The 72089-nt window shown below is 33.3% G+C and overlaps 4 protein-coding genes and 1 long non-coding RNA gene across 5 annotated transcripts in view; all 5 read left to right on the forward strand.

The window, feature by feature from the left end:
- The first annotated feature begins 14438 nt into the window (after nucleotides 1-14438).
- LOC144550821 (PH, RCC1 and FYVE domains-containing protein 1-like) lies at nucleotides 14439-22323 on the forward strand. The gene is made up of 6 exons (XM_078298681.1): nucleotides 14439-14891; nucleotides 15922-16038; nucleotides 17371-19308; nucleotides 19781-19927; nucleotides 20603-20967; nucleotides 21672-22323. The coding sequence occupies exons 1-6, from the start codon at nucleotides 14841-14843 to the stop codon at nucleotides 21832-21834; spliced, it is 2781 nt and encodes a 926-aa protein (XP_078154807.1). The 5' UTR covers nucleotides 14439-14840; the 3' UTR covers nucleotides 21835-22323.
- An 8601-nt stretch (nucleotides 22324-30924) lies between these two features.
- Nucleotides 30925-36420, forward strand: LOC144550837 (uncharacterized). Its single transcript, XM_078298682.1, has 6 exons — nucleotides 30925-31120; nucleotides 32765-32850; nucleotides 33117-34280; nucleotides 35011-35223; nucleotides 35357-35481; nucleotides 36126-36420. Exons 1-6 carry the CDS (start codon nucleotides 31118-31120, stop codon nucleotides 36236-36238), a joined length of 1704 nt encoding a protein of 567 aa, XP_078154808.1. The 5' UTR covers nucleotides 30925-31117; the 3' UTR covers nucleotides 36239-36420.
- Nucleotides 36421-39877: 3457 nt separating this feature from the next.
- Nucleotides 39878-41536, forward strand: LOC144564829 (uncharacterized). Its single transcript, XR_013514752.1, has 4 exons — nucleotides 39878-39936; nucleotides 40502-41100; nucleotides 41205-41317; nucleotides 41404-41536. It is a non-coding gene; the product is annotated as an uncharacterized LOC144564829 (long non-coding RNA).
- Nucleotides 41537-57128: 15592 nt separating this feature from the next.
- Nucleotides 57129-63896, forward strand: LOC144550853 (PHD finger-containing protein 1-like). Its single transcript, XM_078298683.1, has 6 exons — nucleotides 57129-57347; nucleotides 58790-58875; nucleotides 59871-60575; nucleotides 62048-62260; nucleotides 62825-62949; nucleotides 63251-63896. The coding sequence occupies exons 1-6, from the start codon at nucleotides 57345-57347 to the stop codon at nucleotides 63634-63636; spliced, it is 1518 nt and encodes a 505-aa protein (XP_078154809.1). The 5' UTR covers nucleotides 57129-57344; the 3' UTR covers nucleotides 63637-63896.
- Nucleotides 63897-71838: 7942 nt separating this feature from the next.
- Nucleotides 71839-72089, forward strand: part of LOC144550912 (phox domain-containing protein) — a 9363-nt gene continuing 9112 nt past the window's right edge. The window contains exon 1 of the mRNA XM_078298687.1: nucleotides 71839-72089. This exon is cut by the window's right edge and continues 129 nt beyond it. The gene's annotated coding sequence lies outside the window, so the exon portion shown is untranslated.

Raw genomic sequence — 72089 nt, forward strand, 5'->3', positions numbered from 1 at the left:
TACAGTGTTATTTTCAGAATGGCAGTGTTATTTTAAATCAAGTCTATTCAAACAACTACACTTGTTATTTCGAACAAGCAGAATAGCGTTATTCTGCTGTTCCAACCAAAAGTCGGAATAGCGATTGTTGCAAAGAGTGCATCCAAAGAATGCAAATTATATTCCAAAGAGTACATCCAAACAACTTTTTAGCTATTCCAAATAGCTTTGAGTTAGCGTTGTTCTCAAATAGTAGCTATTCTAGCTATTCTTAATTTACTATTCTCAATAGTAACTATTCTAGTTATTCTTTGGTGCAAATAGTAGCTAGAGTGCATCCAAACGTAATAATTAAATGGTTGATTACATTGGAATCTTTAAGTTCTCTTCCTTAGTTCACACTAATCTTATTAAAATTTTCAACCAAATACAAATTTGCAACGACCATTATTATATGTATTATTGTCTGTTCTAGTTAATTAGGTACATCTTTTGAATACTTTCTTCTAAGAAATTAGAGTGCCTAATAACAGAATTTGAAAATTTTATTGTCGAATAGTCAAAAGAAACTTCCTCGTTCCTTCGGTCCTTAATTCCTCAATCTTACCAGATAATCTTTGTTATTTTTTGGCAATTTCAGAAGAAGCTGGTAAGCTACCGAGACAGCCCAAGTACGCTCAACAAAGGCGATAGTGTACATTTTAAAAATGCCTTGTATATTTGGATGTAGCGAGAATAGCGGGAATAGCAAGAACAGTGCTATTTTGATCCATTCAAATATACTCAGGAACAGCGAGAATAGCGTTGTTCTCGCTGTTCTCGGTATTCCTACAAAAACATGGAATAGCAAACTACTCTCTCAAATGTTCAATCACTGTTTTCGCTATTCTAAATGTTTAATCCAAACAACATTCCGAATAGCTTTGAGTTAGCGCTATTCTTAATAGTAGTTATTCTAACTATTCTTAATCTACTATTCTCAACAGTAGTTATTCTAGCTATTCTCTAGTGCATCCAAACGTACCTTAGTCTCTAGTCGACTTAATATATTATATCTTTGCTGTACTTCAAGGAGGAAAATAGTATAAATACGTAAACTTGACTAATGAAGTGTACAAGTGGATTTACTATTTTACCCAAAAAATAATTGCAAGTGCTTATCATTACATGTCTTAGGATGTTAGTTTTTTTTTTTCTTTCTTTCTTAATTTTTAGGACATATCTGTTCATGCATAAGGGCTTGTTCAGCTGCCATTGTGTTTGTGGGAAAAAAAAAATTCAGTGATTTTTTTTTCTACGCGCATAGTGTTTTGTCCATTCAAATTGAATCCGAATCCAAGTCCATTCTTGTTTCCATCTGATATGGTAATCGATATACAGCAATAGCAAATGACCGACGGAATAGAACAATTTCAAAATTTAGCATGAACTTATATAGATCGTTCAATTGCATTTCAATTTGTATTTCACAGAATTAACTTCAACCCGACTGGAATATAACTCCATTTCACATGAAATAAAAATAAATAATCCGTGAAAAGTTAAAAATCTCGATTTAATTATTAATAACCTCTTCTTGCTGCACATTCTATCCGCATGTATTATGAACTCTTTTTATCAGTTTAATTAAATATTATATATTTGCTTGCTTAAATTAAATAAGAAACTGTTAGCGACTTTTTTTCTGAAATAGTGGGGGAAACCCAGTCAGTTTTCATTGGAGCTAATAAAGATTGGCCATTTCAAACTCCAAATTTGAAAAATGTAACAGCATACAGGATCCACATAATAACACATAACAAAAAAGTAGTAGCATCCCAACAGCAAACTAAACTAAACAAAATCACATACTACAAAATAACAAAACAAGGTATATCAAGACAGAATAACACTCAATTCATCCCAGAGCTATGAAAAACTTTTTAATTATCAAAGTTTCGTTTTTGGGCCTATCTTGATGGATGTCAATTCAATTTGGGCTTTGAATTTTTGTTAAAGGAATTCTCATAGCATAGGCAAACAGGAAAATTCGCACTTCCCAATTGTACGTCTTGTATTCTTTTCCATACAAGGGAATGACTGGAATATGTTGGTCGCCTAAATGCTAAATGTGATCTTCTGGGGTGAAATGAATCATATATGTAATGTATATATACGGGTTAGGTTTAGATGCGCATCGACCCGTTTACAGAGTAATGCCGTTGTTTACCACTACTAAGTAGTAAGTACTAACCCAAAAATAAATTATTCAATGGTCTGGGTCAAACTTGGACCAATTGCCGTATAGAAGTTATAAAACCTCGATCTGGTCAATATAAACAAAAAAAAAAGGCATGGTATCTTGAATGTCAGGCATATCATAGTTAAACTGATCCAGTCGCATGTCCTTTCCTATTGGCACGAGCTGCTCATGTGGCGACAACTCAGGGATGTGGGAGAAATTTGGAGGCTTGCTTAATTGCTTTCAGAGCACTGGCGGTGACCGGACCGCTGCTCCTAAAGGGGTTTCATTTATTTTGTCATCTCCCCAGTTCTTTTGTTTTTTACCCTTTTGTTGCCATTGGTGATTCTTCTTCGTATTTGCAGCAAGTTGGACCCAAGGCCAAGGATCCTTTCTCCTGTCATTTTCATGCCATGCCGAGATGGCTACTACCCCAATCCAAACGAATTCACATCCTCTCCAACAGGGGCGGAACCAGACTATCCAACTATGGAGATCAAAAACATATGGGGTCAATCATATACCATTTTTCTGCAAAGAATGAGAGTTAATTATACAGTACCGTGATATTTTACTCTAAATTATATAGAAAATACAAAAAAAAATTAAAATTATTGGGGGTCAATTGACCCTGACCCCCATTAGGCCTTCTTCAATCCGCCCCTGCTCTCCAATACCTGATAAGGGAATCTTTTACAATTACTAGATCTGAACCGTTCTTTTTAACTTTGCACGAATCTCAAAGCCCAAAAATAATATTCCCTATTACGGCCTGAATATCAAACCGGTTGAAATTTAATCTCAAACCGTAAAGTAAAAGTGATCATTTGCAATACCGGAGAGGATACGGATTCAATCCAAACGGTCTAGATTTGGAATTCGTTCGGATGAAAATAATTTCATGAGTTTGGATGGAACTTTTAAATTAAAGAAGCTGATGCGACTATCTGTATTCCAGTACATGCACCTCAACTATCATAATTGCTTTGAAAATTGTATAAATTGACAAAGTATTTATACTATGCACAAAAGTACGTATATTTATACGGAAGTATTTATATCTATGAGGTAAATCTTTTTACATAAATAATTGTCTTTTCAATTAAATCTCTCAAAACATACTCACACTATAAAAACCTCTAAGGACCACTCAAACTGCATTGGGGGCATACATGTTTTTAGATGTGGTTTTTTTTTTCTTCGTTCAATATCGTCCAAGTTTCTGATAATCTGTGAGTAAATTTTGCGAATTTGAAACCACAAATGTCTTCTAAGGAATTTTTTCTTTCAAGTGAGATTCGTTATAACGTACTTTCAGACTCGTCGTCATGCAAGCATTTATACATATATTTGCAAATATTTTTTTACATATGACACTAAATTACATATGAAAGTATTAATATCACGTACTTTTACTTATGTACTAAAGTATTTATACTTATGAGATCAACTATTTTTGTTAGAGGAAGGTTGACGCGGGAACGATCAGGGTCCCTACTACTTTATTAGAGAAAAGTTGAGGCGGGCACGATGGAAGACTGAAAAGGAAATAACCATATCAAGTTACGCATGCAAATATTAATATCTTATTTTACAAGTACTAATATATTATGTTTCAAGTATTTATACTATGAAGATTGACGCGGAGACAAGTGCAGGAGCTGATAAAGGAAGACCATATAATTAGTTAGAACTATAGTACAACATTCCTCTATTATTGTTGCGGATATGATGCGGATACTGGAGTGGGGGATTGAAATAATTATTCTTAAATTAATGACTAATTTGTGTTTTTTGCGTACTTAATATGATTCATCTTGAGTTATATTTTAAAGTTGATTTTCATCCAAAATTAAAAATGATGAAACAGAATAATTAATTTGGACCGATTATTCTTTCTAAGAAACTTGTGAGATATGTGGGTAATTTTTATTAACGAGTAATTTGTGTTTTTTATTCTATCTTGAGTTCGTATATTCAATTTATAGTTTAATTTTAATTTATTCATTATTTAACTAACCTTTCTCAATTAGTTTTATGATTTTTTGAAAATAATTATCGCTAATTTACTTGTAAATTATTTTTTCACCATTACTTAAAACTTTTATTTTTTTCACAATTTTATTATATGTTTATTATTAGACTTTAGATTAAAATTGATCCGTTATTAATAATTATTAATATAAAAAGTAGTATTGATAACAAGACTTTCAAAAATAAAAATATTGTTACATTAATATATTTCTCAAACTAAAATTTTCACATTTTTTTTTCATTGTATATTTGAACATTTATTGTACCACATTTTCATGACAACATAAAGCATATACATGCAAGGACGGAACTAAATAAAATGATTAAAGGAGGCTAAAGTATAAAATACATAATATAAAAAGACAAAAAAATGTGATCGCTAGAAATTGAATTCAAAACCGCACAAACATCAAGTGGAACTCCAACCACTAGCTTATTGGCTTACCCTAAAAAAAATCTAATCACTGAGCTAAAAATACATTTTTGTCATTTTACAAGGGAACTAGACAATATAAAAACTAAGAAAAAAAAATGAAAATTTAATATACATTATGAGATATTTTTAAATTATAGAGTGACTTAGCATTTTTTGACATGCACACAGATCCGTTTCTGTATTTATGACTCTTTGAGCCGATTTTTTTATTTATATCTAAAAAAATATATAAATTTAAAAAACTAACCAAACATCGTATTGATTTCGAAAACTACCCAGACCGGAAAAAAAATTTCCGGAAAAAAAATTTCCGGTAAATGGATATTAAAACCCGAATAATTTTTTCCGGTTTTAGGATTTTTTTTTTAGAAAATTTTTTTTTTCCGAAAATTTTTTTTTTAGGAATTTTTTTTTCGGATTCTTTTTTTTTCTTTTTTCAGTTTTTATTATTTATTTATGTTTTGTATTGAAGTTTTACAAATATTTAATATATATTTTTTTTAAATAGATGGAATACTATATAATTTGATTTATTCGAAAGACTACTACAAATAATTCGGATCAACATTTTTCATGCCGGATTTGAAAATAATTTGAAAATACTGATCGTTGAATGAAAACTTAAACTGAATTTTTGAGGCACTAAACGACGTTTTTTTTTAATGATCTACATGCTGGTGTAATCACTTTTGCAGTTTGATCCTTGTATCAGTCCAGATTTGCTGATTTACCAGCAGATGTCAAATTTGATATATATACACATATGTTACATATATGAGGAGGGATCAAGTTACAACAATTTTTGAGTTACAACAAGCATTTTCTACATTTTCAAAGTCCAAATCGTCAATCCAAACCGTTGGATGTGATCTCTACAATAAAATGTGCTTGGAGACCAAGTTTTATATTTTTTGATTTTTTTTTTACTATTTATTAAGATGGGTACAAAAACTAGTCAAATTCATACCATTGAATTTTGTACCCATATTAATAAATGGTAAAAAAATTCCAAAAAATGTAAAATTTGGTCTCCAAGCACATTTTATTGTAGAGATCACATCTAATGGTTTGGATCGACGATTTGGACTTTGAAAATTTTAAAAATGCTTGTTGTAACTTGTTGTAACTCAAAAATTGTTGTAACTTGATCCCTCCTCTACATATATATACATATATTATATGAGGAGGGATCAAGTTACAACATTTTTTGAGTTCCAACAAGTTACAACAAGCATTATTTACATTTTCAAAGTCCAAATCGTCGATCCAAACCGTTAGATGTGATCTCTACAATAAAATGTGCTTGGAGACCAAATTTTACACTTTTTGGAATTTTTTTACTATTTATTAAGGTGGGTACAAAAACTAGTCAAATTCATACCATTGAATTTTGTACCCATCTTAATAAATAGTAAAAAAATTCCAAAAAATGTAAAATTTGGTCTCCAAGCACATTTTATTGTAGAGATCACATCTAATGGTTTGGATCGACGATTTGGACTTTGAAAATGTAAATAATGCTTGTTGTAACTCAAAAAATGTTGTAACTTGATCCCTCCTCATATTATATTATATATACATATATTATATTATATATACATAGAGGAGGGTTCCAATGCCTCATTTTTTTCATACCTCATATTTTATATTTTTGTTTTCAAAGTCCAAATTGTCGATCCGAAGCGTTCAACAAAATATTTAAGTTTTCGTTCAACGGTGCGCATTCAACGAGCGGTATTTTCAAACTTTTCAAAATCCAAACAGTCGATCCAAACCGTTCAACATGATGGATATAAAATTTGATATGCAAGCACATTTTAACATATATATTATATTATATATACATATATATACATATATTATATTATATTATATTATATTATATATACATATGCATATATTATATTATATTATATATACAGAGATAGGCTAATATACTTTCGGTAGCATATGGGCCGAAATACACACAGTCAAAATTTGAAATTTCAAAATTCAAAAAGTCGATCTGAACCGTTCATCTTGTTCTCCATATTAATATGTGCTTGGAGACCAAATTTTATATTTTTCTGAATTTTTTTACTATTTATTAAGTCACTTTGAAAATTGCTGATCCAACGGTGGCTTAACAAAACAGTAAAATGGTTGGATCAACGATTTTCAAAGTGGCTTAATAAATAGTAAAAAATTCACAAAAATGTAAAATTTGGTATCCAAGCACATATTAATATGGAGAACAAGATGAACGGTTCAGATCGACTTTTGAATTTTGAAATTTCAAATTTTGACCGTGTGTATTTCGGCCCATATGCTACCAAAAACACATTAGTCTATCTCTATATATACATAGAGGAGGGTTCAAATGCCTCCATGTTTTTGTGCCTCCATCATGCCTCCATCTTTCTCCATTATTTTCAAAGTTCAACAGTCGATCCGAACCGCTCAACCTAACCTCCATACTAAAATATGTTTGGAGACCAAATTTTATATTTTTAGGAATTTTTTTACTATTTTTTTAGATAGGTACAAAAATACTGTTTTTAGATGGTTCAGATTTACTGATTTTGTACCTATCTAAAAAAATAGTAAAAAAATTCCTAAAAATATAAAATTTGGTCTCCAAACATATTTTAGTATGGAGGTTAGATTGAGCGGTTCGGATCGACTGTTTGAACTTTAAAAATGATGGAGAGAGATGGAGGCATGATGGAGGCACAAAAACATGGAGGCATTTGAACCCTCCTCATATACATATACATATACATATACATATACATATACATATATTATATTATATTAATTTTTCTTACGACCGTAAAAAATCCGGCATGAAAAATGTTGATCCGAATTATTTGTAGCAGTCTTTCGAATAAATCAAATTATACAGTATTTCATCTATTTAAAAAATATATATTAAATATTTGTAATACTTCAATACAAAAAATAAATAAATTATAAAAACTGAAAAATAAAAAAAAATCCGAAAAAAAAATCCTAAAACCGGAAAAAATTATTCTGGTTTTAATATCCATTTACCGGGAAAAAAAAAATTCGGAAATTTTTTTTCCGGTTTGAGTAGTTTTCGAAATGAAAGCAAGGTTTGGTTAGTTTTTTAAATTTATATATTTTTTGGATATAAATAAAAAAATCGGCTCTTAGAGTTTTCGTAAATTATTTTGTGAGTTTTCATATTCATAGAATCACGTTCTGCTTCTCAATCTCATGCCAACCAAATGAGTTTTAATTTTCATTAACGATCCAGGTTAAAACCTCTTTTGGAAAAACCACATGTCAAAGTTTGACCCATCCTTTCTGCCTCAAGTGACCAAAAGAATTTACGATAAACCAAAATTGTTTTTCTTATTTTTTTTTAATTTTAGAGTGAGTCTATGGTATACAGATAGAAATCACTACTTTTTGGACTATATAAAATCAGTGATTTTCTATCTATCTTACAAAATAGTAAAAAGTTTTTAAAAAAAATATAGAATCTAGATTTTATATCTAATTAAGTTCATGGATCGACCAGAAACAGATTGTATTTACATAAAAATAGTCCCTCGTAACAATATCAATCGATATTCTCCTCAAAAAGAAAAGAAATATCAATCGATTTAATTTGATTCGCACATTTTGACAATTCAGACATACAAATCAGATCTTTTAAAAACAAACCCATATAAAATCATGTATGGCGTACTTATACGTTTGATTGTGAATTAAGAGGTGGAGTAAACATTTTACTCCATACTTAAGTAGTTAAATAAGAAATAAAAAATGAGTTAATCCAGAATAACTCACTTTACTTTTTTAGATATATTAATTTTTTTTACACTTATTCTACTTGTATAATCCACTGTCATAAACAAAGACATATTTTTCAATATCTTACTCCAAATAAATTAAGTTAAACTATAACTTTAACTATCAAATAAAGTATAAAAATATGAAAAATAATATGAAATAAACAATTTAATTCTCATTAATTTTACTTAACAACTAAACATGATCTATTGTCAAGAATAAATATTTTTCACGTACGTCGCATTATAGACATCCTCATTCATTCGATTATATTCTCTCTTTCTTATCGTACTTATTTACGATAAGAGGGCTTATTTTTTTCTCATGCTCTCTCTTATCATTTAAAAAGAGAATGTACGTTTGTATGTTTCTATAGAATTTTGTTACGTTATTAGTAATGTTATTTTTTATCATAGGTTTTTGGAACTTATAAAAAGGAGCTCAGAGCTAATGTTAAGATTCCCATGATTTTTTTTAACCTTTTAAGACATTTTTATGGATTTTTTCCATGATAATATTGATTAGCCGAATACTATTGAAAAAAAAAAATCCCATTTATTTGAAAATCCCATCGAAACCCACTCAAATCCTATGCGCCGGATAGGCCACCTGATCCTATGAAGCACAAATAGGGCTGTAAATGAGCTGAATTTGAGCGAGTTACTTTCAACTCGAAATCAGCTCATTTAATAAACGAGTGAGTCAACTCGAATTGGGATGGTAATAACGAGTTGTAGAGTTAACTCGAACTCAGCTCGTTATCAACTCGAGTTGACTGCAACTCGTTTATAACTCGTTTAACCAGTCAAGTTCTTAGGTATTGCTATACACTAATATGTGTTTATCTATATACAAACAATTGAAATGGCCTAGTAATAGTTTATCTAAATACAAACAATCTAACACAGAGATAATAGGTCAACTCAAAGCAAACAACAACTTAGAATCCAATAATTTTTCATACAACTTAATACATAAGTTGAGTTATAAAATGAGCGAGTTATATAACTCGAGTTATAAATGAGCGAGTTGGGCTCAGCTCATTTATTAAACGAGTCAACCAACTCGAGTTAAAACTGACTCGAGTTGTAAATGAGCGAGTAAAACGAGCTATTAACGAGCGAGTTGTGAGTTCGAGTAATTTTGTACATCCTAAGCACAAATTAAGTGCAATGGCATAGCCACTTGATCCCACTATGGGACAACTGTTGCAACCTAGCCCAATTTTTTATTGTCTGAAATATAAAATATTATATTGTAATTTGACTACTTTCAAAGAAATATATAAAATTTAAAATTTCCATTCAAGTGCAAGGGAACTTAAATATATCAATCCACAAATTGACCAATTTCTTTTAAATAAAGGGTATAGTAGATAAGAGTAAACACTTGTCTATCTCTGGAAAAAAAAAAAGAAGTTAGACCAGATTCTTTAGTAAGCTTTGCCTACTTCTAAATTTGATTTTGCCTACCACTGGTCCAGATATATTTTCAGTCTGCTAACAAACAACTTCTTAAGTTCAGTGCATGATTACTGGTAGTAGATCAGACTCACCCATAGACGATAACATGGACTGATTTGGCGCTACTGGTAGGGAAACATTTTTGTCAGAGAGTTTAGAAAGAAAAGTTACAAAGAGTCCCTCTATTTATTTTAATTTTACGGAAAAGGGAAGAGGCGGGCAACATGAGGGGCCTGCTTAGTTTTTAAAAAGTAGGAGTTGTCAGCTTTTTAGTTTCTATTATTTGCATTTTAGTTTCTAGTTTTTATGATAATGTAATTCTTGTAAGACTTTCTCTTTAATTATTAGAGCACGCCTAAGGGCTTAAAATAAAGAAAGCAGCTAATAGTCCTCAAACTCCAGTTTCTCAAAAATCTCCGGATATTTTCAACTAATTATGTAAACATTAATATTAAATCCTGTAAATATCAATACTAAATCCTGTAAACTAATTCAACAAATCATGTAAACATAAAAATGCGTGAAAGCTGTTGAAAACGCGTGACAGCTGTTGGGGACCACTTTCTGTGAACATACACATAATATCCTGTAAACATACACATATTATCCTGTAAACATACACATATTATCCTGTAAACATACACATATAATTCTGTAAACATACATATTGTACTTGAAATTATAGCAGTTGAAATTATGGCAGTTGTGGCAGTTAAAAACGCGTCAGAACTAAGCTAAAAATGGAAGGCTTTTATACACGGAGATTTTTGGGGGACTGTAGCCCGGGAGACCTTTGTCCACGGTCTGTCCACAACCTTATCCATTCATCCTCTAACGGTTTTATAACGAACTCTACTGTCCGTACCAACTTTCCTTTTATAAATTTTCTTAATCTGTCTCTCTATTTTGGAAATAATTTCCAATCTCTCTCTCTCTTTACAAAAACGTAAATATTTAGATCTCCCTTCCCTCTCCGTTTTTGAAATTCAATCCATTTCTCCAAACAAAATTTCTGAATCTTTGAGCATCGATCGAACTAGAACCAGGAGGAGAGAACCGATCACCGCCTCCAGTGGCGATAGCCATCGGCGCATTCTCTGAACTCCGATCAGCCTACCACGACTGCTTCGATCGGTATTCTTTTACGTTCAATCGCTACAATTGAAAAGCCTAATTTACCCAATCGGAGTTAAACCCCTTTTACCTTTTGATCTCACCGGTGGTACTCAGACAAGTTCTCTAAAGATGAATGATACAAAGAAGACTGTACTACATAGTCTTGGCGAAATTAAAGAAAAGCAGTTGCGAAACTTGCCCCCAATCTCAAAGCCTGTCGATGAAGGCGTGATTGTTTGTGAAAATAGCACCCTAATTTTTTTTTATAAGAGAACCTCTGTCTTCTTTGATTTTATCATTTTGAGGAGGATCGACCGGAATATCGGATAAGAATTTATCCAGATCGAAGTCTTCGTTTTTGAAAAAATCATCCATAACATATATGATTCCGATAGGAAAGAAGGCTAAATACAACTTCATATATATAAACTTAATGAAACAACTGCCGATCTTGCTTCCAGGTAAAATCCTAAAATGTTAAATCAAATTAACATACTTAATCATTATTTAATCTTTTCTCTCCAGTACTCATAGATTATTCTCTTTTTCTCTTTTGTGCCTATTTTCTCATCTTAGAAAGAATTAAATGGTGGATCAACTCACCGACAATCTGATTGTCGAGTTCATGGAAGTCTTCAATCAGATTGTTGTTTTTTTTGTATTTACCTTCTCTGATTCATTTTTCCTTTGCAATGTTGATTTTAATTTAGACTACTGTCTCGATCTCATTTTTTATACATGATCGCAATGAAACCTTCAATCGTGGAGCGCGATCGAATAGAAGTTGTTTTTGTTGAAGAGCACGGCAAAATTCAAATCTAATAAGTTATTTCTGTTGAATTTGTTGTTTTTATTGTATGTAGTAACAGATTTAGCATTTCAAATAAAATCTGGAGGAAAGAGATGATAAAGAGAGGCGATATGGAGTATTGATCTGAGATGATAGAGAGAAGCGATATAGAGTATTGATCTGTTAATTTTACTATATTGCCCAGTTAATTTTACAGTATTCATCTTGTCATTTTATAGTATTCATCTTATGGAAATCTGGAAGAAATAGATGATAGAGAGGCGATACGGAGTATTGATCTGTTAATTTTACAATATTGTCTTGTTAATTTTACAGTATTCATCTTGTCATTTTTCAGTATTCATCTTGTGAAAATATGGAAGAAAGAGATGATTTGTTAATTTTACAGTATTCATTTTGTGAAAATCTGGAGGAAAGAGATGATAGAGAGGCTTCTTACTCATCCGAACAATGAACATAAGAGGTTTTTAATGTAAAAGTTATTTGTCCATAGTTTTTTTGTTACTATTATGCTATTTTGAATGTTGTGGTAAATATTTTTATCTTGTGTTGAACAGATGTTGTTTGTGGTGAACATATGTTGTTTTGTGGTGAACAGATTTTTTGTGTGATGATGGATGTATGTATAGATTTAGCAATTTTAGAGTATACATGGTATTATTTTATAGTTTATATTTTGTAATTTTACAGTATACATGATTCTTTGTAGGTTGTAGTTTAAACTGAAATGTAGCATTTGTTACATTTTATCTTACAGTATAGATTGTATTATTTTATGGTTTAGTTTTAGAAATTTTACAGTATACAGTATTATGTGAAAATTTTACAGTATACAAGATTCATTTGAAAATTTTACAGTATACAAGATTCAATTTTACAGTATATATTTTACAGCATACAAGATATAATTGAAAATTCTATTGTACAAGATTTAATTTTTACAGTATACAAGATTCAATTGAAAATTCTACTGTATATAAGATTCAATTTTATAGTTCTGCTGATTCAATTTTACAGTATACAAGATTCAATTGTAAATTTTAATGTGCAGAAGATTTAATTTTACAGTATACAAGATTCAATTGAAAAATTTACTGTATACAAGATTCAATTTTATAGTATACAAGATTCAACCCAGTGCGGACGCTAATAATTAACTCTAACTGCCAATAACTGCTAATAACCGCTAATAACTAACTCTAACTGCCAATAACTTCCTATAACTGTAATTTCTGAAAGTACAGTTTAAAAGTACATTTATTTTGTCATGTTGTGCAAGTTGCAATCTTTTTCTAACTATCATGAGACCACTTCAAATAGTTGTTGGATGTTTTGTGATTAACTGATATATTTTATGTGATATATTGTATAATTATACAACATATAAAACTAATTTTATAGTATTCGCGCAAGTCAAAGCTGTGGACAAATGGTGGACAAAAGGCTGTGGACAATTAGATGCTTCCATAAAATAATATGAGTGATGTATTTACATATAAATTTTTTATATTTTTGAATTATTTTAGTATCAACTATCAAATCAAGCACTAAAAATGTTGAAAAATGAATGTATTAAAATTAATTTAAAAACTTAAATATTGGACCGCTTGACTTGATATCAAATAATTTAAAAAAGTTATGAATATTACACGTAGATACACAACTAATAAAATAAATTGATTTGAACAGTTTAGATTTACTGTTTGAAGTCAATTCAATAAGTTTTGGAGTTGACGTTATATTAACTGAAATGACACTAATATTATACTAGACATATTCTACTACATTGTGTGCTGGAGTTTGTGGGAGCGTTTTGCATGTACTCGTAACAATAATCAAAATGTATCCAACTCTCTTCGATCCAGGCGAATTAATGTCCCCACACGAACTTTTCCCACCCACACCGCTGTACGACGTACTCCTTACTCTCATACCCACTTATTCCTGCTGACTACGAGACTCAGTCAAATCCGGTTAAGCAGAAGAAAAGTCATTACAGGTTCATGGTGTAAATTTTTTTGACAAATTTGCTACATTACTTGTCATACTTCCCATAGAATAAAACGGTCTAGTCATGCATTTTATATTAGAGATAATTAGTTACAAATTAGAAGTAACGACTACTTAACATGTTAATCATGGTAATTGTTATGAAATAAAGTAAATTAAAAATTTGACACGTCATCTTTATTACATTTATAAATATCATGAATAATTTATGGAAACTAATTTTCTTTCAACAAATTAATTCGACCTTTAATTAAGGGGAAATTTACTAAAGTGTACGAAGCTTGGAAAAATGAACAGGGTAGTAAACGAACATATTCAAATAAAATAATTTATAATTTTTTAAAAACTGGAAATATATTAATTATTAGGATTTAAGAAAATTTATCATCAGGGATGGAACTTTTTAATCAAATCTGCATGGTTTTGATGGCTGGGTTATTTCCATTTTCCAATATATCTTTGGTCGTAAACATCCGTAAACTCCTTAGGTACAGGAAATTACAGAGTCTACAGTTCCCTTGTCCTAGGACTCTATTTACGAGATATTCCACCATGCTCCTGTTCTACTGGACCAAAGAGAACCAAATTCTTTCACTTGAATCGGTCATATATCCCAGAGATCCAAGGAAATACGGCCCTAGAGGCGGCGTGTTGTCGGTTCACTACACCGGGCTCCCGTTGTCATTTCTCCGTTTCAGTGATATTCGTTAACAGAGTTGCAGTACACTCCGCCGCACACACCACTGTCGGTCTCTCTCTCAGTTTTTCTGACGAGTCCGATCAACCGCCATTAAACGAAATAGCGATTGAAGCTTTTGTTTCCTAGATTGCGTATCTCTTTTGAAGCGCGCGGTCAAGTTCAGGTTAGAAGAAAAGAGAGGGCGATTTGAGCTCATACATTTCTCGGTTTGGGGAGGATAATTGATGAGAAAGAAAGGAAACTGATCCTATGAAGGGAAAAAGGATGGAATGGGAGATCTCCATGGGACTGGGAGCATTCTCCAGCTAGATATTGACCCTGTAATTTATATTTCTCTATTTAATTTCATTGTTTGTTCAGGAAACTTTGAGGTTTCAAATGATTGGGTTTATTCCCTTTTCAATTTTTGTGTCCTTTTGTTGTCCAAGGTAGAAGTAGTTTTTTTTTAAGTGAAGGTAGAAGTAGTTAGATTGATTATAATTTGAAGAACCACCAGGACGGCACCAACCTGGTGTGGCATTGACTGTATTAGCTTTCAAATAAATAATAAATAAGCAGCTAGGTCAAGTAAACAAAAATAATTCATGGGACTCCTAAAAGTTCTATTTATGCTCAGCCAACAAAAAAAAAAATGTATATGCGAAAGAGAGAGAGTTTGCAATGCATGTCCTTTTGGTACCACATATTTTCAACGTAGTTGGCCATTGGTACATACCCTAGTTTGAATTTATTTGACTGCTGGTGTTAGTCATATGAAACAAAGAGGACAGTAAGGTGTTACAAAACAAGGTCCAGTTTAGTTTCAGCAGATCTCTTTTCTTTTTTTTTTCTTTCAATTTTTTTTTTCTTTATCTTTTCTTGTTTTCATTCTTTATTGTCTGAGAGGGAGCTGGTTGGATTAACAACTGGGACCACAAATTCTACAGTTAGTCTGGTTGATGCTCCATATTTTTTCCCCCTTTTGTGATATAATAATGGAATAAGGATCATGCTACAGGTATGGGATATATTTGACTTACATAAAATGCATCAGAAGGGAGCTATAAAATATGACCCTTATACTCTACAAAATTGAGGGTGCTAAGAGGATGTCATTTAATAGTTGTCTACCTAAAGAGCCAGACTTGATTGGTATACATACAAGTGGCCCTTTTTTAGCAGAACTTGACCTTAATTGGCTGATCCAGATCATTATCAGCCCTCAATTATTGAAATTGCATTTATAATTTGATAGCTTTCCAATTATTTTCCATTTTGGTCTCTCCAACTCAAATCAGACGGCCCTAATCAGGCTGGGGCCGTCTGATTTAGCGAGGAATGCTCATTACATTCTGTTAACTCAATAATTAGGCACGCAAAGCTAAAGTGGATGCGGAAGTGTGGCTGGCAGAATTAAGTGAACTAAGTTCATCAGACAAGTGCCATCGGGAAAAGATCGATACGCAATTAAACGGTCTCTGTTTTGAGGTAATATTAGAAAACTCTAATCCTTATCACATGGCTGTAAAAATTTCAGTTACAGTGTTCAAAATTGAGTTGTAGTGTGCTGGTCTTGTATTGTTTGTATATTTTTAATTCACTGTGTATTTTGAAATGAAACCTTTTTTTTTTCCTTTTTATTGTATACATCGTGTAGCACTTATACAGTCACTTCATAAGATTTGCTTCTGGGTACCGAGTAGACTTAATTAGGCTACCTTGAACAAAATAATGATATTTGGTCGCAGAAGACGTACTTCTTTGTCTCAACTTTGTTCAATATTCCAATTACATCTTTAGGCAATATCTTCCCTTTCTGAATCAAGCAAAATGGCACCTTCAAAGGGACTAAACTTTTCTAGATTAAATATTGCTTATTAGACTTGGCGCTTTATATAGAGGCAATATAAGAGTAATTTTGGATCTCTATCCAAATGGATCATCTTTGACTTTGACTGATGAGAGAGGGTTGTTATTTATGAATAATTGTTGCAGTGCATTTCATTCCTCGGTCTAGCTTGTCTGTGTAAGAACTTAGTGAAAGTAATGGTTAATCTTCCTTCAGTTCAACCATTCTTGACCCTTATATTAGAGTTGCAGCAAATATCAAACAGATACGGTTTACAAAGAGGGGAGCTTTGCATACCCTCTCTATCTTGTTTCCGGAATTAAGGCGATACAAGTAGTATCAATACCGTTCCCGTCATGTAAGTGCTTTAATTCTACAAGTTCCTTTACCCTTTACATCTTTCCAAAGGGTGATTTGTACCAGGGTTATGACAAATATCAAATGGAGTGTACAGCGAGGCAAGTGTTGCATCTCCTATCTTTGTTTTTTTCTGGAGATAACTCATATAAGTATCATTACCTGCACCCACATTGCTACACAATCTATACCACTTGCTTATTATTACACATTTCCAAGTGTGATTTGTAATTTTAAGCAGCTTTACACCTTTACCTGCTTGTCTTTATCCAAACCATTTTCATCTAGATTTGTGAATTTTCCGTAATTTGGCAATTGATACGTTGTTGGTTTCATGGCTTTGATCTAAAATTTAAGACCAACATGCCTCCCATGTTTTCTCACTTGGAAAATATTTTTCCAAATCACCGAAGCATATTTCTTGTCCTTTGCAAGTACCATGCCTAATTAAACTACACACTATGTTATCAATCGTTCCCCATTTGTATATGCATTTCAAGAAAGACATGATATAAATGGATGGACGGTTCCAGCATTAGGTAGTACTAAACTACTAATCAGGCCCCTGTTGGTTTTTTACAACTCTTATATTAATTGTTTATTTATTGTTGCAGGATGTTGGAGACTTAGCCTCGAAAACTTCCAGTGACAGCTTTATCAGCAACGAGCTTTCAACTGATACTTCCCCTGACAACACAACCACGTCAATTCTTCCCGCATTCTCTCCTTCAAATAACATCAACTCGCCTCTAAAGAGGTCAGATGCAACAACCGCCATGCACCTTAAAGGGACCCAGTCAGATGCTTTTAGGGTTAGCATTTCGTCAAGTGCCCCGAGCACTTCCAGCCATGGCTCCACACATGAGGACTTTGATACCTTTGGAGAAATTCTTGTATGGGGAGAAATAACCTTGAATAATACTACAAAAAATAAGTCAGGTAAAGGTGTGACTGATGTAGTTGCACCTAAACCATTAGAAACTAACCTATCACTTGATGTGAACTATGTATCTTGTGGGGCCCGACATGCTGGACTGCTCACTAGAACTGGGGAGATTTTGACTTGGGGGGAGGAATGCAAAGGCCGTCTCGGCCATGGTGGTATGGTTGCCGATTCTACACAGCCACGATTAATCGAATCCTTGATGGGTCCTGGATTGAATCCATTGGAGATTGTCGCATGTGGTGAGTTCCACACATGCGCTGTGACCACATATGGAGAGCTCTATACGTGGGGAGACGGGGCCCATGGAGCTCTTGGCCATGGGACTCAAGTCAGTCACTGGATTCCTAAACGAGTCTCGGGTCCATTAGATGGCCTGAACATTAGGCATGTCTCTTGTGGTACGTGGCACACGGCCCTAGTTACCTCAACCGGTCGGCTGTTTACTTTTGGAGATGGTACATTTGGTGCATTGGGACACGGAAATCGAGAGAGCTTGTCTATCCCTAAGGAGGTGGAATCTCTGTCTGGTTTGAGAACGGTCACAGTGGCCTGTGGTGTGTGGCACATGGCAGCTGCAGTACAAGTTTCAGCAAGTCAACTCACAGAAGGTGGTGACTCGGGAAAGTTATTTACTTGGGGTGATGGTGATAAGTTCCGGCTCGGTCATGGAGATAAAGAGCCACGGCTTAAGCCCACTTGTGTGCCTTCCTTGATAGAGCACAACTTTATTAGGGTTTCTTGTGGCCATAGTGTGACAGTTGGTCTGACATCGTCAGGTGAGCTTTTCACAATGGGAAGTACAGTTTACGGACAGCTTGGCAACCCTCAATCTGATGGGAGGTATCCCTGCCTTGTTGGAGATGCACTCATTGGTGAATCAGTGAAGGAGGTTGCTTGTGGTTCATACCATGTGGCAGTATTGACAAGTAGAGGTGATCTTTTCACATGGGGGAAAGGCGCTAATGGCAGATTAGGGCATGGAGATGCTGAGGATAGAAAGGTACCTACCCTAGTCGAGGGTTTGAGGGATAAAACCATCAGAACTGTTGCATGTGGGGCCAGCTTCACAGTTGCTATTTGTCAGAGCAAACGGGTACTAGGTGCGGACCAAGCTCAATGCACCATGTGTAGGCAACCTTTCGGGTTCACAAGAAAGAAACACATGTGCCACAATTGCAAGATGCCACACTGCAATAACTGTAGCTCAAGAAAGTCTTTTAGGGCAACCCACGCACCAAATCCAAGCAAGCCATATCGGGTATGCGACCCTTGTTATGTAAAGTTGAATAGTGACAGAGGCTTAAATACATCCAATAATTTTGAAATGGTTAAAACTAAGATAGATTCTTTTCCCTTGGTGCAAATAAGAGATATCGCTTTGAACAGTAGGGTTGATTCAAAATGGGGGAATAAAAAAGCAGGCGGTTTTGGGTTACGAGTTAATGGGTCAAGGCCGGTCTCGCCATTTTCCAGGAGGCCGAGCCCTCCACGGTCTCTAACACCAGGTCCCATGGCCCGTGGGTTCTCTTTCCCCAAAGGGTCAATGGATGGTCTCAGAAAAGCAAATGAGTTGTTAAATGAAGAGGTTCAGAGACTTCGGGGTCAGGTTTGTGGGACATTTCTCTCCCTTTTTCCCATAGAGATATAGACATAATGGTTTGTTTTCATATCAAGGAGGTAATAAAACAATCATTTTAAAGATCTAACACTGCAAAACAATGTAGAAACATGTGATGGAGCTTTTGCGTCCTGCTTGGAATTTTGCATTATCACCATGTCTTTTTTTAGAATAAGAAAGAATTTTCCATGCTCAGCCAGATTGCAACAGCTGAAGCTGCGCAGTATCACCAATTTTGCATTTCTCTCTGTCTTCTAGAATAAGAAAGAATTTTGTATGCTCAGCCAGATTGCAACACTATCTGTATACTAAACATGGGTGCAGTGGCTTATTAAAACTATGTTTAGCCATAAACTACAAAGCACCAGATAAAAGCATGATCAGGTCCAATAGCTAGTTATTGGTGCATGCCTGTACTTTATTAGGCACTTATAATTAATGTGAATTTCTCTTTTGTTAGGTTGACAATCTCAAAAAGCAGTGTGAGTCACAGGAAGTGGAGCTGCAAAAACTCACAAAGCAAGCTCATGATGCAACTGCCCTTGCAGAAGAGGAATCGGCTAAATCAAAGGCAGCTAAAGAAGTCATAAAAACCCTAACATCACAGGTTGGGACATATTCTCCCTTTTCTAATTAGAATTCTTACTACTATGCTGCTATTGCTGGACTGTTGATTACAATAAATAAATAAAGAGAAGGGGTCCCTTAACAATGGTTATTTTGACAATCTTGACAATTGTTTATTAAAAGCATTCAAATAAAATTGAAAATTGGAAAGTAAATTTATAGGTATGTTATTGGTCATATAGTTCGCCTAAGAATCAAATTTCATGAAATCTTTGTACTATTTGATATTTTGATGATGCACCGAGGGTTAATTTCAGACCATTAAAATTTCAAATTACTGGATGTACGGTGACAGATATACCAAATCTCATCATGTTTTATAGGCATGATATGCTGATAATATAGATCATGTCTATAATATTGGGTTTCAATATTAAGCTTTACTTTTGGAGATCGTCAAGATTTTCAAAATAAAGAACATGATTATGATCATCATCATAAACAGTTGAAACTGAAAGCATGTTTCCGGAGGATATTTTTTTCAATAAATAACCCGATCAATAAATCCACCCCATGCAAAAAAAGAAGTTGAAACTTGAAATGTTTTATTGGCTGCTTTGTTAGTGGTACAGTTTGGAAGTGATGGTCCTTTTTGCCATACAATAATCCCATTATAATTATTTTTCAAATAATTTGGTGCCTTTTCTTTTGACAGTTAAAAGAAATGGCTGAGAGACTGCCTCAAGGCACCTATGAAAAGGTAGAGTCAAAACCCACACAAATGCTGAATAACACCAACGGGGCTCACCAAATGAGGAATAATACTTTAAATCAAGATAATTCACCGAATGAGACTAGTAAAGAAGGATGTGCAAAAGGCAGAGAGGATATGGCTAGTGATGATGCTAAGAAGGTATCTGAACTGGGTAGGAATGGCGATAACGGGTCAAGAGCCCAGAGCTTGCTTGCTTCAAGCAACCAAGAAGAGAAGGAATGGATTGAACAGTATGAGCCTGGTGTTTACATAACTCTTGTTGCCTTTCGTGATGGTACCCGTGAGCTGAAACGGGTTCGTTTTAGGTAATTGAAAAGAGAAGAAATCCAAACCTCTCTCTCTCTCTCTCTCTCTGAAAACCTTGGTGGTGGTTTCCAGGTCTTACAACAACAACAACAATTAAGTCCCAAGCAAGTTGGGGTAGGCTAGAAATGAAACCCAATCGTAGTCACAAGTTGAAGTAGACAGTAATAAAATAATAATATAAATAATAATACTAGTACTACTAATAGTAATAATAGTACCACTAATAATACTAATAATACTAACTATATTATGCCTACACTATAGATTATAGGGGCCAGAGTCCTAAGCTCTACATCATTGACCCCAAATCTCTAGTCATATGGCCTAAAGCCTATAATACTACCCCGAAACACGCGTAAACAATATTTCCAAAGTCATGATTCTGGTACGTAAATCGCTAACTTCCACGCGCTCCTATCCGAAGCCAACTCTTTGAATACACTGCAATACATCTAACAACCAACTTAGGAAAACATTCCAAGCTTCCTATTTTTCTTAAAAAAAAATCATTACAAATAAATTGTGGAGGAATTTTAATTTGGGTATTTTGTGAAGAACTTGACCAAGGCAAGTACAGCTGTTATTTCCATTCTAAATATATACAAAAAAAAAAAAAATAGTTCCTTCAGGAAGTGCATGAAAACGTTACTTGCTCATATCACGTTTTATTAGTTCCTAACAAAAAATCTTGTCTTGTATATAGCCGAAGAAGGTTTGGAGAGAACCAAGCAGAGCTATGGTGGGCTGAAAACCGACAAAAGGTATATGAGAAATATGATGTTCGTGGTGGATCAGATCGAGTCTCATCAGCATCATCAGTACGATCCTCTCATATCAGGTCCGAACACAAACTCGCTCTCCCCTAAAGTTTAGAAGAGAGGTGCAATTTTCTTACAGTAATCTAAAGTCCAGCAGAAATAATCGAAAGGTCTGGCTTGGTTTGGTCTAGATCTTATATGTAACTGTCATAATTTGACGTAATGCTGATCATACATTGGTTGGTACAAAATTCATATATACATATTCTTTGTTTCTCTTTGCTTAGTTGACGTGACTATTATAGAAGCTCGACTGTAGCAAGATAAGATTAGAAGTTACCAAAACCATACACCTTACATACCAATGCCGTTCCAGTAATGGCCCTAACCAGTATGTAAGAAACTTCGGTTGTTCATTTCATGTCAAGTACTCCAATTATATTTTAACAAGTAGGGAATCATTTAGTGTGTCTGTAAAGTTGTTTGTATATACCTTGTTGGTCTTAATTTATGTAATATTACTGTAGTCCGTGCTTCATCTTTTTAGCCTCCCTATGATATTCATACTTTAGATTCTCTAGTAATATTCTTGTACGGAATTTTTTTTTTATCATCTATTATTTGTCATTGTACTGTAAGTGCACCTTATTAGAAGTTTAGTTTTCCCAAAATAATTTATAATTCATAAACCTCATATAATATCCATTTCGATTTGAGTCATTCATTGAGCATAATTGTCAAGTAAATACAACATAGATTATTGTATCTGATCAGATGGCACATAAAAGTGCAAGGAATACATGGGGATGTATAAATGGCTCTCGTTGGGTCTAATATGCTGCAAAATTAATTACCTGAAGTGTTTAGAACCCAAATTTTCCTGCAACATTAAATTGAGGTAAGGTGCTGATTAATCGAATCATGCCTAACGTAAGATGATTTCTCCATCTTCTGAACTAAGCAGACTAACACGACAGCGAATGGGATTAAGAGGAACATTACATGCTTTCAGGACCGAATTGGCTTGAAACAGTGATCGTCCGGAAAAGCCCATTTGTGTACAAAGCCTAAACAAAACGCTATGGAAGAGGAATGTATGTATATATCAAAATTCAAATATAGAGGCTTCAATTAAAATCATCCTGCCAAATCGAGAATGGAGAATAATAGTGGTAATAAAAGAAATAAATGGTAACCAATGGTCCAGCATACACCTTCTTTCCTTTATTAATCTCGTTTCTTATTGCATCAGAAATGCCTCTGCAGGCTACTGCAAAATATATATTAAAGAATTCAGATCCAGTGTACTACCGAATTCGTATCTTCTGCGTTAACTCAAAGGAATGTTTTGAGTTAATGCATCTGAACTATCTCCGTTTTAAAATTCATGCGCACTAGATCCGCACTAATATTAATATTAAAAAGTTCATGTGTTAAAATTAGATAATCAAATTGATTTCGCTTAAAATCAGACAGCCGAAATGCATAAGTCAAAAGATTTTCTTTTGAGTTAATGCATAGGATATGTGTTAGTGCACCAATGACACGTGAGTTATTCAGTTTTAATTCGGCACAAATTTCAAAACAGACACCCCTCACCCCTTATATATAGTATAGGTATTGATGTGCCTACGGGCGTGTTTGAAGAAAGAAAAAAAAGGAAAAGGTATTGATGTGACTTTGACCTGAGAGTGCATTGTACACATCTCGTACCTATGTGGATTCGAAATAAAAAAAAAAAAAACGAGCTAATTTTGCTGGAGGTCACTGAATTTTTTGTTTTTGTTTTTTTTTCACGAATTGATCATTTAAATTTGATTTATTTCAATTAAGTCACTAAATTTTTTATTTGTTCTAATCAAATTATTTTATCATTTTTCGTCAAAAATACTAACAAAATATTATTATGTTATTAATATTTTGAACGGAATATGCTCATTTCGTTAATATTTTAGGCGAAATGAGCTTAATATTATAATATTTTTGACGAAAATGTTATAAAGTGTTTTAATTGGGACAAATGAAAATTTTAGTGATTTGATTGAGACAAATCAAAACTTAAACAATCAATTCGTAACAAATGATAAAATTTAGTAACCTCAAGCTAAATTTACTCCAAAAAAAACTCCCAAATTATCGTTAGTATTATAAATTCGCAGATTATGAAATGAGTCAATGACCGACCAAGCGAATATGGTCTAGAAACTTCAATCAGCTGGATTTGTTGTTGATTTTGCTTCGTCCCAGCTGTGTGTATGTAGAGTTCCAGTAATTCCCAATGCTTAGTTCAAATGACAATTTTGTAGCATGCTTTGTTAAGTCCACAGTTATAATGTCAATATAAAGTTTAAATTTTGTGCTGCCAGAGAAGTTTACCTCCATTGACAACGCAAACTATCTAAAATCCTACCGTCCGTCCTACAAACTTTTGGGTGCTTTCTTTGAATTCAATATGTGCAGCACATTTCATCTTTCGGAGCTCTTTGTTCAATTTGACGGACTGACTGTACTACTTCAAATTTTCATGTAGATGTGCTTTATAAATGAAGAGAGATGGGAGAGGCACAGAGTAGTGCGTATCCTCTGAGATATCTCAGCTTTTGCGTGACCGACGTGTCCGGTGCCTAGCTATTCGGGGGTGATGACCCCATGCGGGGGCCGGGGGGTCAGTGTTATGTATGCCTTAAGATTCGTGCAGAGTGTATTTAAACCGTTGAGATTTTCCATAAAGTCACACAAAGTTTGAGATATCTCAGAGGATACAACTTCGGCACAGAGAGGGCATGGTAACTGTTAATGTTCTCTACACTAATTTGAATGTTACAAAATTTAAATATTTTGTACATAGAGTTCATTTCCTCTCCTCTTCTACTCAAAATTTAATATAATAAAACAGGTAAACAAAATTCAGTCAGATCTGGTCACTCATTATCTCTTGACCTTTCTTTCTTTCGTTCAATCTAAATTATGAATTGGATTTTTTTTTTTTTTAATTCATTGGAACTGAATTTTTGGTGTGGGATGGTTTGTGATATAAAAGCACTGCAATGGATTTGAATTTTCTTCATTTCCACGTATGGTGAATTTTTTTTGAATTAATTATTCTAGCATCTTCTATTATGTTACTTTAATTCCTATAAATAAAACACGTACGTTAGGTGGGCCTAGAGACTAGAGTGGATTGTCAAGGTGATTGACACATCAATATGAAAGACACGTATTACTCTACTCTGTCGTCGGGAATACTGATGATGGGACAAGTCCTCCTGACCTAGGGCCAGCAGGAGAGTAGGTATCAATTTTTTTATTTGTTTTTTACTTTTATATTTTAGGTAATTATTTTCACTTATGAGTTATGAGAGAAGTAATATTAACTTCTTTTTTGTTGGTTTCCTTTGTTTTTGCAATTTAACGTAATAAAAATTTCGGATCAACAGTTTCTGAATTTTTAAATTCAGATATATTTATGAGATATAAGTATAATTATAGAAAAAATTATGCTTTAAACCGTGAAGATTGCACTAGTTTTATTTTAATATCCAACATTAAATAAATAAATATCAAATATATTCAGTAAAATGGGGTATTTTAGGAAGCGTCTAATTGTCCACAGCTAGTTGTCTACAGTTTGTCCACAGAAAAATCGTCATTTGACTTATGCGAATACGGTAAAACCCTTCTTTCATTATGTATATTTACTCAATATATCACATAAAATACGTAAGTTAATAAAATATGAACCAGCTGGTATTCAAAGTGGTCCCAAGATTGTTACTAACAGTTTGCAACTTACACAATAGGACAAAAAAATATATTTTCAGAGGGACCACTTGCTGTACTTTTGGAAATTGCAGTTATAGAAAGTTATTGGCAATTAGTGTTAATTATTAGTAGTTATTTCGACAAAACACGTGATATAAAGGTAAAATTAAATTTTCCGAATAATTTAATTTTTAATTTTTTTCTTTATTTAATCAACACACAAAAAAATCATCTAAATAATAAATATTATAAAATTGTCTCATTTAACTATAAAAATCAAATATACAAACTATAAAATTGAAGTCATGTAAAATTCACAGATTAAAACTATGAAACAAGTACAAACTATAAAATTTTAAAATTTTAAAACTGTCACCTTTAAACTATAAAAATAAAACGTATAAACTATAAAATTTCAACAATGCAAAATTAGCAGATGAAAACAATAAAATAAAATGTAAAAAATATAAATTTTCAATAATATAAAACTGTCAACTTAAACTATAAATTTTTTTTAAAAAAACTATACAATTTAAAAAATGTAAAATTAGCAGATGAAAACGATAAAACAAAACGTACAAAATGTCAATACTGTAAAACTGTCAACTTAAACTATAAACCAATTGCATGTATACAACATCCAGAACATTAAAAATAAAAAGTGAAAAAATAAAAATTACAACACTTCAGTGCAGTAAACTGACACATGTTAACTACAATGATAACAATTCCAAACTGTAATACAAAATTATTCAACAAAACACGGATTAATACTCCATATAGCCTCTATACCATCTCTCTCTGATGAGTATTTTGGAGTTATGGAATTGTGCTTGATTTTATACTATTTAGACTTTTAAATTTATAAACCTAAATACTCAAAGAAATATTAGTTGCAAGCGCACAACCTATCCTTATAGTACTTTGGGTATCGATCCATAGGAAAATCGAGAAATACTAGTCTTTAACTCTATCGATTCGTTTCATATTTGTGCAAGAAGGTAAAATTAAATGGGAGGTTTTGTTCCAACAATCCTTAGTTTGGGTATATAGATCATTGATTAACATGTTGTACATCGATTATTATTATTAACACTTACTAATATTTTCCAGAATTATATATATCAGTAAATAAAATCAACAAGATAAATACTAATGATCCCAAAGTATTTAATAGATTATATATATACTTGAACAAAATTCCAGAAATTAATATGATTATTTATAATTAATATATCCAATTATATGATCTCAAATAAATACCAAACTCGATAAAGTAAAGTTTTCGGATTTAAATATAATTACATAACTTGTTCATAATAAACAAATTTTAGATTTTAGTATAATTTAAGAAATTCTTACCAATAATCTAAGTTTTCATATTTTAATTAAAATAAATACTTATTCATGAATCTATACAGTTTAAGAACGAAATTGATTCTAACCAAAAAGATCTAGTACTTGTCTTCTAATTTATTCAACTTATGCAACAAAATAATAGAAATTTTAAAGTACCTTGATGAAGAATTTTCGAAACAAAAGTGGAGAATTGGGGAACTTTGTTGATGGCTGTGAAGAAATGAGAAGAGAGAGTATCGTGTGGCAGGAATTGAAAAGTTCTCTTTGATTTTTATCATACTTTCATTGTTTAATATATTTTCAATTAACCCATAGAGAAGTGGAAGGGTTTGAGACAAAACAAAAATAGGAGGAAATGATTTACAGTATTTAATAAACAAAGAGAATCGTGGGTTCAATTAATGGGGGCGGCATTTAAAATGTTTGGGGCGTTGGTTTTAGAAAAGGAGGGAGACGCCTACTGGACAAGACTCAAATTCAAAGGGTGCGATTTGAAAGCAGAGAGTTATGGTTTTCAAAAAATAAATAAAAATAAAAATTATGGACTCCTATATTTGAATTGGGTTGAGACCTTTTTTTTATATGGAAATCAATTTCATTTATATCATGACTTACTAATCAAATTAATTAACACTGAAATTTAACTTGGATCTTTTCTTAAGTTCATTCTCTCAATCTACGTGGCGTTACATTAACTCACCCACTTACTATTAAATTCAAATTCCTGTCCGATTTTTTTTTTCCTATTAAATCAACTCACCTATCTCCTATTAAATTCATCTCTGTTTGATATTTTTTTTTTCTTCCTCCGTGTTTTTTTCTTTTACTATTTATCATTATCATTTGACTTTCTAAATTAGACACCGTTGCATTTTTAATTTTATTCTGGTTTTAATTTTATTTATAAATTATGTAATATTATTTTAAAAACCTTCTAATGTAATTTTTTGTGTTCTAAATTTCTTTTGTAGTTTCTTAATTCAAGAATAAAAAATATATCAACACACAACTCAACAATTAGTTTAAGTCATAATCGTAAGTATCTAGCTCTAACCAAATAAGAATAATTTAATTCATAACTTAATTTTAAGTCACAATAAAATAGAAATGTCTTATACCATCATAATTTGAAGTAAACAACTTATACCACGTGGAGTTGTCTCCTCCCTTATCTCTCTTCATTACAATTCACAATGCACATCATTAAAGTATATATATAGAGAGACTTTTTTGTGCTCACTATATATTGTGGGACTAATTATTGGTTCAGATCCGGATCTAGTGTGTTTCTTTTTTGTTTTTAGGTGTCACTTATTAACACTTAGATCTCATGTGTAATGGGTCCCCCATTTCTAAAGCAATTAATGGTATACATCAACCAAGACTAGTCAATAAAATTGATACACATGATTATGCAACTTCTTTTATTTTATTTTAGACCACCAATTACAGTAAATCAAGAGATAAGTGACGTTGATAATAAATTTATTTGATAATTGACAAATTGGTTAGGTAATTATTAAATTATTAATTATTAATTATTATTTTTATAATTTAGATACACTGTGTATTATATTTTAGACCACCAATTATTAATTATTATTTTTGGATTATTTTGTTTGTACCATTTTAGTAATACTTTTATTAGAAATGGTCCATCTTCTTAATATTATTATTTAATCAATTTTATTTAATTTTATTAATATAATTAAAAAAAATATGTTTATCAAATGTTACAATTTACAATCCATTAAAATATTAAATTTACAGTATATTATTGGTCTAACTAAATAAATGGTGGCATGACATTTTTTTTCATTGTAATTTTATATTTAATTATATTTTTATATTAAGCTAACTTTAATATAATTGGTTAAAATCAATATAGAACATAACGCTATACTATTCACAAAAAATAATTAAATAAAAAATTATTTATAACTAAACTAAACTAAAACAATCAAATAAATATACATATTTTAAAATAAATTAAGATTTTCCGCAATTAATCCCATAATACAAACGAACACTCATTTTCTTATATTTTCATAATTAATCCCGTGAATTCCTACTTTTTCAAAAATAAATTCTCATTCCCTTCCTATTTTCATTCCATAATATCATAACACCCGAACACGCCCTTAGTCTAGCTCTACTTCCGAAATTTTTAAATATAGCATAATCCAAAAAATAATAAACCAAAACACCATTTTTCGGCCAAAATTATAAAAATGACATGGCCACATCTAGGAAAAGCGGGCACCTTTTTGGTGGCCACATCTAGGGAAAGCGGCCAATATTTTGGGCCGCTTCTAGGGGATGTAGCCACCCTGGCTATTTTTTTTTTCAATATTTTTAGTTATAGTTGTGTATGGTGTTTAATTTGGAAGCCGAAATTTTATTTGAAATATTAGATTAAGATATGCCTAAATAAATATTCCATATAAGTACTACTAAATAAAATTCTTAAAACTATTACAACAAACAAGCAATGCAATCACAACATAAAATTGACTACTAGATAAAAATATATTGCTTGCCTCTCTCTCAACCTGAAAATTGACAAACATAAATATATTGTTATTATCAGTTTATTTTTAAAGCTGCAATTTAATTTAAAAATATGAGTTAACTACCTCGTGCATCTCGAGCAGCTCTATTTTGTTGTTCTTGTGTATCTCGGCGAGCCTGATGTCCTCTCTTTCTATTATGCAGTAAATCAAGCCACATCGGAATTCTATTGACTCGCCTTCGACCCAGAGTAATATTTTTGTCATTTGGAACAAGGGTTGGGCCTTCGTTTTGCGGCCAATCAGACTGATTGTCATACACATGCCATTCACCCATCCATGTGTTGATCAGTGTCTGGATGTGGTAGTAGTAATGTACGAACCTGCCAGGGTCAATGCCTCGGAGACGGCACACTGCCAGAACATGAGAACACGGTATTCTGTTTAATTGCGGCTTTTGGCATGTGCATGTAACCGTGTTATCATCTGTGATTACCACCATGTATTTGTAATTGGCCTTGGTAAACCGGCCAGAAGCATTAGACATGTATGCATTAACTTTCTCTTGTGTGGATGTTACCTCAAACTCGTTTTAGTTGCCAAATCCACCGAGGGTTGTCATAGATTGTGACCTCCTGCACCGTTTGTTAATCAACTACGAAAAAATTGATGATATTAATGTATTTAAATAATTGAATGAAAATAGAATAATTTACAATTAAGAAAATAAAATAATTTCATGAAAATAAAATACCTTGTGCGCACGACATGAGAACTGTTGACCCTGACTTGCTTCAAATTGCATTTTTGCCCTCCTTTGAGCAAACCATTGCTGAAATTTGTAAAATGTGTCCTCAATTATTGCTGCTACCGGCAACCTACGAGATGACCTGAAGACATTATTGAGCGACTCGGACCTGTTTGTAGTCATAATTCCCCAATTTTGGCCTGAATATCAAGGTCATATTGATCCTGATTCAATCCTAGGTTTTGAGAAATAATTGATTTCAGAACCAACAAATCAGTACCCGACATTACCGGTATCACAGAAACAGGCCCGATACTATAATAAACCCCATTAGGGCCTGTTAGAACCTCACCACCAGTGTAAACTGATACCATTACAGCCATTTTGGTATGAGTATATAAGAAAACCTAAAATTACAAATTAACTAAATTAATTACAAATACTAAAAAAAAAAATTTGAAAAAAGAGAGAAAAGAAAAAACTTACAGTTCAGCTGAGAAGAAGAAGAGGCTCGGTGAAAATGACCCGTGAAATGAAATCTCTTTCTAGAAAATGAGATTTTATAGAAATGTCGGTTTGGACCGCATCCGCTAGAAGCGGTCCAAAATATTGGCCACTTTTCCTAGATGCGGCCACCAAAATGGTGCTCGTTTTTTCTAGATACAGTTATGTCATTTTTATAATTTTAATCGAAAAATGATATTTTGGTTTATTATTTTTTGGATTATGCTATATTTAAAAATTTCGGTTCTACTTGGTCCAGCTCTACCGATGCTTCCCAGTCCCACTGTAATCCCACACTACCTGCGGTGCCAAGCAGACCAGTTGCTTTGCTTAAGATCCTTTCTTACCAACTTGTTTCAGTAGAAACCACAGACCGGTTGGCGTTTCCGCTACTTCCTCTATCATCACGCCGCTGCGACTTATTTCGCTCGTGTACTTCACTAATCGAGGATTTATTGTGGAAGGAAGATCGGTGCTGCCACTTCATCTGTCAACCTCATCTCTGAAAATGGTACAGAGTACACATTTGTTCTCTTCAAGTTTTCAATTGTTGAAGTTTTCTAAATTCTTGCTTTATTTCTTCCTTTAATTTTTAACTGGGACTACGGTGAATTTATTCAACGTTGTCATTTGACAAAAGTTTATCGATGTTCAAAATATCCGTTCTTAAAATTTACCAAGTGTGGTAAAGCAAAATTTTCTTGACCATTTTAATCGTAACTACGAAGAGCGGGAAATAAGCAAATTAAATAATTCAAGCCCATTATTTCCTCTCCATCGTCTCTCCTTTGTCAGATATTTGGAGGATAAACCATCTCGCAAAGGCAATTCTGTCCTTTTTTCTACCAAAAGAACCTTAGCAAAGCTAAATCGGGATAAAAAAAAAATTAGATGAAAGTTAGGAATAATAAGTTGCATGTGGTGATTTGGTGAAGTTTCTCATTCCCCATTTTATCCTACCTCCATTTTATAGTTATTCTAACAGGTACAATAAAAGGGTACCTTTGGATCAGCAAAGAATAATATTATTTGGGTTAGTGTATGACACATGTGAGAAGAATGCTAATTAAATAGTGCAGGACGATTGTCAATCTTGTAATATTTGAAATAGATCAAATTTATTTTTGGATTTTATAATTCGGTGTTATTTTAAAAATTATTAATCTGTTATTCCTACAAAATGTTGGGTAGCATAGCACTAACCTAACGCTATTTTTGGAAGAGAAGAACACGTTTGGATTGCATCTAAATGAAAACAACAACATTATTTTCGTAGTAGTGCTGTTCTTATGCATCCAAACATACCCTGGATGCTAGAGATAGAGGATGTACATCAATATGGTTGATACAACATCCAACCTTGGTGAGATAGAGATAAAGGTGGTAGAGGAGTTTAGTTAATTTTGTTGAGTTGTCAATTTTTTTATAGAACACAAATAATTATTCAAAAATTGGAAGAGTTAAACATTATAATTTCGTTCAATATATGTGATCATTCTCTATAATGTTTTGGCCTTGTTTGTCAACATAAGTTAATCTCAGAATTAGTTGATTCCACTTCATTTTGAAATCAGTTATTTCATCTAATTCCTTATATCTTGAAATGATGTTTAGGAATAAAAATGTGTCGTCCCTAAATATGTACATACTTTAACAACTTAAGTTGAACAATTTAAAAAAAAACGACTTAATTTGAACTTGTTTTTGTATATTCTCGAATTTACCAAATCTGCCTCCTTCATGAATTTGTTAATTACTTAATCTCAAATTATTACCCCATCTAATCATTTTTTTTTCCAAAAGTGTTTGATATTCATAATTACGGAATTAGTCTTATTTCTCTTACTTTACAGTTAACTCCTTTATGCCAAATGGGGTCTTAAATTGTTAATTTTGTTTAAGACCATGAATTCATCATGGTCTAAGTTTCATGATGCCATTACATGTTTATTGTTTGTTTTGTGGGCACCAGGAGGAAATGTCATTGAGCTTTTGACTTTGTAATAACCGTGTTGAAAAAATTGATTTGTCTAGTTTAAAATAAAAAATTCTTAATAAATATGTGGTTTGAAGTAGTTCTTAGGGTTGTTAAATTACACTAACATAATAAAAGAGAGAGTATGTCTAATGGCTTTGTTATTTTCATTTGTTGTAGGCAATTGTTTGTCAAGAATGTGGAGATCTTGGTTATGAAGATCTTCTTGTATATTGCAGTCTGTGTCATCAAGCTGCTCAGCACAAGTATGATCTCAAGTTTTATTTGTTTTTCTTAATACAACTTTAGATTGAGTACGAAAAATTATTACTTCCTAAAGCTGATCTGCTTTTTTGAATTTCATAAAAGACGGACTTGAAATTTTTAATTTAATTTATTCAAAGATGATTATTGAGAATTTTTTTAGATTAAAAATTAATAAATTCTTAGTATGTATTTTTTAGATTAAAAAGTAATGAATTCTTAATATTTTTTTTAGATTAAAAAGTAATTAATTCTTAATATGTTGTAGATATTGCATGGACACCCTCCTGAATAATAATGAGGATATTAAGTGGTCATGTGAAGATTGCAATCGTATGTCTATCAAACTATCTCATGGTACAAATGGTCAAGATTTGAAGATACCTAACAATGATATTGGTTTATCGGCTAAAAGTAATGCTTACTTGTATCAAGATAAGTGTAAACTTTTCATATCAAATGATAATAAAATGATTATTAGTAAGGACTCGAGCGCGAATGACTTACACGGTGCTCGTGTTTCTGACGGAGGCAAAAATAGATTAAACTTGCATTCTCTTAAGAGTCACGTAACAAAGGCTTGGGGAAAGAATAATAAAAGAACCATAAAATCTATTAAGCCGACTTTAGAAACATATATTGATCCCTTGAGAAATCGGGGCACCACTTCCCAACCTTTTCAACGGTCCAAGAACAGTGGCCGTCAGCGAAGATTAATTTTGCTAGATGAGGATGATGACTCGAAAGATGAGATTGAGAAAGACTATCCATTGGATCAATCTTTTGAGAATGGCATGCCTAATTACCATAGAAGGAAATTGTTATTGTCAGACGAAGAGGATGAGCAGAACAATAACCTTGAGGCTGCATTATTGCCAAAAAGAATTTTTTGTTCAAAAAATAATGAAATGAAAGAAGTCGGATCAACCTTGAAAAAGACGGATGATGAGATGACAATGCCTAATTACCATAGAAGGAAATTGGTATTGTCAGACGAAGAGGATGAGCAGAACAATAACCTCGGGGTTACATTAATGTCAGAAAGAATTGTTTGTTCAAAAAATAATGAAATGAAAGAAGTCAGATCAACCTTGAAAAAAACGGATGATGAGATGCCAATGCCTAATTACCATAGAAGGAAGTTGGTATTGTCAGACGAAGAGGATGGGCAGAACAATAACCTTGTGGCTGCATTATTGCCAGAAAGAATTGTTTGTTCAAAAAATAATGAAACGAAAGAATTCGGATTGACCTTGAAAAAGATGGATGATGAGATGACAATAGAGACCGATAGTGGTGGTGATTCAATGAAAATGTTGAGTGCGAATTCTACAAGTAGCAATGTACAGTTACGAAATGTTCAAGAATTTGAAGTGTTGCAGAGTGAATTTTATTTTATCTCGGCAATGCCTATCAGAAGTTACAGTTGGAGGTTCGTTCAGATTTTAATATCGATCTCATAGATAGTTAGATTTTAATTTTAGTCTTTATTCACAATGAATTTCAAAAAATTTATGTTCTTTTCAGTGATCCAAATCGTTGTTGCATAATTTAACTTTGTAGTCTTTGATCATGGGTTCACTTAAAGCCTGTTTGGCATCTCATTCCCATAAAAAGTACATGAAATTTCAGCCTTAATACTCTAGCGCTTTTGGAAGATTTTGTTTTTACATGCCAAACTTCTTGGCAGTACTTTTTTCTTTACATTTCAATTCCTACAAGAATCTCTATTTCAATGAGGAAAGAAAAATTCATTAAACCCAACTTTTTTTTCCTGCGACTCTTCTAGCAATCAGGAGATTTTGGAAGTCACTTCTTAGATTTCATTCTCATAGGAATATGTGCTCACACGAATGAGCATAGTCTTACCAGTCTATGGGGATATGTGCCCCACGGGAATGGAACTATTAAGCCTGACTGAGTACATTATGGATATAGTAAATATGTAACAGGTTTTATTGACATCCCTGCATGTGAAAGGCGTAGAGAATGATTAATTGTATTTAGTGACTTGTTCAAGCCATAAATAAGTACCTTCAACTTCACGCTGAGGACTCTTAACAGGCATTACTCATTTGGTGGTTAATACAAATGAAGTTTCATCTTATATATATAGATAATATGTTTATATTTGCTTGATATTTTACAATTGCTTGTGACAGGGGGTGGTTTGATATTTCTGGTAGAGTTTATGGCCCCTTGACTGCACACCTATCTACAAAAGCGGGTGAGAAAGCATTGAATGCTACAAAATTCTTGTCACCAATTATCCAACTAACCAGGGTTTCAATGTCACATGCATGGCCGAAAAGTTTTGGAAATTCTCCTAGCGCTGACCACATTGCTCTCTTTTTCTTCCCACTAGTAGATTCAGGGTAGGAGGCAATTGTATATTTTATTTGTTTCATTTTAATCTGTTTGCTATTTTGCTCCATTGCTTGATTGCAAGTAATTAACTTAAACTATTTGGGTTTTGCTAGAAAGGAATTGACTGTTTTATATAAGCAGGGTGGAAGAGATGGTAGATCAGCTTCTAGAAGAGGTGATCAACCATGCTGTGGTGCTAAAAGTTCTGCTGGAGGAGGCGGAGATGCTAGTCTTCCCCTCAGTTTTGTTGCCAAAAGATCACAAGAGTAAGACATGAATTTTATACCTGTATATAACTATTTTGAATTTTTAACAAAACATGGGTAAATGTTGGTTTACTATTTATAATCTAATTGATTATTTTACAAATTCTAAGAAGAACATAAAAATACCAGCTTTGTTATCCTATTTGAATTTATTGTTCCAAGTTAGACCTTTATCTTGATGAATTTACAAATTTAGAGAATGGGATCACTAGTATGTTGTGAACTACTTGGTACATAGTGGGTTGTTTTACAATTGACTTGTTGGCAGTGTTTGGTTGAGGCCTGAAGTTTTGGAGGCCATAATCTATTCCAACTTAGACTGGACTAGCTATTTTTATGTTTGATTGAGGTCTAAAGTTATGTCATGACCTAAGTTATTAAGAAATAGTATCGATTTAAGAAGAGGGGGGAAAATGGATAGTCGCTGATAGTGGGGTCGATGGGGGACTGACTCTTAAGCCACCTAAAGAGGTGGTTTAAATTTAGAGGCATAATTTTAGAGTTATGTTTAGTTAGACTGGCCTAATTAATATGTGTTTGGTAGAATAGCTGGGGCCTAAACCTCTTATTCCATGGTTCAGGCCTTAACCAAACACCATTGTTGGATTTAAAATTGTAACATGCTGAGATATTGTTCTGCACAGCGTATCAAGACAAATATTATCTATGGAGTGTTTTCAGACGCAAGGATTCAGATACAAATTCTGGAGAAATATTGGAACTCGGCAAACAAAAAGAACTCTTACAAAAGAAATAGCCACAAACCGTCAATGAAGGACGTTGAGGAAGAGAACTTGTGTAATCTGACCATTGTGTCAATTAAATGGATGCCTGGAATTATTTCCCATGCAAGGGGAGAACATTGCACTTGGATAGGAGATGGGATATAGGAAGAAAGGCGGAGACCTTGAACTAGGCCTTACTTTTTAGGGCCTCTTTGTTTGTGATGGGATTGTTCGGAATTCCGAAATTTGATAGGATGGGAACTCACTTTTAAAAAAAACGAGAACACACAGGTACGGATATGTACAAGGTTAATTATGGAAATGTGTTGAAATAGGTGTTTGGTTGTATCGTGAAATTGATTGTGAGAAATTTTAATTTATTTTAAAAATATGTATATCTATTTGAATTTGCTTATCTATTTAAAATAAGATAATTTGTAAAAAAGATATATTAGATCAATAATGTGATTTTGTAATATAATTTGTAAAAAAAATACATTTTTATACTACACACTTGGCTCCGTCACTGACTGAGCAAAAAGTCCACCCAAATTTTGAATTGAAGATTTCTATATAAAATATTGGCCAAAGTTTTAACAATTAAATCTTTATTTCGTGACATATAATAAAGAGACTAGTTACTGTGGAGAGGTCAAAGCACTTGGTCTGATCTATCAATTTTACAAGTAGTTGGCCGGAATACAAGAGGGTTTGATTAGTCTTACATAGACGAGGACTAGTTATATAAGAAGTCAGATCTGTACATGTATTTTGTTGTGGAAACATGTGCAGAGGAGAGAGAGCAAAGAGAGAACAGATAGTGCCAGTTGGATTTGGGAAAATGAAAATGTAATCTGAGATGTTAATTTTTTTTCATCAAATTGCATTGGCGTGAAATCAAGATAGGACTGACATTATTATTAATATCCAACTTAAATACAAATAATGAAATCTATGCATGTTTCTAAGTTCTTATTAAAAATATTCAAACCGTGACCTAATTGCACGGTTGAATTAAAAATTACATCACGGTTTGGGATTTTTTTTGTTATTATAGACCAATGGTATTAATTCAAACTTATAAATATATATTATTTTATTTTATGGTTATTTTTCACTTAAGACTCTAGAAATTTAATCGCCGATAGCCATAAATTAATTTTTATTACAAAGTTTTCTCAAAATTAATAACCGTCAAACTTAATCGCCGAAGACCATAAATTAATCACCGAAGACCAATGGTATTAATTCAAACTTACTTAATTTTGAGCAGTGTTCAAAATAGCGCGCTATAGTGACGCAATAGCGTTTTCAAACCTTAAACGCTAAGTTATGAGCTAAAAGTGTGTTATTTCAGCTACGACCGCTATAATAGTAATAGGCTAATAGCGGTCCGCTATTTGCGCTACACACCACGCGCTATAGCACACGCTATGCTACATAGGCTTTTATTTAAAAGTCCAAACTATTTTTTTTTTTCAAGATCTGGATTGCTTTTGTTTTTAAATAGAAAATTACAGATAGTTTATGACATGATGTTTAGTTTTAATAGAAAAAATATATAGTTTATGTCATAATACTTAAAGTTATTTTGAATGGAAAAAATATAGATAGTTTATGATATTACTAGGGATAACTTGAATAGCAATTTGTACTTTGTACTAGTTTAATATGAATATTCTAATTTCCTTAATCAATTTTGTATTACTTATCACTATATGGGCGGCCATTTTTATTAATATCCTAAAAAAAGGAAATTTTAAAAATAACCTTTGTTTTTTTTTATTATTTATGCCATGACCGCCTGGGCTTGGGGCGGCCCAAAATTGCCAGTGAGGTGCCAGCCCCTCGGGCGGCCCACATGGCAAGTGAGGCGCCAGCCCCACGGGCGCCCCACAGGTGCCCCATATGCCAGCTGATTTAAACCCTTCTGTTTTCTCTTTCTTGCCATTCGCGATTTCAGAATTCTCTCCAGGCGAGAAGCTGAGTATTCAGGTATTTTTTTTTAATTATGATAATTAGTCATTACTGTTGCGAATTTACTGTAACTGTTACACGTACTGTAGCGCACTGTACATTTACTGTAGCCGTAATTATGTCATATAATAATTAGTCATTATTGTTGCAAATTTACTGTAACTGTTGCAATTACTGCAGCACAATGTACAATTACTGTAGCACTTTACTGTAGCAAAATTGTAATTTTTTAAATTTCTTTTTAAAAATTTCCCAAATAGCCATATATTACTGTACCCGTAATTATGTCCTGTAATACTCATAAAATTATTTTTTAAATGTAGTTTGTTAAAGAAAAGATGTTAGTTGCACTGTACACGGGCGGCAAGCTACAAAAGGGTTCAGACGGCGTGCAGTACACGAAAGAAGCCGCATTTGGCTTCGAGGTTAATGAAAATACCACATTTCAAGAACTTAAGCAGCTAATATAGGAAAAGACTGTTGTAAACCCCAACAGGTATGAAATAGAATTGGCTACACGGATTGACAACTCAGGTGGGGGGGGGGGGTAGACCTTACTTTGTTAGGTTTCCAATAACATATGCGAATTTGTGGAGAGTTGTGTACACTCAATTTGTGACGAGTGGATTCGAAGAGGGTTCCCCGGAATAGGGCTGGACCTTCAAGTTCGACTGGGGTTGGACCTTCGGGTTATGACAACCAGGGGTACCATCAGCACTCCCCTTATGACAACCAGGGGTACCACCAGCACTCCCCTTATGACAACCAAGGGTACCATCAGCAATCCCTTTTATGACAACCAGGGGTACCACCAACACTCCCCTTATGACAACCAGGGGTACCATCAGCAATCCCCTTATGATAACCAGGGATACCACAACTCTCCAGAAAATATTGAAGAGTTACCACCACCACCGAGAAAGACACCCATAATCCCTAGATCAGAACTCCTATAATAGCACGTTGAAATAAAGGGTACTGAATGGTGTATCTGTCCATAGGCGATCTCAGCCATCCATTCAGAAAATTCATCAAATCTGATCCATTCATCTGAATATAAGATTTTATGCATACTATTTGTGTATCCATACGTGTACAAGTTTAAAAATAGTTATAAACTAACCTGCTGTATACAAAGCCACATGGATTTTTCTTTCTCCTCAGTTGGCTAGCGCTATGCAGAGATCGTCTTTCACCTCTTCGATCTCCTCACTTTTGGATCTCCTCCCTCTTTTCTCTCTTCGATCCTCTTTTCTCCTGACTTTTCTCTCGGATCTCCTTCCCCACGAAGTTCTCCTTTTCTACAGCCTCTTTTCTTCTTCCCCACGAAGTCTTCCCCAGTCTTCCTCTTTTTCATCTCCTTTTCACTCTCCTTCTCTCTCTGTCAAATCAAGATATAGTGTAGGGTTTCTCTTCATTGCCGGTGCCAGATCTCCCTCTCAAAACCTAATGGGGGAACTGTTGTCCCTCTCCGGTCGCGGCCTTTCCTCTCCGCATACATACTGGACCTATGGTGAGTATCGTACATACCTACTGTGCATCTTTTGTATCTTTGATTGAAGAAAAAAAACCCATGTCCGAATCATAATATTAACTAATTGGAAGGAAAATTAATGAAGACAATACCAAATTACTGCCAATACCAAATTACTGCCTTTTTATTCTTTAAATATATATTTATTTTTCTTGTAGAAGCTTCACCAAATACTTGGATCAGAGGAAGGCAACTCCCTCAAGTTCAAGAGCCTCACAGGTACAACTTCATTCATTTTAACTTTGTTTTGTCCATTGTTCTTTTTACAGCTTTTTATATCGTTAAAAACTATTACTATCCTTCAATTATCCTTCAATTGAAATTAATCAAGATAAAAGAGGTGTACTAGGGTTCCTTTAGCTTTCCAGATCATTTTTGTTGTCAATTCTTAAAATTTAATCATTTTGACTGGAATAACAGTGAAAGAGGTTCCTTAATAAATATGAGAACATGATGTATGTCATATCTAAAATTGATGTTGTACAGTCTGTGTTTAACTGTACAACTCTTGAACTTGCTATTTCCTTTTTTGCTCCATATGACAGGAAGTATATATTGATATAAATTGTTATTAGGTATAAAATAATTGAGCCTGGATGTATTAAATTACAACCTCTGGAAATATGTAGACGTTCTTTAGTAGGCAATATATCTCTTCATTGACACCAAAAATATCAGATTAAAACTTGATTGCAATAAAAATAGGCTCAAGATCTCCGAGAAAGAAAAAAAAGAGCATTTTGTTAACTTCCTTTTTACTTTCTTTTTTCTATTTTTAATGCAGTTGTCAGAAGCATTTCGAAAATTGTACAGGTCATCTAAACAAGTGCCAAGCAACGATACTGTCGAGCCATCAAAATCCTGTGGAGGTGCTCATGAAAACTGCATCACGTATGCTCCTCTCTCTCTCTCTCTCTCTCTCTATGATATGTTCTATTATCCTGCATCACGAGTGATTGTGAGCAAAACGGGATGGTCAATAGTACCCAAAACTATGATGGCATGTCTGTGCCATACAATAATGATTGTGAATATATAAAGTGAAGCAAGTATTAGTCTATTCAGTCTGACACTGTTCAGAACTCTTAACAACAAGTTTTGATAGTAGTTAGCTTATTATGATAAAAAGTAGCGAGAGATAGGAAACCAGTGCCATGACCATTTATTCATTCCACATATCTTGCAATTTTATATCGGTTTCAAAGAACGATTGCTTCTCATACTTAAATCCCAGTGTCACGACCATAGTTGCTTTGAACAAACCATTTCTTAATTGTACGTTACTCCTGTCTTATTGTACTTTGATGTTGTAAATAACAACTTAAAACCAGAAACGGAGGCGATTTCTTTCCTCGCGATGGCCGCTGGAACTTCAACAAGAAGGTATTCATTTCTGTGTGTTAATAATTCATTGCTTTAAATACTGTCAATTTTCTGTGCTCATGTCGAAAAATCATTTTTTTTTTCAATATACTTTCTATATACAGACACTGATCCGGCCATGTGTGTCGGTCGCTGGGTTGTGGTGAACTTTTCGGCCCAGTGTTAAGTGAGGAATTTAGCGAGCGATCTCATATGATGTGGTCAAATGAAAGGAGTGGTTAGTTTTGTTATTTTATTCATGAATCATGATAGTATTTTTTTGTTCTCTATTTTTTTTATTAGTTGTTCTTTCTTTGTGTGCAGAAAATTGATTAGCCTTTTGATGTCTTTAAATAGGGACAGAACATGTGAGGCACTGGTCTGAATGTTAGAGTGGAAGAAATGTTTGAGCAAGAAAAAACTAAGCTCCCTGTTATGTCTTCTCCCTTAGAGGAAGAACTTTGATATCTATGGTTAGTTCCTTGTTTCAATTATGAACTTGTTTCCTACAAGGATTGGTTTGTTAAGGCCCATGGAAGCGCAAGTGCCTTGCTGATTTTGGCATTGTCACAAAGTTCTTTGCTCCAATTAATGCTAAGGTAAGCAAATTCTGATAGCCACGTTTTCAATTCCGGGATACGTTTGCTTTTAACCAATATTAGTATCTGTCAAACTTGCTCACTGTGAGTTTTCTTATGGTGAAAACAGCTTGATGGCATGAATTCTGTACTCCAGGTTGAGGATACCCAAATAAATAAACTAATACATAATTATGATATCTTAATTTGTTTTGAATGTTGTAGGTTGTCAGTTCCAGACAGTAGCCACTAATTTCCAAGTATAGGGCCTCTGTACACACCCAATCACCAAAGCTTGAGATGATCAATTCTCTCTTCAAGCCTAAAGATAAATGCATGCCATCAAGTTGAAATCAAGATTGTGCTGATCACCAAGCTTAGTTAACTTTAGAGCAAGTTGGGTTGAATTAACTTTAGAGCATGATATAATCCTAAATTGATCTTGATGTCAACTGTTGGGAATAATATGCAAATCTGCTGCCTCCATTTCCAGCAATTTCTTGTATTTTCTAATTCATTTCAATATCTTTTGTACAGCAAAATTGATCATATTTCTTTTAAAATTGCGTTATCATCTTAACATATTTTTAGGATCAAACACAAATATTCTCATTTGCTCTCATTATTAACTAATACATAATTATGCAATTAATCTTTAAATTCATCACATTTAAAGAAAGTGATTAAAACAAATTTTTAATTCTCACGGCAACGCGTGGCCGGCATTTACTAGTTTCTAACTATGCCAGAGTCAGGACTGGTGCCAGTTAATCGAACTGATATTGATATTGATGTAGATGCTATTGATGCCGTACCAGAAAGGGAAATGGAAACGGAGGATGAATACCAAGGGGTTTGGGAAGCTGATGACTTATCAGATGGTGATGCAAATGTACCAGGGTTGTCCAGGGCAGAAAAATTCCCGATTAGAGGTCGGGGGAATAAGCATCCGGTTGCCACATTCAACAACACCACAGCTTTCGAAGAGGCAGACATTAGTTTCTTTGGTCCTCGTGTTGAATACAATAAAGAACTTGCCGCAGGGCAAATTTATACCAACATAGACGAACTTATAAAGAAAATAAATGAGACTCATGTTCACGGCAACTGGGAATGTATAATACACAAAAGGGACCGAACAAGGTTAGTTGTGCCATGTAAAACTCACCCGGGCTGCGAGTTCTGCCTTTTTGCAACCCCTGCAGGTTCAGGGAAAGCATGGATGATTAAGAAGTGTGAACCACCTCATACATGCAAGTCTGCGTCTACAAGGACAGACCATGCGCAGATGACGGCATCATTAATTGCCGATGCAATTGAGGAGGACATTAAGTTGGATCCATCGATGAGCATCAAGGCGGTGGCTATGACCGTCAGACACAAATACAAATATGTAATCTCAAAATACAACAGGCTGTGGAGAGGTCGTGAACTTGCAATTTGCAGAATATTCGGTAGTTGGAAGGATTCATATGGCTATCTGGCACCATTGCTCCAGGCCATGGCAAGTACAAATGTCGGCACCGTATATGAGAGATGGCATGACCCTTTTTTTTGATAAAGACGGAGTACTAATAGAGGGAGCTCAACAATTCAAGGGCATAGTATGGGCTTTTGGTGCTTGTATCCAAGCTGTGCCATACATTAGACCCGTTATCAGCATTGATGCATGCTTCATGTCTGGCCGTTATGAGGGGAGGCTACTGATAGTATGTGCATATGATGCTGAGAACCAGCTGTTGCCTTTGGCGTTTGCAATTGTTCAGAAAGAGGATGGTGAGAAATGGGGATTCTTTATGCAGTTTTTAAGAAGACGGGTGATTGGGGAAGGGAAGTTTTTCTGTGTGATATCATACCAGCACAAAGGAATAAAATATGTTTTTGATCGTGAAGATTACGGTTGTTCAACACGTACTGGCCAGTGTGTGCACAGGTTGTGTATGCAACACATTACGAAGAACCTTTCCAAGGTAACCGGGGGCGACGAGTGGGTTGAACGAACATTTAGATGGAATTGCAGAAAGAAAAAGCCGAGAAGGGTGGTAGAGATGACTAGCAGTTTTGCAAAGGTACATGTATTTCAATTGTTTACATATATTATTGTATTTTAAGAAAATGATTTTTTTAGTACAATTGTTTACTTACATTATTTTATTTCCTTATTTTTTGTGTAGTACAAACCAAAGGAAAATCTCTACCTAATGAAGGTGGGCAAAAATAATCCTCGAGATGTCAACGAAGATCCAGCATACGAGAAAATATATCAATCCTGTGATGGAGGTTGGCGTTGGGGAATTATGACCACCAACGGGTCCGAGTCGCTGAATGCAGTATTCAAGCAGAGCCAGATGTTGCCTGTGGCTGCAGTTGTAGAGGACACATTATACAAGTTAAATGCATGGTTTCAGGAACGGCGTGCTAAGGCCGCAGAATTAATAAGGATAAACTAGTCATTTTCAACAAGGGTGGAGGAGAAACTAAGACGACACAGGGACAAATTTGCAACTATGACCGTGATCCCGATGGGTAATGATGGAACATAATTCGAAGTGCAAAATCTAAATGAGTACGTTCCTACCAGCCGTAAACCAGATGACACTATGGCGTTTGTCAAGAGGGCTTGCAAGTACGTGGTTAAATTCGGAGATGCCAGGGCGGTAACCTGTACATGCCAAGGACCCCAACTAAGTCACATACCCTGCAGTCACGTGATGGCGGTATGCCGAGTGAGGAACTACTGCGAGGATCACTATGTTGCTGACATGTATCGTACCGATTATCTTGCTTCCACTTGGGGTGGATCTTTCCATTCTTATCCCGATCAGCATGAGTGGCCTGCATATGTCGGTGATAGAATACTCTCTTCAGAAGGATGGATAAGAAATGGGAGGAGGAGACACAAGCGTATTGTAATGACCATGGACGAGATGGGTGGTAGGCGACCGTCGGGAAATCGGGGTCGCTGTTCTGTTTCTGACAGGCGCACGACATGTATGTAGCATTGTACAAAATTCATTTATGATTTTATTATATTACTAACTGAATTATGTTCTTATTTTCAGATGCCATAAACGCGCACAACGAAAGAGAAAATGCTAGAGTTGTTGCTGAAGCAACTGGTAGAACACAACCCCCCCTCCTCCGAGCCAATCATCTAGTTGCCAAGCCTCTACAAGTAATGCCGCACCTGCAGCTCGTACCAGTACAACTAGTCGTTTGTTAGGTTTATTGAGACGTCGTGGCAGGGGCAGATAAACTTGCTATTTTGCTTGTGTGAACTTATTTGTTTGGTTTGAACTAAGTAATGAACTTTAATTGCGCTTTTGATTGCATTGTTGAACTTTGTATTGTTGAACTATGTTTAGAACTATAGTTATTTCTAGCATATTCAAAAATAACGCAGCCCATGTTCAACATAAATACTACAACAAAAAATTCATAAAATTCAGATACATTACTAAATAATACAGTACCGTCGAGTCTATAAAATAAGTGTCTAAAACATAAAATACTACAACAACATACAATTGGGGTCTAAGTCTTACGAGCTGAGGAGCTTGCTCCCTTCTTTTCCTCAGCCCGACGGACACACGTAGGACACTCCCACGTAGTGAGATGAGCGTCATTCAACGGATCTGCATACGGGTCCATGCAATTGGGGTGAACAGCTTTGCCACATTTATAACAGAATAACATATCCACCATATCTCCCTTCAGCTCACATAAGCAGCACTGTCCCCATCCAGGTGGAGGGACCCTGTCTACCCAGCCTTCCATCAGCATTTTTATAATTGATGGATCAAGAGTGTTCAGAAATTCTTCATTATTTTTGGGTGAAAACAATCTTTCCAAATTCCTCATTGCGTAGGCTTTAGCCGTCCAAAAATTATTAATAAGTGTTCTTTTTTCTTCGCGTTCGATTTTAGTTCTTCCTCTATTTTTTCCAACTTTGAAAGCCATTGTAACTAGGGTTTCAAATGACAGTAATTGATTAGGAAAGCTAATTATCTTAATTAAAGACTAATTGTACAGTAATCAACGGCTAATTAGAAATTAATTAGAAAATTAAAAAAATATTTAATTTTTTTTTAAAATAATTAAAAAAATATTTAAATTACCTGTAGCTGTAGTCGCCCAGAAAATCGCCCGAGATCGCCTTCAGTTCTTTCTCCCTTCTCTATGCCTTTGAGATGGGAGGTAGACTGATGTTGGAGTGAGAAGAGAGAGAAAAAACGAATAAATAGGCATTCGCAGTGGACCGCCCGTGGCCCAGGCAGTCAGGACTTGAAACTAACATCTTTTTTTTTAACAAACCGTAATTTTATGAGTATTACATAATAAAAAACTAACATTATTTGCGACCCACACTTCCATTTAAAAAACTAACATCTTTTCTTTTCAACAAACTACATTTAAAAAATAATTTTATGAGTATTACATAATAACGGGTACAGTTAAATGGCTAATTGAAAATAATTAAAAAAAAATTTGAAAAAAAAATTGGGTAGTGGGCCGCCCGTCCCTGGGGCGCCTCACTTGCCTTGTGGGCCGCCTATAGTGGGGGCGCTTTACTTGGTATTTTGGGCCGCCCGAAGCCCAGGCGGTCAGGGCAGGAATAAAAAAAATTGCACACATGGTTATTTTTAAAATTAATTTTTATTTTAGGGATATTAATAAAAATGGCCGCTATATGAGACTTTCGATAATGTTGATAATCAGTAGAAATATAAAACATAGTTTTTTAAGAGAACCTTGATTTTAAGAGAAGTTTTTAAGAGGTAATTGCTTTTTTCACTCTACTACCTTCCTATTTAATAAGCATAAGAGTGATAAAAATGTAAGAATATTATTTTTCAACCAATAGAAATTGACACAGTTGTTCACTTAACCATCGAACAAAACTATAATATAAAAGTAACTCAAATTTTTAATATTTATACTATATTATAAAAGTAACTCAAAATTCCAAAGGAAGGTGTTATTTTGAAAGCACACTTTTGATTAAGAGCTGAGATAAATTTATTTTTATTATATACCCAATTTGCCCGTAGACTATTTTCTTCTTCTTATCTTTGTATGATTAATCAATGCACAAAATGTCGATTTTTTTTCCTTTAACCCATTCTTTTTTTTTAGGGAATTAATAACGTATATAACCTATTTGCATTATTTGCTCATCTTAGATAATGAATACTTGGTGATCGTATATGCTTGTGCACCCGTCAATCAAGATGTACAAGAATGAAAAAAAAAAAAATTTTTAAGGACAACTTGGATATTTCTAAATTTAATATTGGAAACTTGATGATTTGAATGTATAACATTGGATTATGAGCTTTCTGTTTCTCTTTGAAAAAATATATCGGTGATATAATAATTACTCTTACATAAATATAGCATATTGAGAATATGAAACAAATTTTTTTTTTTTTTTTGTGATAATTAGCGTTCCGATTTTCTATCAAATAAAATTTCAATATAATTTCTAAAAGAACTTGAATACATACAAATACAAAGAACTAAACATATTGTTAAATTCTTCTTGTATTTTTTTTTTTGCATTGTAAACTATTTTTTTATAAAGTTGTTTTCTCTTTACGTGCATTAGTTGTTTCCTTTGATGTGTAATTATTTATTTTTTTGATGGTTGGCGGCGAAATGCCGCTAACAGATATATTGATACTAAAAAAGGTTATTTACAAAGTTTGGCCGCCAAATGACATGCCAGATTTTATTTTATTACAAAAGCTCCGAAATAAAAATAAATGAAAGAAAAACTGACTTCGCAACGAATGATTGATCCGTAAGCCGTACCACCCAATTTAAGCCTATCCAGTGTCTCTTGACCAAAATTGTACATCCAGGATGGTATCTTGAATCAACAAGTAGACTGGTTTCGCTTTGTTAGAGAACAACCTTCTGTTTTTTTTTCTCGCCATAGGACCCATACCCCCATTGACCACACCTTGTTTTTTTGAATGCGAGTAGCTTGGAGCACCCTGGCTAAGATAAATCCCACTTCTCCATAATGTCCCCTCCACTATGAATTGTGAAATTGAAATGGGCGAAAAACCTCCTCCAAAATGCACTAGCATAAGAGCAAGACCACATGATGTGATTCACCTCCTCTAGGCAAGTCGAATTACAAAGATGGCAACCCGGTTGGACCGTGCATCCCCGAATTAGAAGCACCTTTTGGGTCATAATCTTGTTCTCCATCATAAGCCAGATGAAGATTTTGACTTTCATCGGGATTTTTAGTTTCCAAAGGAAATTATGGTTGAGTGCAATTACTCCCGTGTGGTGTGAGATTCTATATGCTGAAGAGCACGAGAATACCTCTGTGGAGGTCCAATTCCAGACAATTCCATTTTCCCGATGTTAATAAACGGATAGAACTTACAAGTTACTCCGTTAATCTTCGTGCGGAAGCGGATCTTGCGAGTGGAGCAGTATCACTGGTTCTGTAAGGAATCACAAGCCGAAGCCGGAAGCCGTGCGTTTTCCACGACCTAAAACCTTCAATCCTTAACAGAGTGCTTCTTGGTGCTCTCTATCTTTTCTCTCTAATTTTGGTTGTTACTATTCACACGTTTTTCTGATTATTAGAGAGAGAGAGAGAGGTATGGATGGTTTATATAAAACCAATGCACATTTTCATAATGGGTTCGCATCTATTCATAACGGATCGGATTTTGGGTTGGGTTTCCCATAACGGGCGTACCATTAAATAAATCCAACATCTTCCACTTGCACAAAATGGGATACCCACTATAAACTAAGAGAACGTAATCTCTTATCTATGTTAAAATTCATACAAGGAAATAGGCCGTGACCAGCATATTTTAATTTGAGAGTCTATGTTGTTATCCAACTATTAGGTATGTATAACAACATCTAAGTAGAGTAAATATGCAGTACCCCAGATCATTAAGTTACATTTTTTAAGTATTACATGATCTCTTTTATTTATTGATACAACCATACTTATATATTCACAATTATGTTACATAAACATAATTGGTGCACCAGTGAATATAACTTAATGTAACACTCAAATGATCTTTTTCTTTTATCTATAATCTATTCATTCCAAATCAATTGCTATTCAGATATGTTCCATTAGATCGTATCATTCATGATCATTGGCAACATTCCAAAATAACTAATTGAAAAGAAACTTCAAGTATTTAGTAAAAAATCGAAGAGTACTATGAGATCCTTTTGATCTCGCGGGTCTCACACAACAAAGAAGAAGAGATCATATCTTCTGTTACCCTGTTGGTCAATTGCACATATGGTATGAAACATATGTTACGGTATTATTCTCTATTTCTTATGGAGCGTATGTCTAATTTAAAATCCAATACCGTACAAGCGATAGTTCAGATATACATAATATCTAACTTGAGTCCACAACTCTACTTATCATATAAATTCAATAACAGGACTCCCACTTGGCATAAGACAGTTAAGGTGAATAGTGGGTATTTCACCTTCGGTCATAATAATATATTCATATGACCTCAGCTTGATTCTCTATCAAGGCGATATATATTTTAAGCACTTGCTCTCACATTTTTGTATCATGTCTAGCTTAAAATCAATCTCATTTCTATGTCCTACCAAGACATAGAAGCGATTGCCTGTGTGAGAAGGCCAATCAACTGTCTGACATACCTTTCATTTTATATCTCATGTGTTATGCTAAATATATTGGTATTAAATAATTTGTAACAATTATCACATAAATGAATAAGAAAATAACATTCATTGCATTTATCCCACAAATATAAATATACATAATATATACTGTTCAATAAAAAATATAGCTACAATCTACGTAACCCTAGAGATTTCACATGGCCAATAAACACATCTCTAGGTATTGCCTTTGTAAAAGGATCTGCCACCATTTTGTGTGTAGATATGTACTGCATGAAAACTTGCTTTCTTGCCACCATGTCTCTAACGAAGTTATACTTAGTATCAATATGTTTGGTCTTTGAGTGATACTTGAGATCTTTTGTATAAGCGATTGCTGCTTGGCTATCGCTGTATACCAACATTGAGTTAGTTTCATTCTCACCGAAACCCAAGTGATTCAAAAATCTTTTAAGCCAAACTGCTTCTTGTACTGCTGCTGAAAATGCTACAAATTCAGCTTCCATTGTGGTTAAGGATATGCAACTCTGTTTCTTACTACTCCAAGAGATAGCTCCATTACTAAGTAAGAAAACATAGCCTGAGGTAGATTTTCTTTCATCTAAATCTCCTCCCCAATCAGCATCTGCGTAACCCATGAGTTGCAGATTTTCTCCTTGAAAACACAATGAATAATCTGCAGTACCTTTCAGATATCTAAGTATTCTTTTTACTGCTTTCCAATGGGACTGTCCTGGATTGGCTTGATATCTACTCACCATCCCAACGGCGAAACTGATATCTGGCCTAGTACACATCATAGCATACATGAGGCTGCCAACAACACTTGAGTAAGGAACTTTTTCCATTTGTGTTTTTTCATCTGAAGTCTTTGGACACATTCTTAAACTAAGACCTTCGCCTTTTGCTATAGGAGTATCAATGGGTTTACAGTCTTGCATATGAAACTTTTCAAGTACTTTCTTGATGTAATGCTCTTGCGATAGAGCTAACATCTTCTTGGAACGATCTCTTTCAATCTTCACTCCAAGAATGTATGCTGCTTCACCCATATCCTTCATATCAAAATTGGAGGATAACCATTCTTTAATGATTTGTACATACTCTTTATTGTTACTAGCCAACAGTATGTCATCCACATAAAGCGATAGAATCACAAATTTGTCTTTGGACCTTTTGACATACACACAATGGTCTTCATCAATCATTTCGAAATCAAATGATATGATTGCTTGATGAAACCGAATGTACCATTGTCTGGAAGATTGCTTGAGACCATAAATGGATCTCAACAATTTGCACACTTTGTGCTCTTGTCGTTCGGCAACAAAACCGACAGGTTGTTCCATATATATCTCTTCTTCCAGATTGCCATTTAGAAACGCAGTTTTAACATCCATTTGATGCAATTCCAAATCTAAACTGGCAACCATAGCTAGTATCAACCGTATGGAAGTAAATCTTACAACATGAGATAAAGTCTCTTCGTAGTCTATCCCTTCTTGCTGTGTATACCCCTTAGCAACAAGACGTGCCTTATACCTCTCAATTGAGCCGTCAGCTAGACGTTTAATCTTGAGAATCCATTTGTTCCCAATTGCCTTGCGTCCTTCAGGGAGATCAACTAATTTCCAAACACTATTTGATCTCATTGACTCCATTTCTTCTTCCATTGCTTTCATCCATTTCTCTTTAGCAGGACAAGTGAGAGCCTCTCGAATATTTCTTGGCTCTTCTTCATCTTGCATGACAATCGTGTAAGATTCATTTTCGATTGGAAAATGACGTTTAGGGACTCTAGCACGATTGTTATGCCTAATTTGTGATTGTGCTGAACTTGGCTCAGCATCATCTACAGACTTGCTCCCACTTGGATGAGATACTGTTGGAGGTTTAGGAATATACACCAAACGATTTGCAACAATCAAATCATCTTGCTCCTCCTCTACTTCATATAGAGAAAATTCCTGACCTATCTCACCCTTTCTTGGAAATTTATTTTCCAAGAAAATGACATCTCGGGACTCAAATTATGTTACACTCCCACTCGATTGTTCACCAATGAACACATAACCTTTGGAATATTCAGAGTATCGTATAAATATACTCTTTTTACCTCGTGGACCCAATTTACCATGTTGATGAGACGAATAATGAACAAAGGCAGTGCATCCCCAAGGTCTCAGATTACTAAGATCTGGTTTTCTATTAGTCCAAAGTTCATAAGGAGTTGAAGAAACAGATTTAGAAGGTACACGATTTAGAATATAGGCAGCAATCAATAATGCATCACCCCAAAAATTAATTGGCAGATTTGCTTGAGCCATAATTGATCTAACCATTTCCAAAAGAGTCCGATTTCTCCTTTCAGCCACTCTATTTTGCTGTGGAGTATATGGCATGGTTAGTTGCCTTAGTATTCATTTTTCTTCGCACATTTGTTTGAACTCATCAGACAAATATTCGCGACCGCGATCCGTTCTTAAGGCCTTAACCTTTCTGTCTAATTGATTTTCACATAAAGTTATAAATTTCGTGAAACAAGCAAGAGCTTCAGATTTATGAGATATCAAATAGACGTGACCATATCACGTATAATCATCAATGAAGGTGATAAAGTATCTACCTCCATGTCGTGCCCTCACATTCATTGGTCCACAAATGTCAGAATGAATTAATTGCAATGGAAATTCAGATCTGGTTCCTGTTCCAAATGGTTTTCTTGCCATTTTTCCTTTTAAACAATTTTCACATGTTGGTAGACTAACTCTTTCAATTTGGCCTAACATGCCTTCCTTGGCTAATCTATCCATCCGTTGCTGTCCAATATGGCCTAATCTCATATGCCATACATTCACATCAACATTTTCATTAGTATATGATGTAAATAAAGAAAAATGGGTATTAGAAGAAATCATCACATTAATAACATCCAGAATAATAAAACCATTCGATATATATCCATAACCATAACACACATCATCCAGATACAACTTAATACTAGTACCACACATGTTCAAAATAAATCCAAATCTAAGAAGAACTACTACAGATACAAGATTTCGTCGAATGTCAGGTGCAAAGAGAACATCATGTAAGAGGAGGGTTCGACCATCACGCATATCCAACTTGCATGTGCCTATACCCTTGACTGGTACACGAGAGTTGTTTCCTACATAAAGCCATTTTGAACTTTGCGGAATTCGACGAAAATCCACAAACAAATCACGGTCTTTGGCTACATGGTCTGTTGCCCCTGAGTCTACAGTCCACAAAGGATGAGAATCAGCAATAAAAACAGAACTGGAAACATATGAAAAATATGAAAGTTTTTCTATAATTTGTACCTTGTGGGGCTCTTTGCATTCACGAGCATAGTGACCCTTCTTGCCACAATTGAAACACTTGATCTTGGCCTTATTATGCTTCTTAAAATTCTGAGAAGCCTTTCCCTTGCCACGATATTGCCCCTTATGCCTTTTCTCTTGTTTGCCCTTCTGACCATAATTTGACTTACGCTTCTGGCCTTGCCCTCCATGAGAGCTTGAACCAGCCAAATGCACAGCAGATTCAGTTTCTTGAGGCTTGGATGCCTCAATACGATCTTCCTCAAGTTCCAGATGCCTTGCTGCATCGTTGAGAGTTTTAATACTCTCGTTGTGGGTTAGATTCATCTTCATGTGTTCCCAAGTATGAGGAAGTGAACGAATCACTGCTTGAAGTTGTTGCTCATCAGTCAAAACATGGCCAGCATCCTTCAACTCACTAATCATATTTGACATCTCCCTGAGATGTTGCCGCATGCTATGATTAGGACGCTTCTTGTAAGTGTCAAACTTGATGGTGAGTTGTCTCAGTTTTGTAACAGAAGTTCCACCAAACTTCTGCTTCAAAGCAAGCCACATCTTTTTTGCAATCTCATATTGCCTAAACTCACGCATCACATCATTATCCATACTGCTCAGCAACGTAATACGAGCAATGGAGTTCTTCTTTTTCCAGGACTCATATGCAGCACTATTAGCAATGTGCTTTGCAGTTGTACCTTTTTTTGGTTCGGTTAGAATATGATCTAGGACCGAAAGAACCTCTTGTTCTTCCAGGACATACTGAATTTTCATGGCCCAAATTTCATAATTATCGCCATTCAGTTTTTCACCCTTATTGAGTTCTGCCACAATATTCCTAGATGCAGATGCCATTTCACTAAGAATTTACAATTAAACTAAGTTAGGACATATCACAGTTTTGATGGCTTAATACAAATTATTTAATACCTAGCATAACAATTTTAGTTTTACAACAACTGTGAAATAATTTAATAATAATAATACTTATAGATTAAAATCGAAAGATCACTAAGTTTCACAATCATCATTTAATTCTATAAATTTTATTACTATTAATTATTCACCGTGCAAAAACTCCCACTGAAAATTATACATTTAATATATAATTTTAACAAACAAACCAAAATTGGTATAAACAGATTAAAATAAAATCCGTACGGCCAAAAAAAATTCATGGCTAATAAAAAAAAAAAATATATAATTTAATATAATATATATATAATATATATAGTATATATATAGTATATATATAAACAAAAATTCCAGTTGCAAAGAATTTTTTTTATCAACTTCGGTTTTGTAGTATATATAATTTATAGAATGAATAATAGAACAAGAAATATAATGTGGCATGGTGGTAAGATCATTGTCTTATACAACCTCTCCATTTCAAACAGTAATGGACCCATCCATTGGCGCTGGTTGAACTAGAAATAGATTCTATACAATCCAGAAGTATAAAAATGGTACACATCATATATCAACCATCAAATCCGAAAAAATGAAAATTCGGCAAGTTCCGAAACTTCTTAAGAAAAAATGGTTCTTTGGACGGTTGTGATTCATTTGATTGAAAATTGTCCAACCAGTTGTATAAGATCCATAAACAACTAAAAATGCATGGTTTTGCTTTGCATCTCCCATTTCCACTATACAACATCACTGTTTTGCAATGCATCTCCAAAAGATACATTTAAAACATCTCCAAAAGATACATTTAAAACATCTCCAAAAACAGTGAATACAATTAAATACGTTTTTAAAAATAAAATTCGTATTTAAATTGATCAAATTTACAAAAAAAATTTGTAAATTAATTCTGAAAATTAACCATGATATAGAAAAAAAAAATTTCAAAAAAAAATAATTTTATAATTTCAAATTATTCGATTTTTCTTAAACATGAAATTAATTTTCGGAACAATTCGTGTTATTTATTAAAAACAGAATACATGCTATAAAAGCTCTGATACCAATGTTAATAAACGGATAGAACTTACAAGTTACTCCGTTAATCTTCGTGCGGAAGCAGATCTTGCGAGTGGAGCAGTATCACTGGTTTTGCAAGGAATCACAAGCCGAAGCCGGAAGCCCTGCGTTTTCCACGACCTAAAACCTTCAATCCTTAACAGAGTGCTTCTTGGTGCTCTCTATATTTTATCTCTAATTTTGGCTGTTACTATTCACACGTTTTTCTGATTATTAGAGAGAGAGAGACACGTATGGATGGTTTATATAAAACCAATGCACCTTTTTATAATGGGTTCGCATCTATTCATAACGGGTCGGATTTTGGGTTGGGTTTCCCATAACGGGCATACCATTAAATAAATCCAACACCCGATTCACCGAAGCCGAATAAAATTGCAATATCGAGGCGAGAGATTTCAGGAAAAAAGAGTCATCTTGGTAGTGGATGATGTTACTTGCCACCGAAAAACCATAAAGTTTGTTTATCGTAGTTGACCATAGGCTCAAAGGTTTTGCCTCCAATTCCCATAGCCATTTAGAAAGGAGAGCATCATTATGAATAAGACAAATTAAGGATTTTCAGGCCACCATTCTCTTTGAGAGAACAAACTGTTAATACCCTTGTATGCTTCATTTCCTTTTCAAAGAAAGTTCCTTCTCAATTTATCAATGTGTTTAATCACTCCAACAGATAGTTTCAAAGTTGATGTGTAATTATTGTAATTTTTTTTTTGTTTGCATTGTAAACTATTTTTTTTATAAAGTTGTTTTCTCTTTACGTGCATTAGTTGTTTCCTTTGATGTGTAATTATTGTTTTCTTTTGAGTTATATTTTTTCTTACTGTAACATATTTCATAATAATTTTTTTTTAAGAATACTATAAACATAGAAAGATAAAAATTCTCTCTGTCAATAGTTACAATAGTGTCGTCCATTTCCAAAGATTTCTTATTTTCAAATTTCAACTTCATCTGAGTTAGGGGTGCAAACGGATCGGATAGTGCTCAACCCATATCCGTATCCGTATTTTTTTCCGGATAGTAACCGGATACGGATACGGATCAGATATTAAACGGATACAGATACGGATTGGATATTTTCGGATACGAATACAGATACAAATATAATTCGGATTTCTAATTCAAAATATATATCTAATTAACTTGTTACACCATTACAAAATATATATCTGATTAACTAAAATTCACCAACATAACTATAACTTTAATTAAAAATACCAACACAAAAGATATTCTAATACAAAGAATAAATAGACACAAAATTTTTTTCTCAAATCTTAACATATCCGGATGGAATATGCTAGCATGCTATGCATAGCATAGAACCCCTCCATGCAACGGCTCGGATTTTGAGTTTTCAAAATCCTAATGGTCGATCCGAACCGTTCATCTTGTTCTCCATATTAATATATGTTTGGAGACCAAATTTTACATTTTTTGAAATTTTTTTACTATTTCATTAGATTTATTGAAAATCGCTGTTTTTTATGGTTCAGATTTGCTGAAAACAGCGATTTTCAATAAATCTAAAGAAATAATAAAAAAATTCCAAAAAATATAAAATTTGGTCTCCAAACACATATTAATACGGAGAACAAGATGAACGGTTCGGATCCACCATTAGGATTTTGAAAACTTGAAATCCAAGCCGTTGCATGGAGGGGTTCTATGCTATGCATATCATGTTAGCATATTCCTATCCGGATATCTGAAAAATTAAAATATCCGGATCCGGATAATTATCCGTATCCGATTCCGAAACTCAACCCGTATCCGTATCCGAATCCGTAACTATCCGTATGCGAATATCCGAATCCGCAAAAAATTCGAATACGGATCCGGATTCGGACGGGTAATATCCGACCCGTTTGCACCCCTAATCTGAGTTCTTTGGACAGCCCAACAATTCGTTACGCTAAGACGCTAACCGACTCAAGGGAGCAATTTAGCGAATTAATGCAATATATCACAATTCAAATATATTTTTTTTTGCTTTCCTTACGGCCCGTAGGCCTCACAATTCAAATTTTAGTGATATTATTACAGTCGCATTTTGTCGTTTTAAGAAACATCCGAACCGTCTCGTCTTCCACTTGCTCCACGTTTCTTGATTCCGAACCAAAATTCTTAATACCTCCATTTATAATGACCGGAGATATCCGGTACCTAGATACATGTTTAGGATTCTGTTCCTCCGGTATTCTATGAACGGAGACTTTAATCAAAGAAACAAATCGCGTTTATCAGCGAGCCGTTTCCGATTTCGTAAATAATCCCGAATTGTCGAATTCCTTATTTATTTATTTCCTAAAAAATCTCACACCGCTTCACGAAGTGTTCTTATTACCTCCATTTATTAAGACTGGAGATATCCGGTTCTTGGATTGTTGGCAGGATTTCGTTAAATACACAGATAAACGGCGATCAGCGAAGAGCCGTTTTCGATTTCGTAAATAAAACCCGAATTGTCGAATTCCCCTTTTAATTGTTTCCTAAAAAACCTCGCACCGCCCTAGACCGCTCGACGCTTGCTGCTCTATATAACAGAACCCCCTGGAAGTATTTGCCTCTCTCTCTTTCACTTCTTGACGGGTGCTGTCGGCTTTTTCTACTTCGCTAATCGAGGAGTTACGAGGTGGTGGTTGGTGCTGCGACTTCAATTTTCATTTTCTCTCTAAAAATGGTACGTTTTATGTTTTAGATAGATGATACGTTAGTCATTTTTAAATTGGAAGCTTTTGAAGTTTCGTTGAGATCTTTGCTCGGGGTCCTGCTTGGATTCTTGATTGAAATTATTTTCATCTCTTGTGTAGTTTGATTTCTCATATAAGTTCATTCCATAAGATGGAACAAATATATTGCTTAAAACTTCGTGGAGTTCGTTGCAATTTTCAATTGGCAAAGGACAATAGTTGTTCTTGACCTTTTTAAACCGCATCTGTGAAGGATAGAAAACAAGCAATTGAAAAATGCCTGTTAAAACTCTCCTTCACCAGATGGTACAAACACCAATAGTAGTTTCTCCATAGCCTCTGAGGCTGATTGAAACTGTGTCAAACTAAAAAAGAAGGGAAAAAGGGAGGGACGGGGTGACTGGATTGTCCAAGCAAGTTTACTTACTCCATAACCTTGAGGGCTGATAAAAACTTTGCTCCACACACTAAAAAGAAAGGCGAAGGGACGCGAGACGAGGGGTGACCAGATTGCCCAATCAAGTTTACTTGCTCCAGCAATTAAAATTTTGGAGGAAAACTGAGGGGAGGGGAGAGTAGAGGAACCAGGATGCAAAAATGAATATCATTCCCCTCTAATCTTTATCCTCGATTTGGAGGGTAGCTCCCCACCTGACCCCTCAATATCTCCTCTTCCCTTTTATCTGAAGCATAGTTTATGGAAATGCAACACCATCTTCTTTTCTACAAGATATTTTATTTTTTCTAGTCTTAATCCTCACATACCACTAAGAGCGTGCTCCACAAGAGACGAAAAGGAAAATGGGGAAACATTCAATACTTCATTTTTTTCTTACACCTGATTCAAAGGTGATAAAAATTGCTCAGCTTATACTCAAAACTCATCTCCTCTTCCTTCCACTTCCCCCAAAAAAAAAAAAAATTCAATTTTGGAGCAAATAATCCAACTTGGTTGTGATCAATTATGCTCTCCCTCCCCTCCCCTTCCCTTCCCTTCCCTCCACTCCATTTAATGAAGGGCTCTAAACGAAAAAAATCTTATGAGACCCCTTTTGGTGGTTTTGTTATAACATGTTAATATTGTCATAAATTTGAGAATCTATGCAGAGCTGAATGATTTTGGAAATTAAAATTAGGTTAGGTAATTTCATTGAGGGGTAATGGCAACCATCGCGTCAAACTTTTACTTAAATGTAGCCAGCCTTCTAAAAACTTTTTATTTGGACATTTATCCTTTCTCGAGTTTCTAATATATCACAATAATTTCTTAATCCAACCATCAATTTTATTTAGGATGCGTTTGGCATGTTTTACTCTTAACTTAATCGTTATAATATACTTAGCTATTAGAAATATACTTATTTATTAGACTGTAACAACATGAGACATGTGCGAAGTGCATAACAATTTTTGTTCTCTATATTGGTTGTAGGCAATTGTTTGTCAAAAATGTGGAGTTGGTGGTTGGAAAGACCTACTTGTATATTGTTGTTTATGTCACGCAGCCGCCGAACATCAGTATGTTTTATTTTTTATTGATAGTTTTCTTATAATTTTTACATATGACTTTTAATCAAGTACGATAAATTATTTTATCTTGTTAAGTTAATAAGCTCTCTTGAGTATTATACAATATGATTATACATCTTGTCATGCGGGTATTCATCGTCATTATCAAATTGATTCTAACAAAAAAAGATTTTGATTATCTTGAAAATTTGGATTATAATCAATTATATTTAGTCTTATATTAAGTTTTATTTATTTATTTTAATTATTTGTTAAAGTAGTACTAGTTATTTATATATATATATTTTTTTTAATATTAATACTAATTTGAGATTTTAGCTACCATGACATTGTTGTTATTTCAACCATAGTGACACTTAACTCCAAAATACATCAAATGGGCTTTCAAGCAATGAACCTTAACCGTTGAAACTGATTTACCTTACGTGTAATGCATTTACGTGCAAATTGTATAAATTTTCGAATTCATTTATTATGGTGTCAAGTGATAAAGAAATAATAAAAATTGAATGCATTTAAATTGGCTTAAAAATCTTCTTTCTTGACCGCTTGACTTTATGTGAATTGAATTTGAAAATTTTCAAATTCTGCATGTAAATGCATCACTTGTAACTTGTAAGGAACCGATTTGGATTCGTTGTTTGAAACCTATTTGATGGATTTTAGATTTGGTGTTAGTATAGCTTTCATAACAACGATTGTCATAGTAGCTCGATTGTAATAAGTTATTATGTTTATATATGATATTTTTTTAAGCAACCTTGCAAATCTTGCATAATCCAACCATCTAATAAAAAGGACAATACATTTTTAGTTATAACGGTTGGTTATGGATTGAAAGTGTCTTAATTCGACAACTATTGGGTTTAGTTGAAAATGATGGCACAACCCGTTTGACTTGTGTACACCCATATCTTATATATGGGGATAATAAATTAAGATTATTGTTTTGTTAATTATATTAAATTCGTAATATATTGTAGATATTGTTTTGACACCATTTCGAAATTAGACGAGAACATTGAATGGGCTTGTGAAAAATGCAAAAATGGAGCAAATTCACATGCTCATGAAGATCATGAAATAAAGGCTTGGAAAATGACTCAAAAGAGATCCAAAAGATCTAGTAATTCCTTGATAGATGGTAAACCCAATGGTAGAAGAAAATTAATTTTGCCAGACGAAGATGATGACATGATAGATGACGTAGCCAAAGTTACTTCGGTGGAAAGGGAGACCATCATTTTAGGAACAAACGTCACTATAGGTCGATCTTTTGAGAGGAACAAGCATAATCACCAGGAGAGAAAGTTGACATTGTTATGTGAAGAGAATGAAGGTGGGGCTATATGTTCTAAACCCAATGGTCGTAGGAGAAAATTAATTTTGCCAGATGAGGATTATGACATGATAGATGACTTAGCCAAAGATTCTTCGTTGAAAAGAGAGATCAACACCTTAGAGAAAAACGTCACTTTAGGTCGATCTTTTGAGAAGCATAATGACCATGAAAAAAAGCTGACACTACCAGGTGAAAAGAATGAAGACAACAACTTCGAGGCCAAGGAAACTATGGTTTCTTCGATCTTGCAAAAGACATACGATGAGATGACCTCAAAGACCAAGAATGATAATTGTTTAATGAGGTGGGACACCTTATCTGTGTCAGCAAGGCCCATTAGTTGGAGGTTCGTTTATCTTTTTATCAATCTTATAAATATTAAGGTTATGTGAAGTCTTTATTTAGAATGATTCTCAAGGTTCTTAGGTTTGTTTTGGCTATTTAGTCTTTTGTGTGTTGATCTAACTTTTTGGTCGTCAATTCTTTTATTGATAATTTCCAGCTTTGGATTGCATAATTAGAAATAGTACTAGCTTGAAAGAGCTAACTAGTTATTCCTTCATATTATTGGGTTATTGTGATAACACAAACCTAATGATAGTCTTAAAGAGAGAAAGATATGTTTTAGATTGCGTATAAATAAAAACGATGTCATTTTCTTGAGTTAATAAGCATCGGGTGATTCGACTACCCCAATTTAGATGTTGAAATCTAAATTAGATAAGAGATATCCGATACAGTTACCTCATTGGATATTACAAAGTTGTAATGCAAGTTTTATATATTTATAATCAACACATTAAATTTATCATCCGACATAAGAACATTTATGTATATAAAGTGCTATGTTATATTGCCACTAAACTTATTTTTACAACAATGTTAACCCATAAAACATGGACTCAAATAAGTAAAGTAAATTGTGTGTTCCTTATTTAAAGGTGTGTTTGGATGAAGACTTGGGTTAGTAAGAATAGTCAGCTAACCCAAAATTGAGATAGTGAGCTAACCCAACTTTTAGTCGAGTTAGTAGAATAGTATGCTAACCCACAAAAGACAAACAAAGAATAGTCCATTTTTGCTAACCCAAACACATCCAAACGTAAAATAGTAGTTTGGAATAGTAGCTAACCCGGGTTAGCACTATTCTTTGCCTCATCCAAACGCAACCTAAGTAGATTGTATATAGAATTTATTGCATATGGAAAGTTTTGATTGGGCCATTTGAGAAATAAATAAGAGAGAGGTTATGATATTTTGCTATGCGCAGATTGATTTGTGCTATGGATATATTTTTGTTTTCAAAGCTTAAACAATCGACCTGATAATGATCTCCATATGAACATGTATTTGGATATTAATTCTTTTTATATTTTTTTAGAATAGTATAAGATCTCCATACCCTATAATATTATGGACAATTCAAGAATAGTAATTTTTACCTTTCCTTTGTTAAATAATTTATTTATTGACACACTTGATTAATAATCGAAAATTGTCCTTCTAACATAATTATTTTATTGGTTGTGGTTGTTAAACAAGTTTAAGTTAGAAGAGAAACGTAGAGTTCATGAGCTTAATTTAAAACTCCAAAGATGATCAAATGGATTTCAAATGATGAATTTGAACAGTTGATTTTGATCTATTTGACGAGTCAAGGGTTCTTATTCCAATTTATTTTATACTACATCAAAACAATTCATTTTCATTTCATGGTTTATGTTGGTTGATAAAGTCTATTTTGGAGTATTTATTTTATGGTTCGTTGTATGAAAATCTTTTTTTTTTTTTTTTGAAATGTTATATTCTTCTTGGCAGGGGGTGGTTCAAGATTTGTGGAAGATGTTATGGCCCCTTGATAGGACACTTGTCTCCAAAAGCTTGTGAGAAAGCATGGAACGCAACAAGATCCTTGTCACAAATTATTCCACTATCTATTGTTTCAAGGTCGCAGGCATGGCCAAGAAATTTCAAATCTTCTCCTCCAACTGATGATCATATTGCTCTCTTTTTCTTCCCACCTGATTCGAGGTAGGAGCCAGTTGTTTATCATAATTGTTTTGAATGAATCTGTTAGCTATTGTGCTCTATTTTGATTATATGATATATAATTTAACTTGAGTAGGGTTAAAATACATCATTAGTTTTGTGTTCCAATTATACTTCATATGTTTTTCTCTGTGTTCAATCCGAATAGTTGATCCGAACTGCTCAACATTATCTTTATATCAAAATATGCTTGGAAACCAAATTTTATATTTTTTTTGGAATTTTTATTATTTCTTTCAGATTGATACAAAATTATTGTTTTGGATCTTCTAAAAAGCAGTGATTTTGTACCTATTTAGAAAAAAGTAAAAAGTTTCTAAAAAAATATAAAATTTGGTCTTCAACACATTTTAATATGAAGATTATAATGAGCAGGTTTGGATCGACTGTTCGAACTTTGAAAACAAAGTTAAGTATGTGAAACATGGTTGGAGTACAAAACTGATGGTGTTTTTAACCCTACTCATTTAACTTTCTAAAACAAAAATAATTTCCTTCACAGTAGTGGATTTTGTTGAAAGATGCTTGACTGTTTTGTATATGTAGGGTGGAAGAGATGGTAGATCAGCTTATAGAAGAGGTGATCAGGAGTGATCTAATGCTGAAAGTTGCATTGGATGAGGCTGAATTGCTCATCTTCCCCTCTAATTTGTTGCCGGTAGATTACAACAGTAAGAGAGAAACTTGACACCAATTTTAACTTTTTTTTCAAATTTAAGACCACATACATATGTTTTACTGATTTTTTTTTTTTGGAGTTTTAAGTTTTGACAAAAATTCCAGCTTTACGAATTAATAGTTTTATAATAATAACAATTAATTTGTTGTGAAATTGACCTTTTTATATTGAAATATACCAATTAAGAGAGCAATCATCTGCATGTTATGAACTGTTTGGTATATGCTGGTTGGTATTTACAATTTACTTGTTTGGTTTAGAAATTTTATTAATTGATATATTGACTTGTGCAGGGTATCAAGACAAATATTATCTCTGGGGCGTCTTCAAACGTAAGAATTCAAATACAAATACTGGAGATATTACAATGCCACAAACAAATGAGAACTCTTTAAAAAAAACAGCTCACAACGCGTTGATCAGATATGGAGTACAAATAGAGAAGGTGAACAAAGAGATGGTTTTGGAAGGTGATGAACCACCAGGGAGCTTGATCCATCTGACAGATGAGGATGGAATTAAAGAGACGGGTAATGATCGGGGGGAAGATGAGGAATTTACTGAATGCTTGGAATTATTTCCCACACAAGTGGAGAACATTGGACTTAGATTGAAGGTGGGAGATGGAAAGAAGGGTGTAGATGTTGATTTGTGCCTTGGCATGCCTTTTAGGCAGTAGCTCTTTGTTAGTTTGTGTGGTGGTGTACCGGTTTTTGTTGTTTAAATTTTGCTAGGGTTCTAGTGAAGATGCAAAAGGATATCCGTATGTTTTTTTTTTTTTCAACTTTTCGGATATCCATTTTAGGATCATTTATTTGTATAGAGAATTTTTTTATTAGTAACTTTTGGTTAAAGATATGACAATGTTGGTGATTAACTTTTGTTATACTAGATATATATATTTTTATTATATAATGACATGACATAAAAGTTTGGCATCAGAAGAATTATTTTGTTCACCTTCATGAGAATTAGAGTAAAACTAGCATGTGCTAGTCTTATAAAATTTTGTTAAGCATAATTTTAAATCTATCGGATTAGTTTGATTAAATGCATTCATTTTTTTTTTGACATGTAAGTTAATTAAATGCATTCATTTTTTTTTTTTTTTTCATTTTTGACCGTTTCTTTGTTTCGCATGTTAATTAGCCGAGACTAATAAATGGTGATCACGTGCTCTTTCTTTAGCTAAAGTTGATTTAGAGTTTGGGATTTCATCAAAATTATTATATCAGCAATGCTTTATTGATGAATAAAGTATAAAAATTAGGAACAAAAAAAAAGCCTTATTAGAACTATTTAAAGGGAAAAGAGCTATATTTCTCCATTTTATCCCACTCCCTAGCATAACTTTGAGAGAAATTACAAGTATGTTTGAATGAAACAAAGAATAGAGTAAGAATAGAACTAATTTCAAGTATGAGAAGCTAATTCAACTTTTGATTAGGTTAGTAGAATAATAAGCTAACAAATATAAGACAAACACAAAATAGTGAGTTAGTGCTATTCTTATTCCATCCAAACACACCGTATAATAATCGATGACTAGTCACTGCCATTAAATTCCGTATAATAATCGATGACTAGTCACTGCCATTAAATTTTGATCTCTTTCAAAATACCGATGCGTCAATTGTTTATTGGAGTTCTAAGATCGGGGTACATTTTTAAACCTGAGCACAGTAATAAGTGATGAGATAGAAGATAATTTTCTGGCAAAAATTAACAAGGTGAGAAATTAATTTGTTCTGCCTCTCTTCACCTCGTTCCTCATTTATATGGAAGCGTCTAATTGTCCACAGACTTTTGTCCACTATTTGTCCACAGATTTGACTTGCGCGAATACTGTAAAACTACTTCTACATACTGTATAATTATACAATATATCACATAAAATATATCAGTCAATCACAAAACATTTTGCAACTATTTGAAGTGGTCACATGATAGTTAAAAACAAATTGCAACTTGCACAACAGAACAAAAAATTGTACTTTCAAACTGTACTTTCAAAAATTGCAGTTATAAGAAGTTAGTGTTAGTTATTGGCAGTTATTTTGACAAAAAACGTGATAAAAAGGAAATTGGCAGTTAGTGTTAGTTATTGGCAGTTAAATTTTTCGATTATTTTTATTTTTTATTTTTTATCGATTTAATGAACACACAAATAAATCATCAAAATAATGAATACCGTAAAATTGACCACGTTAACTATAAAAATAAAATGTACAAACTATAAAATTACAGAAATTCACATATGAAAACGATAAAATAAAATGTTGAAAAATATCAATTTTCAATACTGTAAAAATATCAAGTTAAACTGTGAAATGAACAGGTAAAAACTATAAAATTACAAAATTGTAAAATTAGCAGATTAAATAAAATTTTAAAAAATATCAATTTTCAATACTGTAAAATTGTAATCCTAAACTGTGAAAATAAAAAGTAAAAACTATAAATTTACAACAATGTAAAATTAGCCAATGAAAACGATTAAATACAATTTAAAAAATATAAATTTTCAATACTGTAAAATTGTGAATTTAAACTGTGAAAACAAAAACATAAAAACTATAAAATTTCAATAATGTAAAATAAGCATATGAAAAGGATAAAATAAAATGTAAAAAATACAAAATTTCAACTTAAACTACAAAAACAAAACATACAACCTCCAAACAATCAATACTGTAAAATTTCTAAATCTAAACTATAACTCAATTCCATGTATACTGTAAAATTTTTAAATCTGAACATACATCCATCATCTGTTCAACGAAACCATAATATTCACCACACACAGCATATGTTCAACACAAAGAATAATATTCACCACAAAATATAGCAAACCTAATAATATCATTCAACATTCAGAATAACATAAAAAAAACTATGGAAAATAACTTCTACATTAAAAACCTCATGCATTCATTGTTGGGATGAGTAAGAAGCCTCATCACAATAACTACACGTTCTTTTGAGATATCATCCTGCATAAAAATAAAAATAAACAATGAAACAAATTAGATTTATTCCTAATTCAATACTGTGACTTATGTAACAAATCTTATAAACAAATAATTATAATTGTCAAACATATAAAAAATTCTCATTTGACTTGCGCAAATCCTGTAAAATTCATAATTCAATCCTGTAACTTATATAACACATCTTATAAAACACGTAATTTAAATTTTCAAACATCCAGAAACTTTCATAACAGTTTGCAACATGCACAACTTGGCAAAACTAACAGTGCAATATGAAAATATTTCAATCTGCATATATCTTGTAATACAAATATATATATATTATAAAAACGGATAATACAAAATCCAGTGAACTTACAACAAATTCAATCGTTGCTCCTCTCCAAGGCTGAACGTTTCATCGCGATCATGTGTAAAAAATGAGATCGAGTCAGTAATCTCAAATAAATTCATCATTGCAAATGAAAAATGAATGACAGAAGGTAAATGCAAAAAAATTGTGCGATATCCTGTAAAATGTGACATATATCTTGTAATTCAGATATATATATACCGTAAAAAATGGAGAATACAAAATCAAATCAAATTACAATATACGAATAATATTCAGATAAAATTTCTATCAAAATGCTAGATCTGTTACTTCATACAATGAAAACAACAAATTAAACATAAAAACTTGCTAGATTTGAATATCGCCGTCTTCTATCCGATCGAAATTCACTCTTCCATCGCGATCATCTTTAAACAACGAGATCGAGTCAGTAATCTAACAAAAAAAATCGTTGTGTTCTTCTTTTGAAAGTGAAATCTAATACTGCAAAACAAAATATCGAATCATGTAAGTTCTAAAATCAAAAAATTCAAATCGACGACATTACAAAAATGATCTCTGTAATTTTAAATTCACATATCAAATTCAAAATAAAAAATTAAAATCAGAAATTGAAATAATGCGAGATCCGTTATTGAACATTAAATAATACAATTGAAATTCAAATCAAAGTTCAAATAATGATAGATTCGATATTTTAGAATGTTAGGTTAAGATCGAGATAATGTGAGATCCGTTTTGAGAAACTGAAGTTGATTCAGTGACCGAAAAGTCATCTTCAACTAATTTATCAAAAAAAATATTCATTAGCTTCATCCTCAGCTGAGAATTGAGAAACCATCTGTCTTAAAGGGGGTAATTAATTTTTGGACTAAGTTAGGTAAAATTGAGCTGATTCGAGGGGACGTTATCTTGGATCTGTTCACAAATCATAAAATATCAGTAAGATCTATGACTTTTTATTAGAAAAATTACTTACTCCGTCCAATTCTACTTTTTATCAGGAAAACGATAAAAAAATTAAAAGATCCAACTAGTATGCAATTGAATGTTTAGAGCTTAGTAGCGTACAGAAGCACAGAATCCATTAAATCTAGGGTTCGTAACAGGGTTACCTGGGGCGCAACTCGAGATTTGGTCCGAACGTTCCCAATCATGGGTCACCGTCGACCCGGTACGGTTGAACCGGCAATCCAAGGAGGAAGAGAGATTTCATAAATTCTGGACTCACGACCTTAATTTTCACTCGTGTCTCAGGGATGAGAGCAAGGCAATAGTTGTTATTTTTTGTTTGAGATTTTAGCTGTTGCGTTTATTTTGTTTTGAAGAAACATAGCGGAGGTCAAAAGAAAATAGAAAGAGATGTATCAGAAAATTAAGGAAAGTTTATATACGCGTATTTGAGTTTTCGTTGGAATGTGGGGACCGGGTCCGTTAAAAACGGTTAAACAAGAGTGGATAAGGCTTTGTGGACAAAATGTGGATAGAAGGTTGTGGACCAAAACCTTTTTTCTAAAAATAATGCTCTCTGAGCAGAAAATGCGAGTTCATAATCCATAAGAGAAATCTATTGTAAGCATTTAAATTTTGGATTCTTGACTGCTATATTTATTCTAACATCAATGATGAGTATGACTAGTATAACATCAGTGTCATTAAGTCTATATAACATCAACTCCAAAATCTATCGAATTGACTTCAAATGGTGAATTTAAATCGTTCAAACTAATCTACTTCATTAGTTGTGCGTTCACATGCAAATTTATAAATTTTTGAATTTATTTAGTATCAAGTTAAGTGGTCAAATGAGAGTTTGAATTAATCGTTTGAAGTTTATTCAATCAATTTTAAAATTAGTGTCATATGACACCAATATTATACTAACCGGATACATCAATAACATTGAAAACCAGATTTCAACGCTGCAATACATTCTGTTCCACTGAAATAGTGAATCACCGTACAACATGCAATCATATATAAGTTTGCTAGTACAGCATGAGGGGTCGAATGCTGTTACCTCCTTTTGAAACAAGATTACGATTCTATCAATCACAGAAGAGGAAATTTGGTCGAGTGGTATGATATGTGCTGAGGCCTGAGGATATGGTGATTTGTTACTAGATTATATGGAATGAGATTTAACGGAAATGAGAATTTAGTTTTGAAAAAAAAATGGGAACTCTTGATTACGGGAATATGTTGAAATAAATGTTTAGTTGGATCATTGAATTAGTTGTGGGGAATTTTATTTTTCTTTTCAAAATGCTTGATATTATACTATTATACTTATAAATAATAATGTTATTATAATTAAATAAAGTAGATAAAAAATAACGTTTATTAATTGTTATTTCATAAAATATAAATCTTTATTTTTATAATTAAATAAATTGTATTTAATGAGATGAATATAATCTAATTGTTGTATTTAATAAAATAGATTTTTAGTTGTTGTATTTATTAATTGAATGACATTGTTAACAAAGTTTGTATCTTATCTAACGCTAAAATCATATTTCAAATAGAAAAACTTTTTCAGAATCACTTTGGTCCAAAATTAAAAAAAAAAAATTGTTGTGATTTGTAAAAGAAAAAAAAAATAATGTCCGATTCAGTTCAGAGAGTTAGTCTCACATAGTTGTTTAAATAAAGTGTGTGAGAAGAAATCTCCAAAAAGTTAGTGTGGAGAGTGAGGAGACGAGCGAGAAATTGGAAAAAAAAATTAATATTAGATCTGAAGCCGGATTCATTTTTTTTCAAAAATTGCATTGCCGTGAGAAAGATCTTATCTAAGAAAAAAATTTGGAAATAAAAATTGACTGCCGAATATCTAACTATATAATTCCATCTAATCTAAACTCATCAAATTCTAAAAGGGTGCAAGAGGTCTCGATTTTAATTCTAAGAATGTTCCAGTCGATTCAGGGCCTGCGGCCCATATTTTTCCTAGTTGGTTCTCACTCAATACCAGTGTTTTAAATAGCGCGCTATAGTGTTTTTGGATCCTATACGTTAAGCTATGACATAATAACGCGCTATTTGAGCTACGAAAGCTATAGCGGTAATAGCGGTCCGCTACAGCGCACAGCGTGTAGCGCAAATAGCGACCGCTATGCAACATTTGCTGTTTTTTTTTCAATTTATATGAGCTTTAAATAAAGGCTCATATTGAATTTTAACGATAATATTTTTTTTTTGCAATTGACGTACTAAGCTTTATATTAAACTATTAAATATTTAATGAGAGATCCATCAAATGAAATCAAAATAAGGAAGCTACAACGCGTTATGCAACATGAGTTTTTTTTTTCTTTCTTTTCAATTTATATGGGTTTTAAATAAAGACTGAATATATTAAGATATTTCTTGAAGTAACAAAATGATACTTACTATACAGTAGTTTGAATATTTTGAATATATTAAGATAGTTAATTATGTCATGATGTCTATGTTATTTTGAAATTTAAATAAAAAAAAGATAGATTATGTCTGTAGGGGTGAAAACAGAGCGGATAATGCTAATACCATATCCACATCCGTCGGATAATGAGCGGATACGAATATGGATACGAATAGTAAACAGATATCAAAATTCAAAATCAAATCCGCCTTAAACAGATACGGATTCGAATATAGATACGAAACGAATAATTATTGGATAATTTAGTCATATGAACTTAAAAGATAGAAATATTAATTTAAAAATTCAAACAATGAATAGTTAAATATGTAATATGTAAAAAAAGAAAACTTAGTCCGCAAAAAAAAAAAAAGATTGTTTTTTGATCTGGTGACTCGACTGAGGTTGAAAAAACAAAAAGCCTAAGGGCTGTTAGCACAAAAAAAATATTAAAACGATTCCTTAATGAGGGACACATGTGTGGGGACCACACTAGATCAAAAAGCAAGGAGAAAGTATGGGGAATTGGGGAGAAAATGTGTCCGGACCGTCCGGTTAGAATATTGATCAAGTCCCACAATGAAAGAACAATGCTGGGATTGTAAGTATTTAATGGAAGTATGAAGGATTTAACTGGAGAGCTTCGGAATCAGAGGGACATCAGAGGAAAGGTGTAATTCAGTTCTCTGAGGATTTTGGATCCGGATATATACGGATATCCGATCCGTTTAAGTATTAGGAATATTATCCGAATCCGGATGATTTATCCATACTCAGTAATTACTCGGAGCGAATACGGATCGGATAATCTGGATCCGTTTTCACCCCTATTATGTCATGATGCTAAATATATTTTGAATATAAAAAGATGAGGAGGGTTCAGATGCCTCCATATTTTTGTGCTTCCATCTTTCTCCATCATTTTCTAAGTTCAAATAGTCGATCCGAACCACTCAACCTAACATTTATACTAAAATATGTTTGAAGACCAAATTTTATATTTTTAGGAATTTTTTTACTATTTTTTTAGATAGGTACAAAAATACTATTTTTAGATAGTTCAGATTTACTGATTTTGTATCTATCTAAAAAAATAGTAAAAAATTCCTAAAAATATAAAATTTGGTCTTCAAACATATTTTAGTATGGAGGTTAGGTTGAGCAGTTCGGATAGACTGTTTGAGCTTTGAAAATGATAGAGAGAGATTGAGGCATGATGGAGGCACAAAAACATGGAGGCATTTGAACCCTCATCTAAAAAGATTGATAGTTTATGATATTAGTATTACTATGGATATTTTGAGTCGCAATTTGGATTTTGTATTGATTCAATATGAATATTATAATTTTTTAATCAATTTGATATTATTTATTGTTATATGAGACTTAGATAATATTGATATTTAGTACAAATATATGATATAATTTTTATAAAAATAAGAAAACGCTATGTAGCATAGTTTTCGCTATAGCCTTTTTTGTAGACTTCCCGCTATGACGCGATAAACGCTATTCAGAACCTTGTTTAATACTAAATATTTATAAATATTATTAGCTAAGGATTGTTTGAGATGAAATTTTATATGTAAAATGGGCTCATAATTTATCAACTAGGTCTTATTAATACTGAATATGGTGTGGGATAAGAACTCGTGGACACAAAATTCTACGAATCAATTATCAGAACTCGTGGACACAAAATTCTACGAATTAATTATCAAACTAGACCTGGTTCGTTTGAAATAGGTTTGTAAACTATTTTAGTTCGAATCTCAAAATAACGTGAACCGTTGATTTCCGTTGATGACTTAGGTTCGCTGATGACTTAAAGTTAGAACATAAGGCCGCCCAGCCAGAAGTCATAACTATCGCTCTTTGTTCTAAAACTCTAAATGATTTTCACCTCTCACTTTTGACGACTACGATCACTATTCCTTGTCGTAAAAAAATTTGTAAAAAATTTGAAATTGAATTCGTAAAAAAAAAAAAATGATTCGAAATTAATTCAAATCAAAAATTTGAAATTGAGTTCCTAATAGATTCGATTCGTTTGCAGAGTTACGGAGCAAAATATGGACTCGGGCTGTAGACTTGATGTAAAATCTCCTCTCTCGGTTACTCATAAGTCATAACTGGGAACCAAGCCCGCAAGGCCGCAATCTACACGTTGCGAGGGTAATTTCGACATTTCTTACCTCCTAAAAGTCCGACGAACTCGTAGATCAGACAAGCACCACCTCGTCTTCTCCCTCTCGGGTGCCGTGAAGCGAGAGGCCACCGCCGTCACTTGTATTTCTTCATACGTAACCTCCCTTTCTCTGCAATTTCAAAAGAGCCCTCGAAAAAACTGAAATTAGGGGTCTGGCGTTTGTTTTTCATTCGTGATTTGATCACTTTGGACT

This window comes from Carex rostrata, chromosome 1 (genome assembly GCF_964058835.1).
Source record: "Carex rostrata chromosome 1, lpCarRost1.2, whole genome shotgun sequence".
NCBI classification, from domain to species: Eukaryota; Viridiplantae; Streptophyta; class Magnoliopsida; order Poales; family Cyperaceae; genus Carex; species Carex rostrata.

Excerpts from the sequence above, each read along its gene's own strand:
- LOC144550821 (XM_078298681.1), top strand. The coding sequence starts at position 14,841 with ATGGGAGATCTCCATGGGACTGGGAGCATTCTCCAGCTAGATATTGAC. Across the intron at positions 19,309-19,780 it reads TTCAGAGACTTCGGGGTCAG|GTTGACAATCTCAAAAAGCA; the intron begins GTTTGTGGGACA and ends CTCTTTTGTTAG. Across the intron at positions 19,928-20,602 it reads TAAAAACCCTAACATCACAG|TTAAAAGAAATGGCTGAGAG; the intron begins GTTGGGACATAT and ends TTCTTTTGACAG.
- LOC144550837 (XM_078298682.1), top strand. Across the intron at positions 34,281-35,010 it reads ATCAGAAGTTACAGTTGGAG|GGGGTGGTTTGATATTTCTG; the intron begins GTTCGTTCAGAT and ends TGCTTGTGACAG. Across the intron at positions 35,482-36,125 it reads GTTGCCAAAAGATCACAAGA|CGTATCAAGACAAATATTAT; the intron begins GTAAGACATGAA and ends TGTTCTGCACAG.
- LOC144550853 (XM_078298683.1), top strand. Across the intron at positions 58,876-59,870 it reads CACGCAGCCGCCGAACATCA|ATATTGTTTTGACACCATTT; the intron begins GTATGTTTTATT and ends AATATATTGTAG. Across the intron at positions 60,576-62,047 it reads GCAAGGCCCATTAGTTGGAG|GGGGTGGTTCAAGATTTGTG; the intron begins GTTCGTTTATCT and ends TCTTCTTGGCAG.